Source organism: Cryptomeria japonica, chromosome 3 (assembly GCF_030272615.1).
Source record: "Cryptomeria japonica chromosome 3, Sugi_1.0, whole genome shotgun sequence".
NCBI lineage: Eukaryota > Viridiplantae > Streptophyta > Pinopsida > Cupressales > Cupressaceae > Cryptomeria > Cryptomeria japonica.
In genome coordinates, this window is record NC_081407.1 from 136,824,846 (window position 1) to 136,896,934 (window position 72,089).

The window sequence follows — 72,089 nt, forward strand, 5'->3', positions numbered from 1 at the left end:
CCATTCAACTTCCTCTGCTAAAGAATCAATATTGGCTTCATCTGAAGAACTATTACCAGATATCTCTAATAGTTGTTCATTTAGCTCTCTCCTCTTGACTTGAGAAGCTTTTAGTTTGACCCTAAGGGATTCAAGTTCATTTCTGCTAGCTTCTGGCTCTCTAGCCATCTCACGGTAGCTCATGTCCCGCATGGTGGTTTCAAGGCTCACTTCTCTAAGTGGTTAGGCTTAAAAGAAGTTTGGATATGATACAAATTGATGGAATTGAAAAGAACTGAGAGGGGGGGGTGAATTAGTGACACCAGATAAAACACTACTCCAAACTCTAATCAATGGATGAACTTAACAAATATTTTAAACACAATGCATGTAATCCAAAATGATATAACAACATTCACAAAAAGTAAAGCATCCACCATAATACAAGTGTTTATACGTGGAAAACCCAAATAGGAAAAAACCAGGGTGAGATGGAACTCACAAGTTGACTATCTGTAGTAATAGATAACTGACCAGTTAAGGTCTACAAAGTGCTCTGCTAGGAGAGAATCTTGTTAGAGATCCCAAAGCTTGATTAGATGCTTGTACCCTATTAAAGGTAGTACCCTATTAGGAGTAATCTCATTGGAGGATTTAAGAATCCAAACTAATGGATCACCTTGTTAGAGCTTACCCGGTTAAGGGATTTGATTCTATTGTAATGGTTAGAAAACAACAAGAAAGGTTTGATCTATTCTGAGTAGCACAATACTTGCTTGATAAAATCCTTCTAAGTACATTCAACACTGCTCTTCAACACACTCTTCAACAAAAACTTTCGCTCTTCATGCATACCATTAGTTACATAACATCTCTCTCTTTTAAATGATTCACTAAGATGTCTTTAAATAGACATTCAAATCTTATGTCGGTCCAAGGAAATCAAAACATTTATCGTCATCAAGCCATGTGAACAAAGTGACTTACAACATGAGAATAGTCTTTGTTTGGATCTTGTGATAGCTCCATCTACTGTGCTTGATATCTCTCCTCTGGCATGTTGCTCGCCTTCCCAAAATAGTGATTAGCAAGATTAGGAGGTGCCATGCTATATTAGTGATACTAGCACTGTAGATCTCTCTCTCTCTTCTTTCTTTCTCTTTTGTGACAATTCTTCTATGTGTATCCCTGTTCTTCTATTGTTCCCTTAATGTCTACTTGGGGATGATGCAAAGCATTGAGATATTTTCTTGGTCTCTTTCATGTTGACTCAAAAGACATCTTCTCTTCTCTTTCTTCTAAGGTAGTGTCCTTCTTTGTGGAATGAAGATTATTATATGCATATTGTTGGCATTTCAATAAGGATATTGAGAAGGTTGTTGATGATTATGGATATAACTGATTATGGATGTTTACTGTTTTAATATTATTATTTTGTCATTGATGTCAAGATATTGATTTTCTAATTCAGTATGATGTTTCCATATCTTAAGAAGTATGATTTGTTGAGTATAAAGATGTCGGTAAAAGACATAGAAAGAATGTGATGAATAAGGGGAGGAATAATTTATTCAATGGGCAACTATTACCAAGTTAGACAATGATGAGATCATGATGTTTATATTGTTTTGATATCCTACATATGTTGTTGATTGTAAGGTTGATACTATACTATGTTACCGAGCAAAGAACCTAGTCGGTAAACCCTAAGGTTATCGCTATCGGTTAATGAAGGAATAATGTCTATCGAGTGAAGTTTAGTATTTACCGAGTTGCAACCGAGTAATAACAGAATGCATTGAATGAATAAAAGCATTATTTAATGAAGGAAGCTGATGAGATGGAATTGATTAAATGATTGGTATGCCGTGAATGAAGTCTGTTAAAGAATCTATGGCAAAGGAAAATCTACAGGAAGATCTACAGCTCAGATTGAACCGCAATACCCTAGCACAAGTTCCAAGAAATGTATGCAAGTTCCAAGGCAGGGTAAAACATTTTCAGATCGAAGGATACATTTAACCTAGTCAAGTTTGAAGATCTGATGGCTATGATTGATCATGGGAAATGTGATCAAGGAGATTAAGCAGTTGGCAAATTGTTTATAAATAAGGAACTATTGATAAACAATGTATGTAGGCAAGTGTATGCATAGGGATGCTACTTAGTGATTACCGAGAACAGAAGCTTGAAGACCTGTTTGATTAACAGAGTATAGAGCCCTGTAGATGGACAAGATAAGTCCTATTGTGTTGAGCAAATAAGAATCTGCTTCAGCATTTTTAGATGTGAAGTTGCAGATAGATTTTTTTTATTACTGTTATTTTGTAAAGTAATAGAAAATCTCTTAACCGAGTGGACTTAAAAGTCTTATCTGCAAAACCCTCTAGCAAGGTGACATTCTGATTGAGTGTTTGAAATCCTTTAACAAGGTCACTTCTAACAAGGTGAAGATCATAACAGATCTAAGAGAAATCCCTTAACCAGGTCACATCTAGCAATGTGTTTGTAATCTTTAACATGATTTTCTTTTAACCAAGCATACTCTAGAAGAGTATATTTCTTAGTGGGTCCGAAATCCCATAGTGGTTTTTCCCTTTTTGGGTTTCCATGTTAAATCTAGTGTTATGAGTGTTATGATGTTTATATTCTTTTGAGTTTGCATGTTTAGCAATTTTGGTTATATTACTGAAGTATATGTTACCGAGGTTGAATCTGTTGTTTTTATGAAAGATTAAGTTTGTATGATTCACCCCCCCCTCTCATCTTGTTAGCTTGGCATCTGTACTTAACATTAAGTATTAGAACTATCAATTGGTATCAGAGCTTTGGACTCCGGAAGAAAAGGTTTAAAGGTACTTGAGGCAAAGATCCAAAGATGTATAAGAGGGATGCACTGAAGCTGAACAAGTCAAGTTTCTCTACACGGCAGAAAAGGATGAAGCTACACCTATCAGGATTTGGAGAATATGTTGTATATTATCTGGAGAATGATTTCATTACACCGAGAACCTATCCATTGACAATGGAAGAGATAAAGGCAAATTAAGAACATATTAGAGAAATGATTGAAATAACATCTGCACTGACCGACTCAAAGTTTAATGATCTAGAAGGCTGCAATGATGCAAAGGCAATGTGGGACAAGCTCATATCTGTGTATGGTGGTGATGAACATGTTCAAAGAGAAAAAGTGGACAGTTTAAGAGGACAAATTGAATTTATGAGGATGAATGAAGGTGAGAACATAACCCAGTACAACACAAGACTAAAGGAGATTGTCAATCAAATCAAAGGAGCAGGTGGAACTATTAAAGAAAAGGATATAACAAGTAAGTTGTTAAGAACCCTTCTACCAGCTTATGCAATCCAAGTCTCTACAATCAATGAATTGAGGTCTATACCCAATATGCCAGTTTCCTTGGATGCTACTATTGGTAAGCTACATGCATTTGAGTTAAGTAATTTTGATAATAGTAGGTCATTGGTAAATAAAGTTGAATCTGCATTTAGTTCTTTTCATATTGGTGAATCTGATGATTACAATGATAGAATGAGTAAGTACACTGAAGGGGATCACAGTGGAGCAAGTGAGAGATTTCGCAAGAACATGGAAAAAGTGCACAAATTGTATGAGGAAATCAGAAAGCAAGAAGAGTTTGAAGAACTATTAGCCAGAAGGTTACCGAGAGGCAAAGGTAAGTATAAAGGAAAATTGTTAAGTCTCGGAGACAACTAAGAGGGGGGGTTAATTAATTCCGGGTGGGAATCATATCATAGGGTTCCCGGTTGGGGATTGGATGGGCTTATGTACGACTATCTATCTGGTTGGGAAGTGGGGAACCGATCTGGGGGAAGTGAAAGAAAGGGAAGAGGCTTGCTTGCTTTAATATGTCCAACTATTCCGCCGAGCAGTCCAAAACATGAGATCCTTGCTCTTTGTCTTCTCGCCCTCCCGGGTGCACGCGATAAAAAGTAGTCTATACCGGATTAGTATCCCACCTCTCCAATTCCTGCCTCTCACGCCTCTCTCTCCGGCGATGCCATACCCGGAACTCTTCTGCCCGTTGGTCGAGTGGATTCCGGGTGGGGGGGCCCCTACTATTCTATGGTAGCGGGTGGGTGGGAAGCAATAGTGGTCGAGTCGGCCTCCCCAACACGAAATATGAGTCTTTCATCTACTACTGCCGCAAGTACCCGTCCCACGCACCAACTCCTTCTCATTCCCGCCTTGCCCCATCTCCAGCAGTCGCCGGGTAATCCGAACGAGTCAATGATCCGAAAAGTGGTCCATCCTACACCATAAACCTATATCTAGCTGCTGATGGAGGGGATTTTCGTGCGCCCGAGAACGAGATTCCCAACTAGAGTTCCCTAGTTAATCTACCTCTGCCAAACCTGCTAGAATCGAGAACTATGCGGGTTGGGTGGGAAACTCGAGTTGGGAAGCAGGGTGGGCCCCTACGAGAATATACCTCCCGGGAGGCGGCTGGCAGGAGGAGGCTATGGAGCCCCTACCATTCTATAGGTAGTCGGTAGATCCCTACTATTCGGCAAGGGGTGGGGACCGGGTGGGAGGAGATAGATGGGAGGGAGTTTTTTTTTCCTTTCATGTAGTGTAGTTTCTGATCTAACTAGAAACGCCAATGCCTACTGCCCTATACTCTATATAGAACTCATCGGATGGATATGGATGCCCAGGCCCATATACGAAAGAGAAGGGGAGAGGGCTATAGCTATAGTTGCCCCAGATACAGATAGGGCCCCAACCCATATGAGTGGGTAGTGGGTGGGCGGGGGGTATAGAATCTTTTCATCCCGATGGACTCTGGATAGTCGCCCCATAACTGTAACTGTCGATCGAGTGGGGTGAAAGGTCCTCGTCCTATCGCGGCGGGTGGCGGCTATTCTAGTTGGCAACGGGAGAGGCCCCCTCAGATATTGATATTGGGCCAACCATATATATATCATATATATATAGCCGCCCATGAAGACCAGTGAATAGAGTAGTAGCGGTGGTGGGGAAGACATAGGGCCAGACGACTGGGCTGTGAGCGGAGAGCGGAAGGCCGATCAATCCTGGAAACCCTGTAAGGGGAAAAACCACGGTGGGAAACCTTACCCACAATCAGATGATACTACTGTAGATAGTAAGTGTACATAAATGGGGTCTGCACATGCAGAAAGGCCAACAACCTAGAGCTCACTGCTCAAACACAAAAAGGGAGTCACACTGACTACAGTTGGATGGTTAAATCCAATAAGAATGTACTGCACAAAATAGCATCTTCATATGCTGGATACAGTACCGGTGTAATGCTGATATGCTTCTACAAAAACCTAGCTTCACCTTCAAATGATGTCTTCGTGTATAGCTCTGCTTAATCTCAAATATACCTTCTCTTAATTATTTTTCGTACTCCACATTCGATCTTACAAATAAGATCTTACATTTATACCATAACCTAAGACCAATTTTAGTATGTCGGCTCTACAAGATATTACAATAAAAACATTTTACAAGCAATATAATATCCAATGCAATAACTGATTAAACATGTCGGCTTAATGCATTTACAACAATAATAAATCATCTCCATAGCATGCCATGTTGATCTAGAAAAGATAAACTTGTCGGTGTAACCCTAGGTAACCCTGGACCTATTTGCCGATAAAAGAAAATATGCAAATATGAATATACCAATGATTAATTCTTCAAAACAAAGTGTCCACATGATGTCTTCAACATTACCAAGTGTCTTCCATATCATTCCAAGTGTCGGTGATCATTATGTCCTGCTGGTGAACCATATACCAGTAACTGTGCAATAGTTACTTTCTTGCCGGTGAATGCTACTGGATCTCCAAAGTGCTAGTGTTTTAGTAGGTGTTGACATCAATGACAAAACCATACCAAAATAACAACAATCTCCCCCTTTGGCATTGATGGCAACACAAGATGGAAAAACCATCAAAGTGCCAAAATAGAAATGCCAAAAACCAAAAATCAACAATCTCTCCAAAAAGATCATAACCAAAATACAAAGAGTAATAGTCTCTCTCAAACAACAATCTCTCCCCCTGGGACCAACATGTGTTATCCAAAAGTTCTCTTAACAATTAATGTGTTTTTCCATAGATATCTCTCCCCCTTTGACATCAAATGAAAAAGTAATAAAACCAAGTTCATATAGAAAATACCAATCAATTCAATATACCAACTACTCCCCCTGAGAAGTAGCTTCCTCATCAAAGACCGGAGTAAAAGATTTGTCTTTTAATTTTCCCGGTTGATGACAATCATCAACTATCTAAGTCTCTACCGGTGGTGGTATGACTCCAAGCTGATCTCTGAGATATTCAAAAGTCTCCTTAGGCAAAGGTTTTGTGAAAATATCTGCAAGTTGTTCTTTAGTATTCACATAAACCAGTTTTATCTCTTTTTCTTCAACTTTTTCCCTTAGAAAATTCAATTTGATAGAAACATGTTTTGTTTTAGAATGTAATACCAGATTCTTAGATATATCAATTGTTGCATTGTTATCACAATATATAGTAATAGGTTCCTTGCATTTTACCTTTATGTCTTTCATCATTTGCTTAAGCTATAGTACCTATGTATAGTTAGTTGCTGCTGCAACATATTCTTATTCTGCTGTTGATAAAGATGTACAACTCTATTTCTTACTCAACCAAGAAACTAATCTCTTTCCAAGAAAGAATGCTCCGCCGGTGGTGCTTTTTCTATCATCCACATCTCTTGCCCAATTTGCATCTATGTATGCACATAGATCAAAATTTTTATCTCTAGGATACCATAATCCAAGATTTGCAGTGCCTTGTAAGTACCGAAAAATCCTTTTTACTATTGATTCATGATTTTCTCTAGGATTACTTTGAAATCTAGAAACAATACATACTGCATTCATAATATCAGGTCTAGTTTGTGTCAAATACAGTAAACCTCCTATCATAGATTTGTATCTAGTTGGATTAACAGGTGTAGATTCATCCCTTTGAGATAATTTGTCATTTGTAGTCATAGGTGTGCTTACCAGTTTAGAGTTCTCCATCCCAAATTTCTTTAGTAACTCTTTCAAGTACTTGGATTGACTAAAAAATATACCTTTGTCAATCTGTGAAATCTGCAATCCTAAAAAGTATTTTATTTCTCCAATCATAGACATTTCAAATTCTTGCTGCATTTTAATAGAAAATTCTTTACATAATCCATCTTCTCCTCCAAAGATTATATCATCAATGAATACTTCTATAATCAAGATATCATCATTAGTTATTTTGTAATATAAATTGTTGTCTACATTTCCTTTGTAAAACCAATCTTTAAAAGATACTTATCCAATCTAGCATACCAAGCTCTTGGGGCTTGTTTCAATCCATACAGAGCTTTTCTTAACCTGCAAAACATATCATTGTCATCTGTCAAAGAAAATCCATTAGGTTGTTCAATATAAACTTCCTCTTCAAGATCTCCATTCAAGAATGCACATTTAATATCCATTTGATAAACTTTGTAGTTCTTGTGAGCTGCAAAAGCCAAGAATAATCTGATTGCCTCAATTATAGCTACCGGTGCAAAGGTTTCATTATAATCAACTCCTCCTTTTTTAGAATATCCCTTACACACTAGTCTTTCTTTATTTATGACAACCTTACCATCTTCATTAAGTTTGTTTCTAAATACCCATTTGGTTCCAATTACATTTTTATCTTTAGGCTAGGGAACTAATGTCCAAGTATTATTTTTCTCAATTTTTTCTAGTTCTTCTTCCATAGCTTTAATCCAAAATTTATCTTCACATGCCTCATTAACAGATGATGGTTCAATTTGAGAAATAAGACATACCTCTTAATTTGCCAATCTTCTTCTTGTCATAACTCTTTTAAATTTGTTTCCAATTATCTGATCTTCAGAATGATTCAATTTTACATACCGGGGTGTCTTAGTTTGTTGTTGTTCTTCAATTACTATGGAATCCTCTGATGGTACCGGGGTAATTGGATCTTCATTCTGTACCGATGGATTTAGTGTAGGTTCATTTGTCACAATTTCTGTTGCTGGTTCAGAGTCTATATAACTTGAAGTTCCTCTGAATTGTTCATCAATCTTTACATTTGTACTCTCAACAATTTTCTACAATCTCTTGTTAAAACATCTATATGCCTTGCTCTTAGATGAATAACCAAGAAATATTCCTTCATCACTTCTAGGATCAAATTTGCCAATATACTCATCTCTTCTAATATAACATTTACTTCCAAAGATTCTGAAATACTTAAGAGTAGGAGTATTACCAAACCATAGTTCATGAGGGGTCTTACTGATTTCACCTTTGATGTGAACTTTGTTGAATGTATAGACGGCTGTGCTAACTGCTTCTCTCCAATATACATGTGGTAAATTTTCTTTAGATAGCATACTTCTTGCTGCATCCAAGATAGTTCTGTTTTTCCTTTCAACAACTCCATTCTGCTGTGGTGTCCAAGGTGCTGATAACTATCTTCTGATTCCATTCACTTCACAAAATGTATTAAAATCCTTAGATGTGAATTCTCCTCCTTGATCTAATCTTAAACATTTGATTTTCTTATCGGTTTCATTTTTGACCATTGCTTTGAATAGTTTGAACTTTCCCAATGCTTCTGATTTTTCTCTGAGAAAAGTAACCCAACACATTCTAGAATAATCATCAATAATTAGCATGAAATATCTATCACCTTGTAAGCTTTTAGTTCTAGCTGGACCACATAAATCAGTGTGAATCAAATCAAGAGCATTATTGGATTTTTCCGGAATACTTTTGAAACTAGCTCTTACTTGTTTTCCAAATTGACATTCTTTACATATTGTATTCTGATGTTTCACAATTTTAGGTAGATCTCTAGCTGCCTTAGAAGTACTAATTTTCACCATGCAATCAAAGTTTACATGATAGAGTCTCTTATGCCATAACCAACTTTCATCTATATGTGTAATCAAGCATGCCTTTTCACTGTTATTCAAATGAAAGATATTACCTCTAGTCTGATTACCGATTGCAATTTCTAAACTAGTTCTGTTCATGATTTTGCATTTTCCATTCTTAAATTGTAAATGAAATCCTTTCTCAACCAATTGACCAACAATTAGAAGATTATGCTTTAATCCTTCAACATAGTAGACATTATCAGTGTTATACTTACCATCAAGAGATATTGTACCCTTACCTTTGATTGAACAGGCTTTGTCATCTCCAAATCTTACTAAACCTCCATTGTATTCGTGAAAGTTCAAGAATTTACCTTTGTCTTCTATCATATGATGTGAGCATTCTGAGTCAATGATCCATTCATCCTTTACTTCAACCTTAGCTACTTGGGCTTGTTCTACCGGTTGAGCAGTAGGTGCCGGTTGATCTTCTATTATAGCAACAAAAACCCATCCATTGTCTACTGGATCCTCATCAAAATCATCAGTCACACCTTCATCAGCAATGTAAAAAGATTTGTCTTTGTTCTTCTTAAATCTGTATCTCTAATATTTAGGATTATGCTTGTATGTTCTTCTAGCTTCTTCTCTTAGTCTAGCATGTCTATTAGGGTATCTCGAAGCCATATGACCAATCTTATTGCAGTTAAAATATTTAAAGGGTGCTTTACCTTCATACTTACTTCCAATTGGACCTTTTGGCATTTTCCTTGCAAATAGTGCTTCAAGTTCTTCAAGTTCTTCATTCTCCTTCCTAGTTTCTTCAAGTTCTCTTGCATAAAAGGCTTTCCAATCTGATTAGTCAAATGATGGAGCAAATGATGTTGATGCTTTAAAGGCCAAATCTGTCTTTATAGTAGCAACAAGACCAAATTCCTCAATTTCGAAAGCTAAAAGTTTTCCAATCAATGTATCCCTAGTTACTGATGTATTAAGCATTGTTCTCAACTCATTTATAGCAGTAACCTTCATTTTATATGCCGGTGGCAATCCTCTTAAGATTTTTGAAACAATTTCATCCTCACTCAAGGTTCCTCCACAACATTTAATACCCAAAACAATTTCATTTACTCTTTCCATAAAAGCAAAACTCCTTTCATCTTCTTCCATTTTCAAATCTTCATACCTAACTCAGAAGCTTTCAAGTTTTGCAATCTTGACTATGGAGTCTCCTTCATTTAGTGTTTCCAAATGATCCCAAATAGCTTTAGCAGTAGACCTATCTGATAATCCCATGATTTGTTGATCTAATAATGCACTCAAAAGTGCTTCTCTTGCTTTGCAATCATTCTCCTCATCTTTAGCTAAGGTAGTTGGAGCAGTCTGACCAGCTATAGTAGCAGTATAACCATTCTTTGTAACTTCCCAGATGTCTTTATCAATGCAATTTAGGTGTTTCTCCATTCTGATCTTCCATATTCCATAGTTGGTTCCATCAAGTTTAGGAGTGTCCTTCCTGAAATAATTAGTAGTCATTGGATCTCCTCAAGTTGTTAAACTTCTGCAAAAGAGGACTAAGCTCTGATACCAATTGTTAGGTCCTAGAGACAATTGAGAGGGGGGAGGGGGTGAATCAGTTGTCTAATAAATTCAAACCAAAAATAACTTAACCAACTTGATGCTTAATGGCGGTAAACAAGTTAAGTATGCTGGTAGATAGTGTTAACAGTTAATTGCTATACCGGTAAAGATTAATGCATGAAACATGAACACAAAGTCATCCATAACACATAACACCAATATTTGTACATGGAAACCCTGTAAGGGGAAAAACCATGGTGGGAAACCTTACCCACAATCAAATGATACTACTATAGATAGTAAGTGTACATAAATGGGGTCTACACATGTAGAAAGGCCAACAGCCTAGAGCTCACTACTCAAACACAAAAAGGGAGTCACACTGACTATAGTTGGATGCTTAAATCCAATAAGAATGTATTGCACAAAATAGCATCTTCATATGCTGGATTCAGTACCAGTGTAATGTTGATATGCTTCTACAAAAACCTAGCTTCACCTTCAAATGATGTCTTCGTGTATAGCTCTACTTAATCTCGCATATACCTTCTCTTAATTCTTTTTCACACTCCACATTCGATCTTACAAATAAGATCTTACATTTATACCATAACCTAAGACCAATTTTAGTAGGTCGGCTTTACAAGATATTACAATAAAAACATTTTACAAGAAATATAATATCCGATGCAATAACCAATTAAACATGTTAGCTTAATGCATTTACAACAATAATAAATCATCTCCATAGCGTACCATGCTGATCTGGAAAAGATAAACCTACCGGTGTAACCCTAGGTAACCCTAGACCTATTTGCCGGTAAAAGCAAATATGCAAATATGAATGCTGCTAGATCTCCAAAGTGCTAGTGTTTTAGTAGGTGTTGACATCAATGACAAAACCATACCAAAATACCAACAAAAACTACCTTTGAAATGTTTCAATTGTGATAACATAGGACATATGGCTTCTAACTGTCCTGACAAAGGTTCTACTGAAAAGAGAGATTACCGAGATGACATACAGAAAGATAATCATTACAGAGGACACCGAGACTTCAAAAGAAGAGATAGAAAGTCATGCCTAATAGCTGATGAGGAATCCAATGATGATAAATCAGATGAAACTGATATAGAGGAAGTAGTTTATGTGGCTATCAAAGATGGATCAGATGAAGAAAGGTATGAAGAAAAAGCCCTAATATCTCACATAAATAATAATGATTCTTGGATCATAGATAGTGGATGCTCACATCACATGATAGGTGATAAAGACAAATTTGTTACATTAGAAGATTATGATGGAGGTTATGTAAGATTTGGTAATGAAGCACCATGTCTGGTAAAAGGTAAAGGATCCATAACACTTCTTGACAATGCAAAATGTAATGATGTTTATTGGGTTGAAGGTTTGAAATACAATTTGTTGAGTGTAGCACAACTAAACAACATAGGTTACCAAATAGAATTTCAGAAAGGAATTGTCAAAGTTCATGACAAGCATGGAAAGTTAGCTGCTACCGGGACACAAACAATAGGTAACACATTTCACTTTGACTCAACTCAGAACAAGTGTTTGTATGCAAAGATAGATGAGACCTGGTTATGGCATAAAAGGTTTTGTCATGTAAATTTTGATAATCTGATCAAGATAAGCAAGAAGCACCGAGTAAGAGGTCTACCAAGTTTGGAAAAACTTGAGAATGCTATGTGTCGAGGATGCCAAATGGGTAAGATGACAAGATCAAGATTTACAAGTAAGTCCTACACTTCTAAGGGAATTTTAGATCTTGTGCACACTGATCTTTGTGGTCCTATGAAAGTTCCAAGTTATTATGGTGATAAATATTTCATATTATTTGTGGATGATTATTCAAGGATGATGTTAGTTATGTTTTTAAAAGAAAAATCAGAAGCTTTTCAAATGTTTAAATGGTATAAGGCAAGAGTTGAAAATGAAACAGAAAGACAACTGAAATGTCTGAGATCAGATAGAGGAGGAGAGTTCACATCTGATGAGTTCAACTTATTCTACAATGATCATGGTATAAAAAGACAACTCTCTGCACCGAGAACTCCACAACAAAATGGAATTGCTAAGAGAAGAAATAGATCTATTGTGGATTGTGCCAGAACCCTGATGATTGAAAAGAAACTGCCACAAACATTTTGGAGAGAAGAAATAAGCACAATAGTTTACACCCTGAACCGAGTACAACTGAAGAAAGGAACTTTGAAGACACCATATGAAATCTGGTATGACAAGAAACCTAATGTAAGTTATTTTAAAATCTTTGGAAGTAGATGCTATGTTCATAAAGATGATAGAAATGGAAAGTTTGATCAGAAAAGTGAAGAAGGAACATTTCTTGGTTATTCTTCTAGAAGCAAAGCATTTAAATGTCTGATCAAATCATCTAACAAAATTGTAGAAAGTGCAAATGTGAAAATTGATGAATTTGCAGAAAGAAATGATGAAGGAAATTGCAAGGAACTAGAAGATTATGATGAATTTGTCTATGTTCAACTGACAAGTCTTACCGAGAGAAATGTTGAAGGAAATGAAGAGAATATCCAGTTACCAAGTGATGAAGAAGATCATACCGAGCCTATATTAGCCAAGTATATCATAAGACATCATGCATCAAGTCAGATTATAGGAGATAAGAATGATCCAGTGATGACAAGGAACAAACTAAGACAGAACACATGTCTGATATCTGAATTTGAACCGAGGATAGTGAAATAGGCATTTAACAGTGAAGATTGGATAAATGCCATGATAGAAGAGATTGATCAAATCAAGAAGAATGACACATGAACACTGGTCCTAAGACCAAAGGACAAAAATGTAATCAGTACAAAGTGGATTTTCAGAAACAAGCTGAATGAAAGAGGTGAGGTCATTAGAAATAAAGCAAGACTAGTTTGCAAAGGTTATACCCAAGAAGAAGGAATTGATTATGGTGAGATTTTTGCACCTATGGCAAGACTTGAAGGAGTAATAACATTGTTGGCATATGCTGCTTACAAGAATTTCAAGGTATATCAAATGGATGTCAAATCTGTATTTCTGAATGGTATATTAGAGGAAGAAGTTTTTATTGAACAACCGGAAGGATTTGTTGAAGACAAGAATAATGATTAGGTATGTAAATTGAACAAAGCTTTATATGGTTTGAAACAAGCACCTAGAGCATGGTATGATGGATTGCACTCTTATATGATCAAGATTGGTTTTATAAGAACAAATGAAAACAACAATATGTGCATGAAGAGTCATGAAAATGGAATACTGATCTCAGCCATATTTGTTGATGATATTATATTTTGTGGAAATGAATCTCTATGCAAGAACTTTGGAAATGAAATGAGCAAAGAATTTGAGATGTCATTAATTGGTGAGATAAAGTATTTTATAGGTTTACAAATATTGCAAATGAAAGATGAGATTTTCATTACTCAATCCAAGTACATAAAGGAAATCTTGAAGAAATTTGGAATGGAGGATTCAAAACTAGTTGTTCACAGCAAGCCAAATATAGCACATGCAGTAGGTACAGTTGCAATATTCTCTACAGATCTCAAGGAAACATACATGACAACAATCAAGAGAATTTTCAGATACTTAAAAGGCACTAAATATTAAGGCTTAGTCTATTAGAAAGGAAATGTTTTTGATTTAAAAGTTTATACTGATGCTAATTAGGCAGGTAACATTGATGACAGGAAAAGCACAAGTGGAGGAGCTTTCTTTTTAGGAGAAAGACTAGTGAGTTGGCTTAGCAAGAAACAAGGATGTGTTTCACAGTCAACAACAGAAGCTGAATACATTGTTGAAGCATTGAATTGTACCAATATAGCATGGATCAAATAATTGTTGGAAGGTATAAATGAGAAAGTTACCAAGCCAGTAACTATATTTTGTGACAATACTAGTGCCATTAACATTTCAAAGAATCATGTTATGCACTCTAAGACAAAGCACATCTCTATCAAATATCATTATCTTAGAGAAGAAGCTCAAGAGAAGAAAGTGGTGTTGGAGTATGTTAACACAAAGGAACAAATAGAAAATATCTTCACCAAGCCACTACCAAGGGACACTTTTGAGTATCTCAGAAGTAAGTTAGGGGTCCTACCCTTATCTTCCATTCATTGACCGAGTTTGGTGAAAGCATAAATTCAACGACTCTACAGAATATCTTTTAGGAGTTGATGTTGAGTTACACACTTTAGGAGTTTTTTTTTTCTAAAGGTGTGCAGGAAACAATAATAGGAAACATGAATTGGAAACAAAATGCTCTGACCGAGACTAAGTTGACACATAGCAGCAGGAAATCACTTCATACAGGAAGAAATTATGTTTTCGTTCTTTACTTTTTGGCATTGTTGTCAAAGGGGGAGAAGACTGAAGAAAAGGGGAGAAGACTAATGTATGGGGGAGAAGACTGATGACAGGGGGAGAGAATTTCAGCATTTCAGCAATCTGAATCTGAATCAATTACTCAAATCAATTGGTTTTGCCATCAATGCCAAAGGGGGAGATTGTTGGCATTATAATAGACAAAGGGAGATTGTTGGCATTTCAATAAGGATATTGAGAAGGTTGTTGATGATTATGGATAGAACTGATTATTGATGTTTACTATTTTAATATTATTATTTTGTCATTGATGTCAAGAAATTGATTTTCTAATTCAGTATGATGCTGCCATATCTTAAGAAGTATGATTTGGTGAGTATAAAGATGTCGGTAAAAGACACAGAAAGAATGTGATGAATAAGTTATTCAATGGGCAACTATTACCGAGTTAGACAATGATGAGATCATGATGTTTAGATTGTTTTGATATCCTACATATGTTGTTGATTGTAAGGTTGATACTATACTATGTTACCAAGCAAAGAACCTAGTCGGTAAACCCTAAGGTTATCGCTATCGGTTAATGAAGGCAGAATGTCTACCGAGTGAAGTTTAGTATTTACCGAGTTGCAACCGAGTAATAACAAAATGCATTGAATGAATAAAAGCATTATTTAATGAAGGAAGCTGATGAGCAGGAATTGATTAAATGATTGGTATGTCGTGAATGAAGTTTGTTAAAGAATCTATGGCAAAGGAAAATCGACAAGAAGATCTACAGCTCAGATTGAACCGCAATACCCTAGCACAAGTTCCAAGAAATGTATGCAAGTTCCAAGGTGGGGTAAAACATTTTCAGATCGAAGGATACATTGAACCTAGTCAAGTTTGGAGATCTGATGGCTATGATTGATCATGGGAAATGTGATCAAGGAGATTAAGCGGTTGGCAAATTGTTTATAAATAAGGAACTATTGATAAACAATGTATGTAGGCAAGTGTATGCACAGGGATGCTACTTAGTGATTACCGAGAACAGAAGATTGAAGACCTATTTGATTAACAGAGTATAGAGCCCTATAGATGGACAAGATAAGTCCTATTGTATTGAGCAAATAAGAATCTGCTTTAGCATTTTTAGATGTGAAGTTGCAGATAGATTTTTTTTATTACTGTTATTTTGTAAAGTAACAGAAAATCTCTTAACCGAGTGGACTTAAGAGTCTTATTTGAAAAACCCTCTAGCAAGGTGACATTCTGATTGAGTGTTTGAAATCCTTTAACAAGGTCACTTCTAACAAGGTGAAGATCCAAACAGATCTGAGGGAAATCCCTTAACTGGGTCACATCTAGCAATGTGTTTGTAATCTTTAACAGGATTTGCTTTTAACCAAGCATACTCTAGAAGAGTATATTTCTTAGTGGGTCCAAAATCCCACAGTGGTTTTTCCCTATTTGGGTTTCCACATTAAATCTAGTGTTATGAGTGTTATGATGTTTATATGCTTTTGAGTTTGCATGTTTAGCAGTTTTAGTTATATTACTGAAGTATATGTTACCGAGGTTGAATATGTTATTTTTATGAAAGATAAAGTTTGTATGATTCACCCCCCCTCTCATCTTGTTAGCTTGGCATCTGTACTTAACATTAAGTATTAGAACTATCACATATACATACATGATATAGATGAGTTATCATATAGCATACTGATCCCAAGGAAAGCAACACTACCTTGTGTTTTGTGTTCATTATCCTTGGGTTTATTCCTTTATTGGGAGCTAAATCCTTGTGATAACGCACTCCCTTCCTTCTCTTTCTCTTGGGTGTATCATACCTTAAAGAAATCACTCCTGACAAGGCACATGTGATCGCTTTAACTTGGGGGCATACACTTCGCTCATATTTTCCTTCTTGTGATACTTAGAATTACTTAGCAAACTTTGTTTTCCTTTGTAATATTTTTTATCCTTGCTTTCGTGACTCATAGTGAAGGGAAATTTTCTAATTACAGTCATGGTTCTCCCCTTCTCGATCTTCCCTTTTACTTTATCGATCAAAGTTGTAATATCCTAAGTCCATTGCGAGCTTGGTGCATCTTGCCTCCTTGATGTGGTAACAGTCTTTCAATCTTGTTTCCTTGTACTTTATCTATAGTATTGGCATATGCTATACTCCCGCTAAAGTGGGGGCTAAATGTAGTGTCATTAAATCACAATTTAATGACTGCATTAGGGTCCTCATGCATGCGAACTCAAATCCTCTAGCCTAATTAGAGACCAGAGAATGCTTGGCTTGCGAAACCAGCTTCTTCCTTGGCCTCTGCATCACCTTGACTGCATTCTACCTTGGAGAAAGGGATAGGATAGAGGCGTGGCGCCACTGGCTCCCCTTGGAAAGGGGTGTGGATCCATTTTCCTCACAAGATAGGGGCTTGGCACCCCTGTCCCTGCCCTATTTTGGGGCAGGTTCCTTCCTAGAGCATGCATTATGGGTTGTGCCTCAGGTGGGAAACTCCCCCGATGTCAGTTTGTGATGAAATTAAAATCCACCAAACATTTATTTAAGGGGGCTTTCACTCTCTCATTAGCATAAGTTCAATAAGTTCAATTTGGATAAGATTGGAGTATGCACAAGTGATCAAGCATTGAAGAGAATTCAATCATTCAAGTATTCTTTTCCAGCATTGAGCATTCTCAAGTCTCCCTTTAAGGCTAGGTGTTGCATTCAAGTCAAGGATTCAACCATTGAAGAGGAGATTGATTTCAACATTCAATTCCACACAAGAGCTTCTATCAACATTGCTACTACAGCCTCCCTTGAGGTGATTTACAATTCAGTCTTTCATTTACGTCTACTTGCAAGTACTTCCTTTCATTACTTGGTTAATTCAAAAAATGGGGTTTGAACTAAAGGCAAACCCCCAATCCCAACCCATTTTCCTCTCTTTTTTGTGTATAGGTTGTAGGTGCACAACTATACTTTTAGATTCAGGCTCCATTTGCAGAGGTGGAAAAACCCTTTTCATTTCGCAGATTTTTTGAAGGACCATGTACATTCCCGCCACGGTCCGGGCAACTTTGTCTTGACATTTTACTACCAAATCCAAGTGCACAACTTCATCCCATATTCCAATGTCAAGTTATAATTAGTTCTTTGTCACTTTTGCACTACATAATTCAATTAAATTTCCTTTCCATTTCAAACAAGGAAGAGGGGATCAACTTAGCATTCTCAATTCATTCAGAATTCAATCTACCATCTTTGTGTGGAGAGATTGAATCTGGTGAATTATCCTTCTCCCTTCCTAATGTAATGGTAAAAAGTGCTTGAATGGTAATCAATAGCGAAACTCTCATCTCTCTTTGAGGGAAAGGGTAGTTTCCTTCTTGATCTATCATTCACCATTTTTCGCACCATTACAGTATAAATCTTGGTGTCATGTGGATGGTATTTATTCTCTGATTATTGTTTATGCTTAATTGGTTTAACTGCTATTCTGGTATTTGGTTTAAGCATTCCAGTATTAATATTTTGGTTTCCGATATATAAGTTTTAATTGCTAAATGTTCTGGTAATATATGACAACTGATTCACCCCCCTCTCAGTTGTCTTCAGGTTATTTGAACTATCTAACAATTGGTATCAGAGCTCTAGTCCTCTCTACAGAAAGATTAACCACTTGAGGAAGATCCTATGGTGTTTAATAGTTCAAGTTCATCTAGTTCATCTGGAGCTATCTTTCAGAGAGATATTCCTAGGCTTAATGGAACAAATTACATAGTATGGAAGATTCAGATGGGGACTCATCTGAGATGTCTTGGTAAGGAGATTTGGGAGATCACACAAAATGGTGTTACACCTCATAATCTGGCATCTAACAATCCTCCTCCATCAAAATTGGATAAGGAGCTTGAGAATGATTTTTGAGTAAGAGAAGCCCTCTTGTGTGCACTTTCTAGTCAGCAAATAATGGGATTAACTGACAAATCATCTAGAAAGGCTATATGGGATAAGTTGGAGACTCTTAATGAAGGTGACCCTACAATGAAGATTGCTAAAATTGATGCTTATCGAGTGAGATATGAAAACTTGAAGATGGAAGAAGATGAAAGGATTACTGCATTCATGGAAAGGGTAAATGAGATTGTTATGGGAATTCAATGTTGTGGTGGAACTCTGAGTGAAGATGAAATTTTTTCTAAAGTTCTGAGAGCCCTACCATCAACTTACAAAATGAAGGCTACTGCAATTAATGAATTGAGAGAAATGGCTAATACTTCTATCAATAGAGATACCTTGGTTGGGAAATTATCTTCTTTTGAGCTTGAAGAATTTGGACCTTCTGGAGCTGTAAACTCAGAACTTGCTTTTCATGCATCTGCATTAGCAACCAGTAAGCAAGACTAGAAAGCTTTATATGCAAAGGAATTGGATGATATGAAGAGAGAAGATGATGAGTTTGAGCAACTTGTAGCACTATTTGCTAGAAGAGTACCTAAAGGACCGGTAGGAAGTAAGTATGAAGCAACAACACCTTTTAAGTGTTTTGCATGTAATAAGATTGGTCATTTTCCATCTAGATGTCCTTAAAGGAATTCAAGATTTGAAGAAAGAGTTAGAAGATCTTTTAAGCCTAACCCTGGATATTAGAACAAGTATAATTATAGTAAAACATAGACAAATCATGATACATAGTAGATGAGGAAGGTGTTACTAATTCTGATGATGAACTAACATAAGACTCTACTAGTGGTTCCAGCAATGGGAAGGAATGGGTGTTCCTAGCTATCAAGGAAGATGTTCTGGCACTGGAAGAGAATGTACCTAAAGAGAAGGAACTTGCTGCTAAAACTAAAGACAAGGATGAATGGGTAATTGACAGTGGTTGTTCACATCATATGACTAGAGATAAAGGGAAGTTTCTATCTTTGCAAGAATTTGATGGCGGTCTGGTTAGATTTGGAGATGAAAAAGCATGTATGATCAAAGGAAAAGGAACTATAGCATTGGATGGTAAGAACAATACTGATAATGTTTATTATATTGAAGGTTTAAGGCATAATATTTTGAGTGTAGGACAATTGGTAGATAAGGGATTTCAATTACAGTTCAAGGATGGAAAATGCAAAACCATTAAGAGATCTGGTTTGGAGATTGCAACCGATACAGAGACAAAAGGTAATATATTTCATTTGAATTCTAGTGAGAAGAAATTTTTGATTTCACAAATTAATGAGATTCAGCTATGGCATAAGAGGTCGTGTCATGTGAATTTTTATTGCATTATGAAGATCAGTTCAACTAAGGCAGTTAGAGATATACCTAAGATTATGAAGCCCTATTATCCGGTATGTAAAGAATGTCAAATGGGTAAATAGGTTAGAACCTCTTTTAGGAGTATACATGATAAATCTAATGATGTTCTTGATCTTATCATACTGATTTGTGTGGCCCTGATAGAGTTAAAAGTTTTCAAGGTGATAGATATTTTATGCTAAGTATTGATGATTACTCTAGAATGATGTGGGTTACTTTTCTAAGGGAGAAATCTAAAGAATTTAAAAAGTTTAAAATCTTTAAATCTAAAGTTGAGATAGAGACAGGATTGAAGATTAAATGTTTGAGGTCAGATCATGGTGGAGAATCCACATCCAGTGAGTTTAATAAATTTTGTGAGAAGCATGGTATAAGGAGACAATTTTATGCTCCCTGGACACCTCAGGAGAATGGAGTTGTGGAAAGGAAGAACAAAACTATCTTGGATGCTGCTAGAAAAATGATGATGGAAGCTAGTCTACCTCATATCTACTGGAGAGAAACAATGAGCACAATGGTTTATACATTTAACAAAGTACATATCAAAGGAGAAAATGGTAAGACACCTTATGAATTATGGTTTGGCAATACACCTACAGTTAAGTATTTTAGAATATTTGGTAGTATAAGTTATATCAAGAGAGATGATATCATAGGCAAATTTGATCCTAGATGTGATATAGGCATATTTATTGGTTATTCTAATGAAAGAAAGGCATATAGATATTATAATAAGAGATTGTAGAGAATTCTAGAGAGTTCTAATGTCAAGGTGGATGAGCTGAATAGAAGTCAAATCAGAGTTTATGAGCAAGAACCGACAGTGGAAATGATTGTATCTGAACTAGTAGCATCTTTACCGGAATAGAGTGTCGAACCAGTTACTCCGGCAGTATCAAAAAATTCAACAGTAACTGAAGAACCGGGAAGATGAATAGAGAGTCAGAAGTCTCCTAGGTATGTGAGATTGAATCATCTAGAAAATCAGATTATTGGGGATAAGAACAATGGAGTGATGAAAAGAAGAAGACTGGCAACTAATGAGGTATAATTAATTTCTCAAGTTGAACTGGTATCAGTAATTGAATCATATAAAGATAAATGTTGGTAGAAAGTTATGGAAGAAGAATTAGATCACATTGAGAAGAATAACACATGGACTTTAGTTCCTCGACCTAAAAATAAGAATGTTACTGGAACTAAATGGTTTTTTAGGAATAAATTGAATGAGGATGGTCAAGTTGTAAGGAATAAGGCTAGATTGATTTGTAAAGGCTATTTTCGAAAGGAAAGAATTGATTATGGTGAGACTTATGCACTTGTAGCTAGGATTGAAGCTGTAAGATTATTTCTTGCCTATGCTGCCCATAAAACTACAAGGTTTATCAGATGGATGTTAAGTGTGCATTTTTTAATGGGGATCTTGATGAGGAAGTTTATATTGAGAAACCTGAGGGTTTTTCACTTTCAGATGATACAAACATGGTTTGCAGGTAAAGGAAATATTTATATGGATTGAAACAGGCACCTAGAGCTTGGTATGCAAGGTTGGATAAATATCTTTTGGAGCTTGGTTTTACTTAGGGTAATGCTGATAGTAATTTAAATTATAAGGTCACTGATGATGATATACTGATTATTGAAGTATTTGTTGATGACATCATTTTTGGAGGTGAAGATAAGTTATGCATGGAATTTTCTAAGAATATGGAGAATGAATTTGAAATGTCTATGTTTGGGGAAATGAATTTTTTCTTAGGTTTGTAGATTACTCAAACTGATAAAGGTATTTTCATTTGTCAAACTAAGTATGCTAGGGAATTATTGAATAAATTTGGTATGGAAGATTCTAAACCGGTAAGTACTCCTATGGTTACAAGTGAGAAATTGACAAGGAAGGATGTTTCTGCACCGATAAATTCTACAAGATACAAATCTATGATTGGAGGTCTACTTAATTTGACTCAGACTAGGCCTGACATAATGAATGTTGTTTGTATTGCATCTAGATTTCATAGTGATCCTAGAAAAAATCATGAGAGTGTAGTGAAAATATTTTTTAGATACTTTCAAGTCACATCAGAATATCGTTTATGGTGCCCTAAGGATGATGACTTTATTTAATGTGCATATATATATGTTAATGACCAGAAAAGTACTTTCGGTGGAGCTTTCTTTCTTAGAAAGAAATTGGTTTCATGGATCAACAAGAAACAATCATGTACTTCTTTATCTACTACTGAAGCTGAGTATGTTGTTGTTGCTACTAACTATACACAGGTTCTATGGATGAAGCAAATGTTGAAGGATATTAAAGTGCATTGTATTGGACTGGTAGTTATTCATTGTGATATCTCTATTGCTATTGACATATCAAAGAAGCTAGTATTTAACTCTAAGACAAAGCACATATCTATCAAGTATAACTTTTTGAAGGAGAAGGTGGAAGACAATGAAGTTAGACTGGTTTATGTGAATACTATACAGCATATTGTAGCTATTTTCACTAAACCTTTTCCTAAAGAACCATTTGAGTACCTGAGAGATAGGTTAGGGGTTTCTACCCTATTGGGACTCATTAAAATTGAGTCAAGTTTTGAGGCCCAATTCAAATTTTTACTTTGCATTTCCAAATAAGTCAGTTTGAATGGCCTAGTTTGTGAGAGGTCAAAATGGAGCCGGTTGATTTTCAGAGGGTAAGGCTTGAAAGACATGTCCTACACCTTTCATTTGGCCTATTCAATGATGTGAAACTTTCAAAATTCAGTTTGGATAAGTTTATGAGGTACCCATTTTGAGGGGTGAGCTGAAAGTGCATTTTAGGCACAAATGCAGATTTTATCAAGTAGCCTACTTTGAGTGATTACATCTTTTGCCCTATTGATTGTCATGAATAATTTTAAAATGGATTCAATTCTATGCATAAATGTGAGTCAGCTTGCAAATTTTCAAGTCTTGACGAATCCATTTGCTCAGTTTTCAAAGCCAAATCCATTTGCAGTTTGTGTGGTTTGACTAGTCCCTGTTTCGCACAAATGTAAAAGTTTCTTCAGTGAGCGTCATGCCAGAATGTTTCTTCCAGGTTAATGCTGGTATAAATGATGAGCTATTTTTCAAATTTCAAGCCTCTGCCAATCCGTTTGATCGGTTTTCAAAAGGGTTCATTTAGCCATCATTTTCAGTCTTCTGCACTTTCAGTGTTATATCAGTTAATGTAGCCATTTTCATGAGCGCACCATTTGCATACTGTCAGTCTTGTGATCGAACTGAGATTTCTAAGTTTTAATATGTACTTTAAGGTACCTATGTTTCAAATTTGAGGGCCCACGGAGGTTGTTTGGTATTTTTGAGAAAGGCATCATGTGTTGCCAGAACACTGACTTCATCAGGTCCGCAGTGTCGACAAAGCTAGTTGGGCATTTTCAGAAATTAATATCTTTTCACTCGGGACTCATCTTGAGAAACCATTTAGTAGAGTTCATCCTTGTATATCAGAGTACACGTATATCAGATGGCGAGGTCCTGAAAGATGTTTTGACTGGTTTGAAAATTACATCTTCGCGATTAAATGCGAAAATGTGGCATAATTGCTTGAAGGTTGCAAAATTCAGTCTGATTATTCAAAAATGACGTCAATCATTTCCAGAGGTGTGTTTGAGGTCCGTGAGGCATTTCAGAGGTTAGTTGATGAATTTTTTTTTAGTCGGACCCACTTTGGGGCCCGACCTGGCTCATGCCCATGCATTTATTTTTAATGGTGAATTGTTCTTTTTTCCTGGCAATATATGCGTATCCATATCGGCTCGATTGCAATTCACTTATGGGACACTAAAAATTTATAAAGATATGATGATGAATGGTTTGTAAAGTGAATAGTTGTGTTTTTCTTTTCTTGAGAAGAAGAGGCAATAAAGCTTCAGCATTAAAATTTTCAGCAAATGTGATTGTCAAGCTTCAAATCAAATTCCTCAACCAAATCAAATTCTCCAGTAGTAGTGTGGCAAATGAAAAGGTTATAAACTCTTAGCAAATACAAATTGGTCGGCATTGTGCCAAAGTTCTCCCTACCTGTGGCATGTAAATGGTTGTGGGAAAAATGAAATACTTCCAAATCAAATGCAATTTGGTAGGTAAAGCCAATATTTTCCCATGTCGTGCAACAATGAAGACTCAAAAATTAATGCTTGTTTCCTCCTCCTTCTCTATTGTGTGTGTGGTGTTTGAGAGACATTAATTAAACTTTCAACAAATGCATATTGGCGACGAATGTTCTGCTTGGTGGAGTGGAAAATAGAGAGGGGCAACATTGAAGTTTATGAAATTGCAAATAGAATGGTCCAGGGCCAAGCCCCCCTCCCACATGGAACAAACAAGGCACACAACAGAAAACTCCCACAACAAATTTAAAACCTCTTCTCACGTAATGGCTGGTGGAAGGGTTTTAAATTCTTTCAAACAAATGCTTTGGTAGTGATCCTCCCCTCTCCAGCGTGGTATGTAAGGCAGTATAAAACCTCAAAACCAATGCAAATGGTAGCAGTAAAGTTATGAGTGGAGAGTAAGAGAGCAGGAGAGTTAAGGAAGTTTTAAAAAAAAAACACCAAATGCATTGCCAACAGCTTCCCAATGTTGAAGATGTTTCAGAAACTCTCAAGCTAACGCAAATAGCAGTCCTCTAAGGTGAAAGGCATATAATAGGCATTAAAGTTGATTGAGACAATAGAAAATCTTTCAATCAAATCAGAAAATGACCAAAGGCGCCACTAAAAACTCAGAAATTCTATTCAAAATGCATTCCTAGGCAAAACCATATATCCCACATTGGCTACAGAATGAACTTTTTTAATGTTTATAACCAAAAGCACACACTAGTAATATGTCAAAGCTTCAAGGCTTTTGATGTAAGGTGCTAAGGGCGCCCAAGGTGGACCCCATGCGCATGGGCACGGATCCTGAGGCGACCAAAGAGGCTGACTGGATGGTGACAGGTGGACCCCATGCAAACACGGTTCTCGAGGCAGGTGAATTTTGTAGAGGAAGAGCAGATTAACCAACAAGCATGTTGAGGAGATCGGATGGTGCGCGTGGATTTGCAAAAGGAAGACGCTCACCGATTAAGGGTTGCGAAATGGCGAAAGGCCCAGGCCAAAAATGCAACGAAAATGAGGAGTTAAAGATCAAGCAAGTTCGCAGAGATCCGATGGCCCGCGCAATTTCAGAGTTCAAAGATGCACGAAGGTTAAGCATTGCAAAATGGAAAAATCTAGGTGGAAAGATAGCTCGCAGGTCATTCGAGGTGGTAGTGATGTGGCACATAGTTGGTGCATAGGTGGTAGTCCAATGGCGATGATGTGGCACTGAGGTGGCGGTGATGTGGCCGACAAGCAAGCAGACACATGGCGGAGTGATGAGGTGTCATCCGAGGTGGTGCCAAGTGGATCCAATTGACCAATCAGGGGTTGCCACATGGCAAGGCGTCAGGGCAAAAAAGGAGCCAAAAATTAAAATTAAATTGTATAGTGCAGACTATAGAGAAATTCGAAAAATTTAAATGATGGATCCATATTCAAGATTAATTTTCTCAGAGGTCCATTTTTGTCCAAAATACCAAGTATCATATATCACCAAAAAGCTCTCAGGATGAGGAATGCAGCTATGGAGTTGTAGCATCCTAAAATTGTGACACTTGCAATTTTGACTGCATTTGGGTCTTCACGATGGCGGCGCAACGTTAAACCTGAATGGAGACCCTGAAACCTGTTTACGACACCAAAAATTGCATTTTTCAGCACCCTGGCCTGATCCTCCTTGCACCCTGCTGTCCCTGGAGGTGGGACCATGGCACCTAGCACCCTGGTCCTTCAGGACTAGGGTGCTCAGTGCCCTGGTCCCCCAGGACCATGGCGCCCAGCGCCCTGGTCCCTGGCCCTATTTTGGGCCCGATCTCTTATGGGGCTTCAGGTCTTTAAGTTTGCAAATTGGAAAATATTGTTTCTTGGTCGGCCCAAGGTCGGGAAAATCAGTCTATCAGCCCTAATTAACAAGTATATAAACTACATTTCCACTCCCATTTGAGGGGGCAGAAAAAGAGGAAAAACATATGTGTGCAAAAGGCGGAAGCGATATTCAAACATTCAAACATTCAAGCATTCAAGCATTCCTTCAAACAATTGAGCATTCTAAGTCTCCATTCAAGGCTAGGTGTTGCATTCAAGACAAGGATTCAACCATTGAAGAGGAGATCACATACAACATACAACATACAACATACAACATACATTACACCTTCGCATGTAAGAATACAAACATTCTTACAACAAGGTATCAGTACTTGTTTACATTACAAACATTTACATTTACAACATTCTCATTTCTTGGTTAATTCCAAAACTGGGGTTTGACCTAAAGGCAAACCCCTAATCCCTAACCCCCCAATTGTCCTCTCTTTTCTATGTGTAGGTTGCAGGTACGCGGTTGTAATTGAAGATCTGGAATCCTTGTGCAGAGACGAACAGATCCACCTTCATTTCACGAATTTTTCGGAGGACCGTGTGCACGCTGGGCGCCATCGTTCCATCAACTTTCGCTCAAATTTGCAGAACAGCACCGTCTCGACATTTTACTACTAATTCCAGGTCCGCAGCTTCATCCCATATCCCTATCTCTACTTACAAGCGAATCTTTCTTGCTTCTACATACATTCCTAGTTCAATCATTCTATCTACATTCTTTACAAAAGAGGGTATCCTTGATGTCACAACCCTTGAAACTCAATTAGAATCCAATCTTGTATTGTGTGGGATTGGATCTTGTGGGTTTCAACCCCTCTTTTGAATGTAAAGTCTCTCCTAAGTGAAAACCATCAACCCTAGTGACTCTCCCTTCTCTCTCCTTGGAGTTGGGGAGGGGAGAACAACTAGGGTTCGATTTTTCCGCTTTACATTTTGGTGAACCCGACGTGAAGATCCTAATTCTGATTATTCATGGTTAGATCTGAAAAATTTGCTTCCTTAATTACATTTCCATGTTTGATCTTTTGCAAATTTTAGAGGTTGATTGCATAAAAACCCTAAAATTTTCTTTTTAGTAATTGAGCTTGTGAAATGTTTAATTGTTAATGCTTGTTTCAGATCTACCCTTCTATTGCAAATTGTCAATTCATATTTGTGCTTTAATTCTGAAAATTAAGTGGTTAAATGTCAAAACCCTAATTTTTAAGACCTCCTTGATTCAACCTTTGACTGATAATTTCACTAATCAAAACACTTCCAAATCGGCTGTAACTTTGGATTCCGCAATAAAATCACAATATCTTTCATCCCTGAAAATTTGGAAAAAAGTTGCGAGGACCGTGTGCACCCCGAGTGCCATCGTCCCTGACATTTTTTCCGAAATTTCGGGAGCTAGATCTTACTGTATTTTTCTACTAAAATCCAGAATTTTGGCTGATTTTATCAATTTTAACACCTTCAAAATTAAAGTCAAAGTTGGTCTAGCGATTGCTGGGATTGAGGCTTCTAATCATTCAAAAATTGTTGAAATTGAAATTCATATCAAACTTGTGTTCCTTACTATACTAAATCTGAAAAGTGTGTTAGCATTCATTCGAAATTTCAGTGTTTTATTCAAATTTTTACAATTTGTGACTTTTGAAATTAAGTGTTTAATTGCAACAACCTTGATTTCCATTTTCAAAAATCAAATTTTGCATGAAATCGAGTCAACTTTTAAATTTTGAAACTTGCATTGCTTTCAGCATTCCCTCTAAAATCATAAAATTCAAAATTTCAGTTTCCCCCTCTTTTTCAATATTCAAATTTTACATTTTTCAACAATCTTGGTAGGGTTCAATTTTGAGATTGCAACTTTAATTTGGCCTATCTACAGATCTTAAAATCACTCAATTTTTTCAGATTAGCTTTAAAATCATCATAACTTTCATCCCTGAAAAATTTCAAAAAAAGTTGCGAGGACCGTGTGCACTCCGTTCGCCACGGTCCCGGACATTTTTTCCGAAATTTCGAGAGATTGTCCTGATTGCATTTAACAGCTTAAATCTAGGAGATTGGCTGATTTTATTGAAATTTGCTACCACTAAAATTCAAAATCTTCTCTCTCTCTTTAGTGCATGAGTTTTACAACAATAAGTCCTACTTACACTATTCCTGTTAGACGAAGCCTTAGAATTAAGTCTTTCCAAGGTGTAATTACCGAGGAGATGGAACCTAATTTGAATGGCCTTTTTAACAAGGACATGGGTAATTCCTCTAATCCTCTTAATGATGAAGAAGCTCTCCATGAGGTTTCTGTAGAACAACTTTCAAAATTGGATAACCAATTTGATGATTTTCGACAATGGATGTCTCAAGAATACCCTGATAGTCAAGCTCTTCCTTTAATTGAGGGTCTAAAATGTATGGTTCAAAGTGATAAGAATGGAATTGATATTTTGCGTGGTATTGTACACATTGTGGATTCGAATGTGATGCCTATGAAAAGTTGTGCCGAAACTTTAGGTTATACACAACCTCCTACTCAAGTTAATCATTCTATTCCTTTGACAACTTCTATTGCTAGTATACCTACTTTTACATCAAACATAATGACTACTTCAACACAAGACATTCCTCCTATGATCACTAGTCATGGGGGCAATCCTTCTTCTTCAATCAACCCGCTTCCTTCATTCAATCCAACTTCTTCATTCATTCCTTCAATGAGTGTTCCTCTTATATCTCCACAAATGAACATGATGCAAGGGGGCAATTCATTTAACTCTTCCATTCCTCCTTGTAGTGTTCCTCCTTTCCAATCATCTCCTATGACTAACTACCATAGTGTCCCACCATTAACTCTTCGACTGAAGCGACCATCACAATCTAACACGTCTAATATGAACTCTTCGACTGAAGCGACCATTAACAATCTTGCACAAACTGTCTCTTCTTTACAGCAACAAATTGCCTCTATGAATCAATCTAAGTTTAGTGTGCCCATATTTGATGTTGCGAGCCCACTTTCTCTTGACATTGTTCGAGCTATCCCCCCTAAACATGTTGAAATTCTGCATTTGGAGCTTTATAATGGTAAGGGTGATCCTCTAACACATGTTAAGACCTTTCAAACCATATGTACTGATTTTGCTTATGACCAAAGGTTGCTTGCAAAACTGTTTACTAGAACATTAAGAGATAAAGCCCTACAATGGTATTGCTCATTGCCTTCTTATTCTATTTCTTCTTTCGAACAACTTGCAAATGCTTTTATTCAACAATTTGAAAACAATATAAGTCCTAAAGTCACTTTGATTGATTTAATACATTGTAAACAAGGTGTTAAAGAAAAAGTGACTGATTTCATTGGTAGATATAAGCATTTGTATTCTCAAATCTCTTTTCCAGTGCCTGACAATGATATTCAAAGAATCTTTATTTCTAATTTACAAAAAGATATTAGAGAAAAACTCCTGTTTTCTGAGTTTACTTCTTTCCAACAGTTGTGCGCCACTCTTCACAATTATCAACTGACTGTGAGTCAAATGGAACAAGCAAATCCTATGACTCCGAGTGATAAGGGTGATAGTAGTCAACAACCATTTGGGAAGTTTAAACCGAACAGAGAGTCCATTAAATTCAATGAACACATCATCAACAACAATGTGAATGCGACATCAGGTGTGCCTCCTATTTCTAAGTTTTTCAAGAAAGAAAGAAAGTTTACTCCTTTGAATGAATCATTGCATAGTATTATGAATAAGTTATTGGAACAAAATGTGCTTACTCTTCCTCCTATAAGGCAAATAGACCCTGCAAAGATTAATTCACCCTATTTTGATAACAAATCTTTTTGTCAATTTCATCGTCATCCTGGGCATGATACTGAAAAATGTTTTGCTTTAAAGGGTAAAATTCAAGATTTGATTGATAATAATACTATCTCTGTTTCTGGTGTGAATGATAAAGGCAACACATCTGTAGCTCCTCCTAACCAAAATCTTCAGATTTTTACTGATCCATTACCTTCTCATACCTCTAATGCGATTAATACTACTGATTCCTCTGTCTCACCTGATGATCTTGTGTCCATGACTCCGAATGTGATTAACTTTGTAGAGCAGCAGAAAATCCCTAAAGATCCTTCCATCACCTTTGATTCTAGTGAAACTATCATGGCACCTGATGGTTCTTTATATATAGTTGCAAAAGTCAAGAATACACCTTGCCGTGGAGTGCTTATTGATCCATCTTGTATGGTTAATATCATTACTGAGGAATTCCTTTTTACTTTGCAATTGAATCAAGTGATCTATGATGAAACAAATGTGGTTGTGAAACTATTTGATGCATTTTCTTCTCCTGCAATTGGTTCTATTACATTACCTATTGAGGTCCATAACAAATCCCTTGATGTGGACTTTGCTATTATTCCATCATCCGAACAATTTCGTGTGAAGCTAGGCTATCCTTGGCTATCTTCCATGAAAGCTATTGCTTCTCCTATTCATAAGTGTCTGAAATTTCCCCATAATGGTGAAGTTGTTACTATCAATCATAGTCTCTTTAAACCAGCTGAAAGAACTTCTAGCGTTCCTATTGATTACTTTTGGCCTAAACAATTCCAATCTCTTCCTCCACGAAGTGATCATCTTTTCAAATCTTATCAAAAGTGGAAAAAAGATATGATCCTATCTCTAAGTGAACCTTGATCCTATCTCTAAGTGAACCTAGAACACCCAAACTTGACATTCCTATCATTCTTGAGAAGGAAGTTCTTCCTTTGAAAGATAAAACTAATGTCTTTCCTCAAGAAGATTCCCAACCCATCCCTATGGATGTGACTATGCCTATATCTAATAAACTTCCTAAGAGTAGATCTATACCTCCTCGTCATGATGGACCTGGTCTCCTTCCTAAAATAAATATTCCTTCCTTATATGGAGCAGTTCCTCCTCCTTCCTCTTATGGAGAGAAGAGACCTTCCTCTTCTCCTATTATTCAACCTAAGAGACCACAACCTAAACACCCAAGTGATAAGGATGAGAACATTCCTCCTCCTCAATCTCCTCAACTTCCTACTAAGACTAGACGAAATCGTTCTGCACGTGAACGCCGATGAAAGCGTCATCTTAGAGCTCAGGCAGCTGCTTCTCAAACTTTGCAATCCCCAAAAACACCTTCAGCTAGTATTATTCCATTTTCTCCTCAGCCGATGATTGAGCCGAAATCTCCTAAACATAAGATGCATGATGGTCTTGATCCTGTGCGAGTTAAAGATCCTATTTTTATAAATCTTGATGATGACATAGATGAAAATGTTATTCATGATGAAAATGTTACTCTTGTTCATTCTGATAGTGAATATGAATATGTTGATGTTGATAACCATCTATCTAACGAATTTTCTAAAGCACTTATCCTAGCTCCTAGACAAGAACACCGTGGCTTGGGATATGAACATAGCCCTTGTTTGGATCTTGTGATAGCTCCATCTGCTATGTTGGATGTTCCTCCTCTAGCGTGTTTCCTACCTTCCCAAAATATTGATCAGCAAGATCGGGGGGTAGATGACATGCTAGACTAGTTCATTAGCATAGCAGATTCTCTCCTCCTCTCTTTTGTTACTTCTTCTATGTGTTATTCTCATTCTTCTATTTGTTGTCCTTAGTGTTGTCTACTTGAGGATGATGCAAAGCATTGAGATCTCTTTTGGTCTCTCTCATGTTGACTCAAAAGACACATGTGTTCCCTTCTTCTAGGTGACCTTCCTTGATTGGGGAATGAAGAACAATTATGCATACATACATATGATATACATGAATTATCATACAACATACTGACCCCGAGGAAAGCGAAGTCACCTTGTGCTTTGTGTTTTGTGTCTATTATCCTTGGGCTTATCTCACACTTGGGGGCTAAATCCTTGTGATAATGTGCTCCTTTCTCATCTCTTATATGTATCACTACCTTAAAGAAATCACCCCCGGTGAGGCATGTGCGATCACTTTAACGTAGGGGGCATACATCCCCTTCATATCTTTTCAAGATACTTGAAAATTTCTTGACAAATTTAGCTTTGCCTTGAAAATTTTTGATATCTTTCTTGCATGACTCATAGTGAGGGAACCTTACTACTGATAGTCATGGTTCTCCCTTGTGATCTTCCCTTTTACTTTGTCAATCAAAGTCATAAGATCCTTAGTCCACTGGGGGCTTGGTGTATCTTGCCTCCTTGACGTGGTGAAAGTTTTTCAATGTTGTTTCCTTGTACTTTATCAAAAGTATGAGCGTACGCTTATACTCTCGCTAAAGTGGGGGCTAAATGTAGCATCCTAAAATTGCAACACTTGCAATTTCGACTGCATTTGGGTCTTCACGATGGCGGCGCAACGTTAAACCTGAATGGAGACCCTGAAACCTGTTTACGACACCAAAAACTGCATTTTTCAGCACCCTGGCCTGATCCTCCTTGCACCCTGCTATCCTTGGAGGTGGGACCATGGCACCCAGTGCCCTGGTCCTTTAGGACTAGGGCGCCCAGTGCCCTGGTCCCCCAGGACCATGGCACCCAGCACGCTGGTCCCTGGCCCTATTTTGGGCCCGGTCTCTTATGGGGCTTCGGGTCTTTAAGTTTGCAAATTGGAAAATATTGTTTCCTGGTCGGCCCAAGGTCAGGAAAATCAGTCTATCAGCCCTAATTAACAAGTATATAAACTACATTTCCTCTCCCATTTGAGAGGGTGGAAAAAGAGGAAAAACATATGTGTGCAAAAGGCGGAAGCGATATTCAAACATTCAAACATTCAAGCATTCAAGCATTCCTTCAAACAATTGAGCATTCTAAGTCTCCATTCAAGGCTAGGTGTTGCATTCAAGACAAGGATTCAACCATTGAAGAGGAGATCACATACAACATACAACATACAACATACATTACACCTTCGCATGTAAGAATACAAACATTCTTACAACAAGGTATCAGTACTTGTTTACATTACAAACATTTACATTTACAACATTCTCATTTCTTGGTTAATTCCAAAACTGGGGTTTGACCTAAAGGCAAACCCCTAATCCCTAACCCCCCAATTGTCCTCTCTTTTCTGTGTGTAGGTTGTAGGTACGCGGCTGTAATTGAAGATCTGGAATCCTTGTGCAGAGACGAACAGATCCACCTTCGTTTCACGAATTTTTCGGAGGACCATGTGCACGCCGGGCGCCATCGTCCCATCAACTTTCACTCAAATTTGCAGAACAACACTATCTCGACATTTTACTACTAATTCCAGGTCCGCAGCTTCATCCCGTATCCCTATCTCTATTTACAAGCGAATCTTTCTTGCTTCTACATTCTTTACAAAAGAGGGTATCCTTGATGTCACAACCCTTGAAACTCATTTAGAATCCAATCTTGTATTGTGTGGGATTGGATCTTGTGGGTTTCAACCCCTCTTTTGAATGTAAAGTCTCTCCTAAGTGAAAACCATCAACCCTAGTGACTCTCCCTTCTCTCTCCTTGGAGTTGGGGAGGGGAGAACAACTAGGGTTCGATTTTTCCGCTTTACAGGAGTTAGTTTTAACAAATATGAGATATTTTGAGAGCCGTTTCCATAGGAAGGAAGGAGATATTTCTTGCAGTTATGAAAAAGGGACACATGGCATGTTCTGATGGATTCTGATCTTTTTCCCTCTCCTTTTCCCAATTCTTCTCAATTGTAGGGGTTCCAATTTTTGAGAAATTTTCTAAGGGAGATTTCCATGAGGGGTTCGAGTTTGGTGAATTTTAATTTTATGAGTTGTAATTATTGATGTTCTCTTTCTTTCTGTCATGGAATAGATACGTTTAACTGCAAATTCTTAGTTGCAGGCCATATATATGCAAGGCATATATACATTTCCATTGGATTGTCTTCAGGCATTTTTTCAATTTTAATAAATTCAGTTTGCAAGGGATTTTCAATTTATCTTCTCCAAGGGAGAGTGTATTTCCTGTTCTTAGGCATCCTTTACATAAAGGATTTAAATTCAATGAGAAAAAATTGGGAATTCTAAATTAATGTTTGGATTTGTATGATCTTTTGATTTGAAGTTCAGAATGTATTAATGCCAGACATTAATACAGGGATATATTTTTAGTGAATTTGATCTGCATCTTGGATTTTGTTTGTGGCCATTTGTGTTGACTCTATGCCCAAATAAAGGCACTGATCTATTACAATTAGAAGTTATTTGCATAAGAAATTTAAAATCAAATCAGAATATCTTTTGTTTTCTATTCTATGGTAGTGTCTTTCCATCTCATGATTCAAACATTGTTGAGTTGTCAAAGTAGATTTAGCCTATCTACAGTACCCTCCTTGTTTTTGAACCGTTTATGAGATCTATCTGCTTTATTGATGTTGTCATAGGTTTGCTATGGATTTATTACTGATGCTATCCATGGAGGGTTGATAGGAATAAAGAATGGAAAGGTTGATAGGCCTTTCAGATGGTATTCATTCCTCATGCATCTATTTTTATTCAAAGGTGTTGATTACTTTGCAAGTGGAATGGACCTTACAAAAGAGAAATACGGAGAAAAAATGTCAGTGCAACTATGGAGTACAGTGCTGTCATGGGACAAAGATGATGCTAGTTTCTTAAAATTTGATAAATGTTTTGCATCAAAGATTAGAACTCTCCTCTGTTCAGAATACCCAAGAATCCCCAAGGTTCTTTTGGAATTTATTAGACCAAAAGAATTTGCAGAAAGTATAAATATTGTTCATAATTAGGGTGATATTTACTTATACCCTATCTCCACAGTATTCAGATTATTTGGTTTCAGAGGCACTCCATTCTTATTGCCCTATTAGGTCCCTCTCAAAGTGGGATTTGCAGAAGTCCTTAGACAAATTGGTAGTGTGCAAGAGGCAGAGCTGACAGGCAAGGGTAAAGGGACTATTTTCCCTACGGTTACTATAGCCCATCAATTTGTAATAACCAAGGGAGGTTGGAATTGTTTTGAGGATTTTATCAAACCTTATCATTTGTCAACTACAATATCCAAGTGTGCCGATCCAGAAGATTTCTTCAATGACATGTTTAGAAAGAGAGCAGTGTGTAGAGGTAGACCCCATCAATTTCAGTTTCCTGAAGACCTCATTAGAAATGAGTTTGATCTAGATGAGCAGGAGCTGAGGAAGGAAAAATGGGTGGCTTATAAAAAAGCCTTAGATTTTGTACATCAGTTTGATACCAGCTATGACCCATTGTCTAGCTTTTTCCATTTTGAGGAGAAAATAAAATTTCTAATTCTTTGCTTTGAGGATGTAATGCAGACTCTGAAAGAAAAGAGGGGGGTTGTGGTTAAAAACAACCCTGAAAAGGCAAGAATGGTTCTAAGCAGGTCTGCCCTCACTAGAGAAATCCCTCCTGGGGACTATACATTGCACAAGAAGTCTAATTATAGTGTGTTGATGCCTACAACAGGGGGGCCCTCTACCTCTAAAGGATATAGGAAGATACAAGATGTCATTTAATCCAAGAGAGCCCAAACAAGTAGAGAGTAGAAAAAGAGATACAATCTGATACACCCTTGTACTCTCCATCCCAATCCCCTATTCATATAGGAGATGAACAGGCAGCAGCTGAGTAGCTGATATAGTTAGGTAGCCTTGGAGAAATAGCCTACACATATGATGAAGTGGAAGAAGGAATGCCAGAAGAGCCCCTTGCTACTAAGATGAACATGACTACCAATGAGTTTAAGGGCCAGGAGCGAGATCTTGAGATCAAACAGGCCAGTGAAGACTTCTTGGCTGACAATAACTTTGTTACATCAGGAGCATTCATGCAATTTGTATGGAAGCAAAATATTGACAAATACAATGCAAGATGTGAGAAGAGAAAAGGTGAGAAACCTAACAAAGATCCAACTCTGGTGGAGGAGGAAATAAAGAAAGAAATGATGGATGAGTTTAAGACCATCACTCCTGAGCAAGGAAGAGATATGGTGGCACAAGTTGGAGTACTCATTTTCCCTAACTAGGTCATAGCAGATGCCTTGGTATTCGAGGCAGTGAGGAAAGAAACTAAACCCATGGAGGGAATCACTTTTAGCAAAGACAATGTTGCATTGGTCATGTGGTCCCTCAAAAGAGATGAAAATAGGAGAAATAAGGACACCCCAGGGTCAAGTTACCTTGGTGGAATGATAGTAAAAATAGTGCAAAACACAAGGGTGGTGGAAGCTGCTAGCACTGTGATAGAGACTGCAAAATTTAGTGTTGCAGTAGCAGAAAGGGAAGCTAAGGAAAAAGAAGGCCTCCAAGTCAAGTTGGAGACAATTTTGAAGGCTTACAACAGTGCTAAGGAAGAGGTAAGAGGTAAAGATAGCATCATTGCTAAGCTGCAAAGCCAGTTGACAGGACAGTATCATCAAGGTGAGTCTTCAACACTGATGATCTCCTCTTCTCTTACAAGACCTCCACCTACCAGCCCCATCATTGAGTTCCCACCATCTCCAACACCTTCTAGCTCCCAAATGGTTGAGATTACTCCCCAAGAATTGGAGAATTTAAAATAGGCTCAGGCCTTGTATGCAAAGAAGTATGAAGAAAGAGTAAGGGCTACTATTTTAAGTTTTGCAGATACCATGAGTGCCTCACTGTTATATAACAACATAAGAAAGATTTTGGATATGTGAAATGAGCTTAATGGAGATAAGGCCATTTTGACGCCTATTTTTGACAAGTGGAAGCCTAGAGAGTAGGACTTCGAGCTTATTTGTGTATCTTATGATGAAGCAGGGGCTGATCCTATCATCAAATCCACTTGTGACACCACCAAGGACTTAGTAAAATTGGCAGAAGGGGTGGATAATGCTGACAGGAAAATCAACTTGTACAAAAAGGAGTACACTGATCAGGTTTTTGAATTAATTACAAGAGTTTTTGTTAGCTTCACTTCAACATCCTTATAATAATATGATTAACTCTGTGCAAAAGAGATATTAAAGGGAAGGAAACTCTTAGGACAACATATGACAAGGTTTGATTTAACCTTCTACACTTCGGACCTGCTCAGAGTCCAGGCGGGTATACCTTTGTGAACTAAATTGACACTTTAAAAGATAAATCCACAACAAACGAGTCCAGAAAACCAGTGTATTTAATCACCTTGAAACTAACTAAAACAAAGGAATGAAAATTATACTCATATTCAGTATTTGACCTACAAAACATGTAATAGACAACCTCGATCTATACCAGTGCTTTATCCAAGGTCATAGAGTCATCTAAGTTCAAACAATACTCCCATAGTCAAATATCTATACATATCCCATTAGTCAGCTTATGTAGATCCCTATATATGCTTGACACATATAAGAATTTATGCTTACCAAAGTAAACTATGCTCATCAAGATTCAAAATATCTCACAAGGAATTTACTGGTAGAAGTGATCCCCACATATTTAATTTCCCTCCTAAAGAGAAAAGCTAGCAAACACATCTACTGAAAGTTGCCTTACAACCCCTATTCAAACGAAATAACCCTAGATTATTTAGAGTGAAACAGTAAACACATGCAAACACATTTGAAGACAACACAAAGTTTTACTCAAAACCGATGGTCTGTATATTGATATTCTTCTTCGAAAAAGTATTACAAGAAACCTTCGAATATTCTCCATTAAAATTTGGAAAAGCTCAGATAAATTTATGTAGCGTTTTCTTACAATTCTTTACGATCATCTTTCTATTAGTCCTGGTATCCATTTATAACAATATGGATGCACATAGCTTCGAACTTTCCTAGGAGAATTTGTTACAATCATTTCTTCTCAAGAAGAAGTTACAAAGATCTTTTACAAAAATAGTTACAAGTCCCTTTCGACCTCCGCAGATTCTTCTACTTGCTGTCTGGTTGCAACCTCTTCTAACTATTTAGGAGTGCCCTCTAACTGCTCTACATCCTGGATGGCATATTTTCTTGTCCACTCATTGTACACATCATCAGTTGGCCATGCGAAGTTGATCACTTTTGCCTTTGCCTTAGTTAACCTCTTCCAGGAATTTCTCATCTTGTTGACCTTTGAATTGAGAAAACCATAATGAGATTTGATTTTCTCTATCTCCTGAATGGTTACAACAAAAAAGGAAGCGTCATCTAAATCAACAATTCCTTTTATTCTGGCTGACAGTTTGGCCTTTAATTCCTTAAGCCACACTTGTTTGTCCTTAAGTTGATTTGGGCTAACAAAAACTCCTGGAATTAATTCAAAAACCTAATCAGTGTACTCCTTTTTTTACAAGTTGATTTTCCTGTCAGCATTATCCACCCCTTCTGCCAATTTTAATAAGTCCTTGGTAGTGTCACAAGTGGATTTGATGATGGGATCAACCCTTGTTTCATCATAAGATACACAAATAAGCTCCAAGTCCTCCTCTATAGACTTCCACTTGTCAAAAATAGGCATCAAAATGGACTTATCTCCATTAAGCTCATTCCACATATCCAAAATCTTGCTTATGTTGTTATATAATAGTAAGGCACTCATGGTATTTGCAAAACTTGAAATAGTAGCCCTTACTCTTTCTTCATACTTCTTTGCATACAAGGCCTGAGCCTGTTTTAAATTCTCCAATTCTTGGGGAGTTATCTCAACCATTTGGGAACTAGAAGGTGCTCGAGATGGTGGGAACTCAATGATGGGGCTGGTAAGTGGAGGTCTTGTAGGAGAAGAGGAGATCATCAGTGTTGAAGACTCACCTTGATAGTATTGTCCTATCAATTGGCTTTGCAGCTTAGCAATGATGCTATCTTTACCTCTTACCTCTTCCTTAGCACTGTTGTAAGCCTTCAAAATTGTCTGCAACTTGAGTTGGAGGTCTTCTTTTTCCTTATCTTCCCTTTCTGCTACTACAACACTAAATTTTGTAGTCTCTAGCACAATGCTAGCAGCTTCCACCACCCTTGTGTTTTGCACTCTTTTTACTATCATTCCACCAAGGTAACTTGACCCTAGGGTGTCCTTATTTCTCCTATTTTCATCTCTTTTGAAGGACCACATGACCAATGCAGCATTGTCTTTGCTAAAAGTGATTCCCTCCATGGGTTTAGTTTCTTTCCTCACTGCCTCCAATACCAAGGCATCTGCTATATCCCAGTCAGGGAGAATGAGTACTCCAGCTTGTGCTACCATATCTCTTCCTTCCTCAGGAGTGATGGTCTTAAACTCATCCATAATTTCTTGCTTTATTTCCTCCTCCACTAGAGCTAGATCTTTGTGAGGCTGCTCACCTTTTCTCTTCTCACATCTTGCATTGTATTTGTCAATATTTTGCTTCCATACAAATTGCATTAATGCTCCTGATGTAACAAAGTTATTGTCAGCCAAGAAGTCCTCACTGGCCCGTTTGATCTCAGGATCCCACTCCTGGCCCTTAAACTCATTGGTAGTGATGTTCATCTCAGCAACAAGGGGCTCTTCTGGCATTCCTTCTTCAACTCCATCATATGTGTAGGCTATTTCCCCCAGGCTACCTAATTGTATCAGTTGCTCAGCTGCTACCTATTCATCTCCTATATGAATAGGGGATTGGGATGGAGAGTACAAGGGTGTATCAAATTGTATCTCTTTTCCTACTCTCTACTTCTTTGGGCTCTCTTGGATGTCAATGACATCTTGTATCTTCCTCTTTCCTTTATAGGTAGAGGGCTCCCCTGTTGTAGGCATCAACACACTATAATTAGACTTCTTGTGCAATGTATAGTCCCTGGGAGGGATTTCTCTAGTGAGGGTAGACCTGCTTAGAACCATTCTTTCCTTTTTAGGGTTGTTTTTAACCACAACCTCCCTCTTTTCTTTCAGAGTCTGCATTACATCCTCAAAGCAAAGAATTAGAAATTTTATTTTCTCCTCAAAAGGGAAAAAGCTAGACAATGGGTCATAGCTGGTATCAAACCGATATACAAAATCTAAGGCTTTTTTATAAGCCACCCATTTTTCCTTCCTCAGCTCCTGCTCACCTAGATCAAACTCATTTCTAATGAGGTCTTTAGGAAACTGAAATTGATGGCGTCTACCTCTGCACACTGCTCTCTTTCTAAACATGCCATTGAAGAAATCTTCTGGATCGACACACCTAGAAATTGCAGTTGACAAATGATAAGGTTTGATAAAATCCTCAAAACAATTCCAACCTCCCTTGGTTATTACAAATTGATGAGCTATAGTAACCGTAGGGAAAATAGTCCCTTTACCCCTGCATGTCAGCTCTACCTCTTTCACACTACCAATTTGTCTGAGGACTTCTGCAATTCCCACTTTGAGAGGGACCTAATAGGGAAATAAGAATGGAGTGCCTCTGAAACCAAATACTCTGAATACTGTGGAGATAGGGTATAAGTAAATATCACCCCAATTATGAACAATCTTTATACTTTCTGCAAATTCTTTTGGTCTAATAAATTCCAAAAGAACCTTGGGGATTCTTGGGTTTTCTGAATAGAGGAGAGTTCTAATCTTTGATGCAAAACATTTATCAACTTATAAGAAACTAGCATCATCTTTGTCCCATGACAACACTGTACTCCATAGTTGCACTGACATTTTTTCTCCATCTTTCTCTTTTATGAGGTCCATTCCACTTGCAAAGTAATCACCACCTTTGAATAAAAATAGATGCATGAGGAGTGAATACCATCCAAAAGGCCTATCAACCTTTCCATTCTTTATTCCTATGAACCCTCCATGGATAGCATCAGTAATAAAAGAAGCATAATCAAAGGTTGCTTCAAGAGAAGGATTCAAAATCTGAGCAATCATTAGCATGTAGTGATTGGGAATATTTGCTTCAGCATCCTCTCCTAAAATCTGGCAAAGTGACCAATACAATCCCTTAGCCCTAAGGGTGAACAGATTCAATGAGAAGGGCTCTTCAGTGCTGGGTCCTACAACTGTCAACCCACCTATCTTCACAAAAAATTCCTTAAGAGGCCCATTTCTAAGGTGGTTCCTCTGTGCACTATATACTTGAGCTAATGATTTGAAGTTAATGGGTTCTAGAAAATTGGTAAACTGATTAAACCCAAAAGCACTTCTGAATTCCTCATTATTGATTTCAATGAGGGCTTTCCCATTTATATCCCTAATTCTCCTTGTGACTGGATCATAATTATGTGCAATTTGAGTCAATAGATCCATATCCATGAATACTCCTGGAACTACCAATTTCCCTACATCTAACTCCCAGATGCTATTCTGTGGGGCTGGAGAATTTCTCATACCAAATCCAACTTTGAATAACCCCAACCCAAACAACCCAACCTATGGATCTCTCAACCAATTACCCTTGTCATATAAACCTTCTCCTATTTTCAAATCAGGAGCTCTTGGCACTAATTCGTTTACTTTTGATGTCTGATTAGTTGACAATGTCAACTGTTCAAGAAAATCATCACAAATGGCCCTTTCTTGATAATTAACTTTCCTTGAAAATTCTCTCTTAGGTGCCATCTTAAAATATGTAAGTAATTTAAACTATTACCCCAACTGGTTCTGTTACAAAATCAAGACCTCAAATAACACACACTGCTAAGGAATTACCACAAAAAAGTACAAGAAAACCTGCTTTTAGCTTGAAGAGATCTGCTCTGCAACTCAATGAATTTGCTCTGTATTTGAAGAAAATAGCTCTACAACCGCTCCTTTGCAACAATTCTTTGGAATGATACCTTTACTCAATCGATAGGAGATCATATATGGTACTCAGGATTTTAACTGTGACATTGATACCGCATGCTTCAGCCGTCCCTTCAGAATTGAATTCATGAGAGAATTCAAATTTTTCGCTCCAACGGGTCACAACATACCTGCACATCTTTTCTCTTCGCTCTTTCATTGTTTCACAAAGCATAACCTTCGGGCAACTTTGTTAAATGAAATCACACCAATCGTTCGATCAAAAGAAACTTGATCGGCGTTTACACTGACTTAATAGCTTTGCCTTTGCGCCGGGCCCCACCTCCTTTTCGCCATTTCACGGGCTTTATCCTCCAAGCACTTTTCCTTAGCGAAGCCACACCAGGAGTTAGATGGAACTTTAACTGCTCAGCGTTTAACTCTTACCGGGACCGTCAACTTCTTCCTTAACCGTGCCTTTATCTTGACTGCTAACGGTCTTTCACTATTTCGCATAGCTTAAACAGCTTTCAACTTCGGGCCACGAAACAACGCAAAGTGTTGGATCAAATCGGAGATGACCATCCATTAAGGGGGACATTTATGCTTACTTTACTTACGCCACTCTATCATTGGTTACTGAATACCATGTGGCAGTCAACCATTAGCCTTGGAAATCTCTTTGAGTTTAGTTCAACGTCAGCCACATGTCTTTCCCTTATAACCGTCGATTACACCTTGGCAGGCCCTCAACTTCTTCTAAAACCATGTGTCCATGGACACATCACCATCTAGCATCACACCTAGATGAACCCTTTTTCCTTTTGCTATTTTATGAAGCGTATCCTTCGGTTGGTTCGCAACCACGAAACAACGTGAGCCCTTGGATCAAAATGGAGTTAATCCCCTTTTAACTTCATGCTTTATCTGTCTTCGAGGCCCAAAAACCTTTTCGCTGTTTTGTAAAACATAAAACAAAAGCACTTTACCATTGCAAATTCACGCAGGCCGTTAGATTATATTTGACTTGCTCGATGCTTAACAACTTAACTGAATTTGATAGACGTGGGCCCTTTGAATCAGCTCCACCCACTTGGCGTCTAGTCACTTTTAAACTGACATGTCAACCTTTCATTTGCTGAGAGAAAACACTGGATCCCACCTCATCCTTGACATCTGTATCTGCCAGATCATTTCTTATCCTCGACATGACTCACCTCTGGGACCCACCTTTTAATCCTTAAATCCAACTTGTTGACTATGTTGATCCTCTGCCATGTGCCATCATCTTACTCGCCATCTCGACTAGCTGGACTGCCTGCTTGGAGTGCCACGTCATTTCGCTACTTCGTGAAAGATAACTGTCGAGCATCTATCTTCTGTGAAGTTGCGCTAACCGTCAGATCAAATGAAACTTGTGCATCTGTCATGCCCTTATAAAAAACTCCCTTTTCGCAGACTGAAAAACCTTTTCGTTGTTTCACAGGGCATAACCTTCGAGCATCTATCAACCACGAAACAATGCGAACTATCGGATCAGATTGGACTTGATCACCTTTAAGTCACTTGGAAAGTCTTTGCTGCAGGGTCCCACCAAACACTTTTGCCATTTCGCAAAAGGTATTTCACTTGCAAGTTTCGGCTGTGAAATAACGCCAGCCGTTAGATCTTGAACAAGATGAAACCATTTTAAACCGGACCAAATGCACCATTTAGAACGCATTTCCCTTTCATCATTTCGTGAGTCTTAAACCACGCGCAACTTTGCTTAACAAAATAGTGAAAACCATAGATCCATCTGAGAGCTGCAAGCAACTTACTAGGCCCGACAACATTAGGAAGAAAAGACATAAGTCCTAAATTTTTACAATTAATTCAATTAACCGCCTAAGAAAATGACATGGGGGGGACACTACATATGACCCCAAGACCCATTACTTAAGTGGATAAATTAATGAAGGAATAGAAACCAGAGGGTTTTTTTGATAAAACATTGAACGATTTAAAATTGAAACCCTAAACCCTTAAGACCAACACAAACCTGAAGCAATTGATAGTGTGTCTCACTCAAAATTTTAAAAAACTTAGCCAATTATGGGAAAAGAAAAACCCATTTTTTAAATAGTGATAACAGCGGCTCTGACTGGGGATGGTTGATCGCAAGGACAACATAAGAAAAACTCAGAAACTCTGGAGAAACAGACCAAAACACAGACCCAAACAAAACAACAAGAAGGAAACAAAATATATACAAACAAAGGACCTACTATGCATGGACATCAAGAGAAATAATGTTTCAAGAATTGTCCATGCACTGGAAATTCCTGTACTTCATCATTTATATTCTTCACAAAATATGAATCCTTACCATTTAAGTCATAGACCACAAAAGGGCCAATCCATAATGATTCAAATTTTTTATGTTTTCCCTTGTCCTGTCCTTTTATATTCCACTGAAGAACAATGTCATCAATTTGAAACTTCCTTAATGATGTCCTTTTATCAAAAAGGTATTTGGACTGCAATTGAATCTTCTAATTTCTCTTATGAGCCAAAATTCTGAGCTCTTCCACCTCCACAATTTGGGTCATTATGTTTTCCATAGGTTCAGATAGCTCAACGTCCTCATCTTGCAAGAATTTATAAACTGGAAGAAGATTATTCACTAGCAATCTGACTTGAGTACCATAAACCAGTTCAAAAGGTGACATTCCAATGGCCTTCTTCACTATTATTCTATCTGCCCACAAAGCTAATTTCATTTTTTGATCCCAAGACCTCTTATTTTCTTCCAGGATTTTCTTGATGATGTTCAAAAGTCTTTTATTGTTGGATTCTACTTGTCCATTCCCCTGAGGGTGATAGGGTGAAGAGTAAGACATAAGTATTCCATGACTGGTACAAAATCCTACAAACACTTCAGATCTAAACCTTATGGCACTATCCATCACCAATTTTGCAGGTATTCCAAATCTAGTTATTACATTATCCATTAGGAAATCAATGACAACCTTACTTGTAGCTCTTCTTGTAGGAATAGCTTCTATCCATTTGGTGAAATAGTAAGTGGCTACTATGATCCATCTATGACCTCTTCCTGATCTCTCAACAATTTCCCCAATAAAATCAATGCCCCACTGGACAAAAGGGGCTTCCACTGTGATTGGATTTAAGGGCAAAGCTCCTTCATACTTCAGCTTGGATGAAAACTTTTGACATGGGTCACATTTCTGGACATGTGCATGGGCATCTTTGAATAAGGTAGGCCAATAGTATCCAGCCTAGATTATCTTACCAGTAGTTGTCTTAGTAGAGTAATGACCCCCACATACTCCATCATAAATTTCAGTCAATACCCGTTTAGCCTGGAATTCATCCAAACACATTAGCAATTCTCCATCTCTTTTTTTCCAGAACAGATCACCTTGAATGAGCACATATTTTTGTGACTTGAGCTTCAAAGTTCTTTTCTGATTATGTGTCATTCCTTTTGAGAATTCAGCATCTCTTAAAAATCAGACTATCTTTGAGTACCAAAGTTGTCTCTCAATGCTAGTGACTGAAATACTTTTGACTTCAATATTATGTATTTCAATGTTTGGAAGATTAGACTCAGTCATGAGCTTAGCCAGACCTAAACCTCTCACCAATTTGGTGATCTTTATTTTCAAGTCAAATTCTTGGATTCTATTAATCCATCTGCATCTTTTCCTTGTAACTTCATATTGGGATAGGATATCCTTAACTACAGCATGTGGGACATAAGCAATGATATTTGCATTTATCAGATATGGCCTAAAAGGCTTGACAGGTTTAACCAAAGCATAAGCTTGTTTTTCCATGGTTTCATATTTTAATTCTGCTACTTGCAAAGACTTGCTGTAGAAAGCTATGGGATGTTCATATCCCTCATTATCCTTTTGCAACAATACTACAGCTATTGTATGATATGAAGCAAAAGAAAACAGAGAAAAGGGCTTACTGTAGTCAGGAGACTTTAACACTGGTGCTTCCTGAATGGCCCTTTTAATTTCAGCAAAAGTCTTCGAGGCTTTTTGATCCCAACAAAATTTGGTATCCTTCTTGAGCAACTTGACAATGGGCTTCACTATCTCTACAAAGTTTGCAATGAATCTCCTAACAAAATTCACTTTGCCTAGAAAGGATTGGATACCTTTAATATTCTTTGGTTCAGGCACTTTGTTTATTGTTTCAATTCTTTCAGGGTCTATCCTTACCCCTTCCTTGGAAACAATGTATCCCAATAATTTTCCTTCGATGACTCCAAAATGACATTTCTTGGGATTTAATGACACACCATACTCCAAGGCTTTATTGAACACCTTTTCCAAATGTCCACAATGATCATCAGCCCTTTTGGAGAAGCAAGTTAGATCATCTTGATAGACCACCATGATGATATTAATGAATTCTTTGAAGGCTACATCCATGGCTCTCGGGAATGTAGCTCCAGCATTTTTCAATCCGAATGGCATTCTTACATAAACATATGTCCCCCATGGAGTAGTGAAAGCAGTTTTGAACTGTTCAGATTCCTTCACTAACACTTGATTGTATCTTGAAAAACCATCCATAATGGATAAAAGATCACAACCTGTTACTCTCCGCAGCATAGCTTCCATATTGGGAGAAGAGTAATTGTCCTTTAAAGAAGCAACATTTAAATTTCTAAAATCCACACACAATCTAATGTCCCCATTTTTCTTTCTTACTGGGACCAAATTGGAGACCCATGAAGAATGTCTTATAGGTTTGATAATTCCACCTTCTCTTAACTTAGTCAACTCTTGCTGCATCTTAGTTTCTAATAGGGGATTAATAGGTCTTTGTTTTTGTCTAAAAGGCTTAGCATCAGGAAGTAAAGGAACTTCATGCTGAAAAAGATCTTGTCTATACAACTTTAGGTCTTCATAAGACCAAGCAAAAACATGTTTATATTTTTTCAAAAAATTAATAAGGTTAGTCCTGACATAAGGGGGTAATTTCTTCCCAATGTATACTAGCTTAGGGGATGATTCAGTCCCCAGGTTTACCTCCTCTAATTCTTCCAACTTGGTGGTAGACTGCTGATGTAAGTGACTATCATTATAACTGAACATGCTTTCTAGCTCTACCAGCCCTTTAGGTATTTCATTGTTTTCCAACTGGACCAAATCATTTCCAAACACTGTTTTCCTATTATCAACCACCTTCACCAGTGCATTGCAATCAATCTTCTGTCCATCATAATCATCAAAACATTGGATGAACCTAAGAATATCTTCATCATCAACAAAAACTTGCCAATTATACACATTATCAGGGATGGTAGGCCTAGACTTTATTTCCATAGTGGAAATACCGGTCAGGATTGCATCATCATTTTTTAATGCAACATTAGCTAGGAAATCTGCCATAATATTCTTTGATTGCTCTATCCAATTAATAGAAAATACACTAAAATGCTCAATAACATCCCAAACTGCATGTTTATATCTCTTTAATCTATCATTCTTGGATGCATATTTGTATCTTACTTGAAAAATAACCAATTCTGAATCCCCTAACACTGTCAACAGCTAGATTCCATGCTTCTTTGCAACCTCAAGCCCTAACAATAAGGCTTCATACTCTGCAGTATTATTCGTGCACTGGAAAGCCAATAAGAAAGATTACTTAAAAGTTATACTTGATGGGGATACAAAAAGAACCCCTGCTCCAGATCCTTCTTTGGAGAAAGCTCCATCAAAATACATCTACCATAAACCATACTGTTGTGCTTCTAATTCGACCACAATGGGGTCAGTATTCTTCAACTGGGGTAAAATTGGTTGAAGTCTAAAATTATCAAGATCTACATCAATCATACAATTGAGCATATTAGGGTCTACATTTTCAATTACCCTAGGAGCACGTGGCTCTCTATACAACTTAACCTAATTTCCATTAATTGGAATGGTGGCATAAGATAAATCTAGTTGAACATTTCCCCCTACTGCTGCTGCCCACTGCCTGGATAGTAACATACCATAATGGGGCTTGGTATTAGTAACAATAACACCCGTTTTGTAAGTTGCCTCAGGGAATGCTGCTATTTTCACTTCAACATATTTCATTGTACCTATCATAGGTACTTCCCTATTATCCATAGCATAGCATTTTCCATACATAGTGGTTATTGACAGTCCTAACTCTTTCATAACACCATAGGGCATTACATTAGCAGCAACTCCTGAATCTATCATGCAGTTTTCTATTAACCAGTTGTTTACTAACAAAGTGACATAGAAAGGATCTACCTGTGAAGGCTCTTGAGTGATAGTGGTCCCAACATAAACCTCTAGGGTTTGGAGTTCTTGATCCTTTCCAATTCTAGCTAAACTAGTGGGTAGGATTGTGTCACTGTTAGGTATACTAGAAAATAAAGACAAAGCTGCATCCCTATGTTCTTTAATCTTTAGTAATTATACTAATGGGATAGTGACCTTCATTTGAGTAAGAGCTTGAGCCATGTCAAATGTAGAACTATTGCTTATTTCAGTATTAGCTCTAACTCTTTCTATCTTGAGCTGATTTGCCTTTTTTACTGTGGCAGCTCCTTGTATATCACTAGTATCTGCACTCTTGGGTACATCTTTGACCTGTTCCTTCTTTTCTTGACCAATCTTAGGGAAAGTAGTAGCACTACTTGTTGCCCCCTTTTGAGTGACCTCTTTTATGAACATGGAACCAGCTTCACCCTGATCAATGTCCTTCTTGATGCTTCTCAAGTTATAGTTGTGTTTTGCATTGGCAATGGCAGCTTTAGTGAGACTTTTAACTTCTTCCTCACTAGGCCTTCTAAGATGAACTTCTTCATCCTCAATTGTTACCACATTCAATGTAGGATGCCAATCCAAGGTTAGTTGTCCTTGAACAAAACTTTCATTATCTAGCACATCACTGTATTCACTTTGTATAGACTCCTCATCACTTTCTATAATGTTTTGAAACATATTGATGTCAGGCTCAACTTCTTGTCTCATAGATTCTTCAAGGGCTTGAGCTACTACACATTGATGAGGGGAATGTGGTCCAACACAAGCAATACACCAGGGAGTATTTTGAATATTGTGGACAGTTTTCCCTTTCAAGGGATCTGGAGTGTCCTGATTTTGAGCAATTTTGGGCTTCTCATTCTGGGGTTTGCCATCTTTCCAATTGGTATTATATGGCATGTCATGCAATCTAGGGGGCCTATCCTGCTAGTTATAATAAGGTTTATCATTTTTGTTTACCTTGGCAGTCAGATCCTTCATAGCAATGACCAACTTCTCTATCTTGTCTTCCTCCTTAGTTGCTTTGGTAGGTTGCTGTTTTGTTTCTTGCCATAACCTACCATCTATTCTTCTTCCTAACTTCCTGGATGCTTTTCTATTCCTTTCTACATTAACGGCAATTCTAAAAGCATCTCTCAAGTTATGTGGATTTTTGTCCCTTAAGATATAAGCCATCTTTGAGTCAAATGCATTGTAATAGGTATTCAGACACATGCTATCATCTAACCTCATCACCTGATACAATCTATGCATAGCCTTTTGGAATCTAGCATTAAAATCAGTGACCATTTTATTATCAGACTTTCTGATGTTATTAAATTCATTGAGCATAAAGCTCACATTTGTTTTATCACCATATTGCTCTTGAAAACAATTTTTAAAATCTTCCCATGACCCAATGCTATTAACTGGAAGACCTCTATACCAATCTCTTGCATCATCAACTAGGGACTAAACAAACAGTTTCATGATGACATCTTCATCCACTATCTCATAATCATTTATTAGGTCCCCAAAAGATTTTAGATGTTTCTCAGCATTAATTGCATTGTTTCCAGCAAATTTATGGAGTCTATCCCTTAACTGAGTAGGAACATGATTGGGATATCCTGGGATCCCTATTGGGACTCATTAAAATTGAGTAAAAGTTTAAAGGTCCAATTCAAAATTTTGTTCTGCATGTCAGAAAAGTCTCCAAATAAGTCAGTTTGAATGGCCTAATTGGAGAGAGGGAAAGTGGAGTCGGTTGATTTTCAGAGGGTAAGGATCAGGATTCATGTCCTACACCTTTCATTTGGCCTATTTAGTGATGTGCAACTTTCAGAATTCAGTTTGGAGAAGTTTACCAGGTACCCATTTCGAGGGGTGAGCTGAAAGTGCATTTTAGGCACAAATGCAGATTTTATGGAGTAGCCTACTTTAAGCGATTACATCTTTTTCCATATTGATCGTCATGGATAATTTCAAACTGGATTCAATTATATGCATAAATGTGAGTCAGTATGCAAAATTTCAAGTCTTGATGAATCCATTTGCTCAGTTTTCAAAGCCGAATCCGTTTGCAGTTTGTGTGTTTTGGCAAGTCCTTGTTTCGACAGCTAGTCGGAGCCCTGTTTTGCATAAGTGTAAAAGTTGCCTCAGTAAGTGTCATGTCAGAATGTTTGTTCTAGGCTAATTTTGGTATAAATGATGAGCTACGCTTCAAATTTCAAGCCTCTACCAATCCATTTGATCGGTTTTCAAAAGAGCTCATTTTGCCATCAAATGCAGTTATCTATACTTTCAGTGCTATATCAGTTAATGTAGCCATTTTTGTGAGCGTGCCATTTGCATCATGTTAGTTTGGTAATTGAACTAAGGATTTGAAGATTTAATATGTACTTCAAGGTACCTATGTTTCAAATTTGAGGGCCTACGGAGGTCGTTTGATATTTTTGAGAAAGGCATCATGTGTTGCCAGGACATTGACTTCATCAGGTCCGCAGTGTCGACAAAGCCAGTTAGGCATTTTTGGAAATTAATATCTCTTCACTCGGGATTCATCTTGAGAAACCATTTGGTAGAAGTCATCCTTGTACAAGCTCCAAAAAGGTATTTTGACAGGTTTGAAAATTACGTCTTCGCAATTAAATGCGAAAATTGTGGCGTAATTGCCTGAAAGTTGTAAATTTCAGTCTAATGATCCAAAAACGATGCTGATCATTTCCAAAGGTATGGGTAAGGTCCCTGAAGCATTCCAAAGGTCAGTTGCATGAAAACAAAAAAATTTTAAGTCGAACCCACTTTGGGGCCCGAGCCGCTTCATGCATCTTTTCAGGCAAAGTTAAATTGTTATTTTTGCAATCATATGTTTATATGATTTAAATATGAAGGAATGGTATTTATATTGTTGAAAAGAAGAGATTTGCAGAGTTTGAGAAGTTTTAAAACTTCAAACAAGTGTATGTTGACAATTCAGAACTAGCCTCTTCCCCCAATGTGGCAGTTGAACAGGAAGCTTAAAAGCTTTTTAGCAAAATGAAATGGCAATCTTATGTGCAGTGTTTGGAGAAGGGAATTAAAACTCCAACAATACCAATGATAGGTGAAGAGCCTCCTTCCTTCTCCCACATGTTGGCAGCCCTCAAAAGATTTCAACAATGGCTGGGGAGTGCAAGTTAAAACCTTCAACATTAAATCTTCAGCCAAATTCAATTGCCAAGTGTAAAACTAGTAGCTCTCTGTCGTAGCATGGTCTGGGGCCTTCTTTTTCCCACGCTAATGTACAGAAAATAGAAAAAACCATAAAGCAATTTAAATGGCAAGTGTGCAGCAATGAGCCCTCCCTCCTATGTAGCATATAAAAAACTCCAGACTTCAGCAAGCATGAAGGAGAAATTAAATCTTCAAAGCAATTTGTAAGGGCGTTAAATCAAAACCATTAAGCAAATGCTCTGGCTGTGCAAGGTCACGTGGAAGGATTGTTGATTGCAGTAGGCAATGTGGATGGTGAGGGGAGTTGAAGCAGATTTTCATGTATCCTTTTCTCCCACGTGATGTGAGCAATGCCAAATCAAATAAGCTTTCTAGTAAATGCAGACCAGCATTTCCTCCTCCCCCACGTTGCCTTTCCTTGTTGGATGTTGGTGTTGGTTGAAGCTTCTACGTAGATGGAGTTTAGAGAGTGAGATATGTGGAAGCTGGAGCAACACCCTTTCCCCACACAAAGCCTTTGGCACAAATTAAAACATGTAACAAATGCATTTGGCAGGTGTAAAGCCAATGTCCGCGACCTTGCCAGCGCTTTCCCTCCCTCACGTGCTGTTTGAAGATCAACATTTTCAATCAGATCTGGAAATCGCCATTAAAACTCAAGAAAAGAGCTCAAAAAATGCAGCTACAGGAAGATGCATATATCCCACATTGGCTGGGAAGTGGTATTTTTAAATATTTAAATGCAAAACCTTACAGTAGTAATATGTCTAAGCCATAAAGGCTTTTGACGGATGGTGCTTGATGGGCGCCCAAGGTGGGCCCACGTGCAGGTGTGGATCCTGAGGCAGTGGAGGAGGTAACTGGGTGACAACCAAGTGGACCCCACATAGGCATGCTTCCCGAGGCAGACAGGTGGAATTTTGCAAAGGAAGGCCGACTTAACGAGTGAGCAAGTTCGAGATGGATCAACGGTGCGCGTGGTTTCGCAGATTGAAGATGCACAAACGTTAGACCCTGCGAAAATGCGAAAGCCAGGTGGTGCACAGGTGGCGGGTACAAGCAGCGGTCCAGCAGGTGGGTCCCAGTGAGGTGGCGCAGAGGTGGCAATGACGTGGTGCTGAGGTGGTGTACATGTGTTGGCTAAGTGGCAGTGACAAAGCAAATGATGTGGCAGTGATGAGGTGTCATCCCAGGTGGCATCCGGTCAACCCCATCAACCAATCGGAGGCCACCACGTTTCAAGACGTCAGAGCACATCAGAGGCAAAAATTAAAATTAAAATTGTAAATGATATAGTTTTAACTATATTAAATAAATGAAAAATTTAAATGATATGCACAAATGGGGAATTAATTCGCCCAGGGCTCATTTTTTGGCCAAAGTATGAAGTGTTATATATTTTCAGAAAGCTTTCAGAATGAGGAATTTGATTATGAAGTTAATTTTGGAAAAGGTCAGATATTTTGGAAGTAGTTTGGTTGAGATTGAAATTCAGTTAGAGAGGAGACACTTGGCAATTCAGTTGCAGATTTGATTTGGTTCCCTCTCCCTTTAATTCCCAATTCTTCTCAGTTGTAATGGTTCCAGAAATTTAGAGGAAGTGCTCCAGTTTTCATGGCTTCCATTTTCTAAAATTCTTGACCCAAACTTGTAAAGTTCTATGGATCTATTCAGGGTATAGAGGCTCCATTGCAGGATGACAGATTGTTTTCTAGTTGCAGGTCTTACTTGTGTCAGGCATGAGTAAATTCCCCATGATATTGTCTTTGTGTATGCATTTAATTGTTATGAATTGAATCCTCAAGGAGGCTTATAATTTGTCATCTCAAGGAGATTGTATGATTGTTTGTAGGCATTCTTCAATGAAGAGTTTAAATTCTATAATCAGTCATAAACAATGGAATGTGTCCCAGATTTGATAATTTTATGAATGGATTGAGTAATGCATTAGTACAAGGTATTAATACAAGGATATGTTATAAGGAAAACCAATTTGTAGCTATGATTAACATTCTGTAGTTCTGTGTGTGTGACTCTATTGCCCAATGAACAAGGCACTGGTCTTTGACAGTTTGGGGATGTTTTTCAGATCAAACATTTAAAAAGATAAATCTATTTCCCTCTATGTTTAGGGGTGTGTGTTCTATTCTTTCCAAGCTCTATTTCATCCTATTGTTTGTACAAATCTAGCCAATCTATAATGTTTCCTAACCTATTGAGCTTGTGAAATGATCTATCTGCTTAGTGTTGATGCAGTTATGTGTCTGTAATTGTTGTATTTAGTGCATCAAAAGGGTGTCCCCCCCTAGGTCTAGCAGAACCTGAAGTGCAGGAGGATCATTAGGATCCTATGCTATGTTGTCCAAGCCCTGACGTGTTTCATTGATTGAGATCGGCTATCTCATAGATAGATTTGCAGGTGTCTTGGGTTATCACTTTTGGTGAACAACAATCCCATCAAAGAACAATTGTCTATATTGCTCTAAATTGATAGGTCTCCTTTGAAAAGGGGTAATAAAATTATTGTTTCCCAAATTCATTCTAACTTTTGGAATTGGAGACTGAGATATTTGGGTATGCTGACTGTTCATAGGGATTTGACTCACTGATGCTATATTAGCAGGCTCCATAGGTTGAATTTTAATTGGGGGAAGAGAAATTTGCTAAGGATCGGGCTTATTAAGGTCTTCTGATGGAAACATGATAGGGGGAGCTTTTAGATAACTAATTTTTCTTTTGACTTCCTGATTGGCTACTTCCAACTCAGCCTTCTCTAACTCCATTTGTAAATCTTCCTTTTCTTTCCTCATTCTTTCCATTTCTCTCTCATGTGCTAACAACCTATGAGAAATCTCCTCTACACTTTTAGATCCGATTCCATCATCTACCCATTTATGTTTTCTTTTATCCACATTAGTCCTAGGAAGCTGAGAATCACTAAGAACTTCCCTATTTGGTTGGACTACTGACCTATATGCTTGCTTGGCTTTGGGGATCAGAATTTCTTTGATCACAGGGCCCTCTTCATCACTCTTTTCTTTTTCTTTAGCTAGCACTTCAAGGTCAGCTATTTGTCTAAGAATCCTATCTCTCTCCATTAATTTAGCTTTGACTTCCTTTTCCTTATTTGCTTCCTTTTGGGCTCTTAGGGAGATTAAATGGTGAACTCTCCTATACAATTCTTCAATCTCTTAGGACACTTTATCTTCATCAGGGAAATTTTCCTCAGAATCAGATATATTGACTTGATCTATGTCAATCAAACTAATGTTTCCATCAATTTTTCTAGGCACAGAGTGTCTAATTGCATTTGAACCGGTTCTATCTCTTGTACAGACACTAACATGGGATAAATCTTGATTTAAAGCATGTGCATTATCAATATTTCCAAACAATCCTGAATGGAAACCTAATATATCATGTTCAGAATCTTTGGAAGAAGAATTATACTTTGCATAAACAGGTCGATCAGGCATCTTACTGGTATTATTATTCTTTTGTACCCAAGCAGCATTCGATGGCTCGTGTAACATTTATCTCTTCTGGCCTCTTCGTGACTGCTCTGGCAAACCTTCCTACAAAGTTTCATGAGGATTCTTCTTCATGAATGATCTAGTGTTTTTTACTCCTTGCATTATGCTTGTTCTCCTTTTAGAATGATTTATAATTCACAAGGACTAGTTCTAAGATAACAGAGTCACCACCCACAAGAATATGGGAATTATGAAAACAAGCTTAGAATGAAAGACTGCAATTCCACAACACAGTGATTTTCTTTATAAATTTAAGCACAAAATTTGCTTCTAGATTCTTAATGTGACCTATCCCATCTGGGTCACCAAAATATGAATTAAAATCTTTCTTAACTAGAAACTTTAACAATTCCTTTACTCCCCAGCAGAGTCGCCACTTTTGTTGTCTTCAAAATCTGATTCACTTCAACATCCTTATAATAATATGATTAACTTTGTGCAAAAGAGATATTAAAGGGAAGGAAACTCTGAGGACAACATATGACAAGGTTTGATTTAACCTTCTACACTTCGGACCTGCTCACAGTCCAAGTGGGTATACCTTTGTGAACTAAATTCACACTTTAAAAGATAAATCCACAACAAACCTATCCAGAAAACCAGTGGATCTAATCACCTTGAAACTAACTGAAACAAAAGAATGAAAATTATACTCATATTCAGTATTTGACCTACAAAACATGTAATAGACAACCTCGATCTATACCAGTGCCTTAGGTCACAGAGTAATCTAAGTCCAAACAATACTCTCACAGTCAAATATCTATACATATCGCATTAGTTTGGCTTCTGTAGATCCCTATATACGCCTGACACATAAGAATTTATGCATACCAAAGTAAACTACGCTCATCAAGATTCAAAATATCTCACAGGGAATTTACTGGTAGAAGTGATCCAAGCATATTTAATTTCCCTCCTAAAGAGAAAAGCTAGCAAACACATCTATTGAAAGTTGCCTTACAACCCCTATTCAAACAAAATAACCCAGGATTATTCAAAATGAAACAGTAAACAATTGCAAACACATTTGAAGACGACACAAAGTTTTAACTCAAAACCGATGGTCTGTATATTGATATTATCTTCAAGAAAGTATTACAAAAGCTTTTGAATATTCTGCATTAGACTTAGAAAAGCTCAGATAAATTTTTGTAGTGTTTTCTTACAATTCTTTGCAATCATCTTTCTATTAGTCCTGGTATCCATTTATAACAATACGGATGCACATAGCTTCGGACTTTCCTAGGAGAATTTGTTACAATCATTTCTTCTCAAGAAGAAGTTACAAAGATATTTTACAAAAACAGTTACAAGTCCTTTTTGACCTCCGCAACTTCTTCTACTTGCTGTCCAATTGCGACCTCTTCTAACTATTCAGGAGCACCCTCTAACTGTTCTACATCCTGGATAGCATATTTTCTTATCCAATAATTGTACACATCATCCGTTGGCCACGCGAAGTTAATCACTTTTTCCTTTGCCTTGGTTAACCTCTTCTAGGAATTTCTCATCTTGTTGACCTCTGAATTGAGAAAACCATAATGAGATTTGATTTTCTCTATCTCCTGAATTGTTACAACAAAAAAGGAAACATCATCTAAATCAACAATTCCTTTTATTTTGGTTGACAATTTGGCCTCTAATTCCTTAAGCCACACCTGTTTGTCCTTCAATTGATTTGGGCTAACAAAAACTCCTAGAATTAATTCAAAAACCTGATTAGTGTACTCCTTTTTGTACAAGTTGATTTTCCTATCAACATTATCCACCCCTTCTACCAATTTTACTAAGTCCTTGGTGGTGTCACAAGTGGATTTGATGATAGGATCAGCCCCTGCTTCATCATAAGATACACAAATAAGCTCCAAGTCCTACTCTCTAGGCTTCCACTTGTCAAAAATAGGTGTCAAAATGGCCTTATCTCCATTAAGCTCATTCCACATATCCAAAATCTTTCTTATGTTGTTGTATAATAGTGAGGCACTCATGGTATCTACAAAAATTGAAATAGTAGCCCTTACTCTTTCTTCATACTTCTTTGCATACAAGGTCTGAGCCTGTTTTAAATTCTCCAATTCTTGGGTAGTAATCTCAACCATTTGGGAGCTAGAAAGTGCTAGAGATGGTGGGAACTCAATGATGGGGTTGGTAGGTGGAGGTCTTGCAAGAGAAGAGGAGATCATTAGTGTTGAAGACTCACCTTGATGGTACTATCCTGTCATCTAGCTTTGCAGCTTAGCAATGATGCTATCTTTACCTCTTACCTCTTCCTTAGCACTGTTGTAAGCCTTCAAAATTGTCTCCAACTTGACTTGGAGGTCTTCTTTTTCCTTAGCTTCCCTTTCTGCTACTGCAACACTAAATTTTGCAGTCTCTAGCACAGTAATAGCAGCTTCCACCACCCCTATGTTTTGTACTCCTTTTACTATCATTCCACCAAGGTAACTTGACCCTAGGGTGTCCTTATTTCTCCTATTTTCATCTCTTTTGAGGGACCACATGACCAATGCAGTATTGTATTTGCTAAAAGTGATTCCCTCCATGGGTTTAGTTTCTTTCCTCACTGCCTCCAATACCAAGGCATCTGCTATGTCCCAGTCAGGGAGAATGAGTACTCCAGCTTGTGCCACCATATCTCTTCCTTGATCAAGAGTGATGGTCTTAAACTCATCCATCATTTCTTTCTTTATTTCCTCCTCCACCAGAGTTGGATCTTTGTGAGGTTGCTCACCTTTTCTCTTCTCACATCTTGCATTGTATTTGTCGATATTTTGCTTCCATACAAATTGCATGAATGACCCTGATGTAACAAAGTTATTGTCAGCCAAGAAGTCCTCACTGGCCCATTTGGTCTCAGGATCCCACTGCTGGCCCTTAAACTCATTGGTAGTGATGTTCATCTCAGCAACAAGGGGCTCTTCTGGCATTCCTTCTTCCACTTCATCATATGTGTAGGCTATTTCTCCCAGGCTACCTAACTGTATCAACTACTCAGCTACTGCCTGTTCATCTCCTATATGAATAGGGGATTGGAATGGAGAGTACAAGGGTGTATTAGATTGTATCTCTTTTCCTAATTTCTTCTTATTTGGGTTCTCTTGGATGTCAATGACATCTTGTATCTTCCTGTTTCCTTTAGAGGTAGAGGGCTCCCTTGTTGTATGCATCAACACACTATAATTAGACTTCTTGTGCAATGTATAGTCCCCGGGAGGGATTGCTCTAGTAGGGGAAGACCTACTTAGAACCATTCTTGCCTTTTCAGGGTTGTTCTTAACCACAACCTCCCTCTTTTCTTTTAGAGTCTACATTACATCCTCAAAGAAAAGAATTAGAAATTTTATTTTCTCCTCGAAAGGGAAAATGCTAGACAATGGGTCATAGCTGGTATCAAACTGATGTACAAAATATAAGGCTTTTTTATAAGCCACCCATTTTTCCTTCCTCAGCTCTTGCTCATCTAGATCAAACTCATTTCTAATGAGGTCTTCAGGAAACTGAAATTGATGGGGCCTACCTCTGTACACTGCTCTCTTTCTAAACATGCCATTAAAGAAGTCTTTAGGATCGGCACACCTGGATATTGCAGTTGACAAATGATAAGGTTTGAGAAAATCCTCAAAACAATTCCAACCTCCCTTGGTTATTACAAATTGATGGTCTATAGTAACCGTAGGGAAAATAGTCCCTTTACCCTTGCTTGTCAGCTCTGCTTCTTGCACGCTACCAATTTGTCTAAGGATTTCTGGAGTTCCCACTTTGAGAGGGACTTGATAGGGAAATAAAAAGGGAGTGCCTCTAAAACCAAATACTCTGAATACTGTGGATATAGGGTATAAGTAAATATCACCACAATTATGAATAATTTTTATATTTTCTGCAAATTCTTTTGGTCTAACAAATTTCAAAAGAACCTTGGGGATTCTTGGGTTTTCTAAGCAGAGGAGAGTCCTAATCTTTGATGCAAAACATTTATCAAATTTTAAGAAACTGGCATCATGTCTGTCCCATGACAGCACTGTACTCCATAGTTGCACTGACATTTTTTCTCCATCTTTCTCTTTTAGGAGGTCCATTCCATTTGCAAAGTAATCACCACCTTTGAATAAAAATAGATGCATGAGGGGTGAATACCATCCAAAAGGCCTATCAAAATTTCCATTCTTTATTCCTATCAACCCTCCATGGATAGCATCAGTAATAAAAGAAGCATAATTAAAGGTTACTGCAAGAGAAGGATTCAAAATCTGAGTAATTATTAGCATGTAGTGATTGGGCATATTTGCCTCGGCATCCTCTCCTAAAATCTGGCAAAGTGACCAATACAATCCCTTAGCCCTAAGGGTGAACAGATTCAATGAGAAGGGCTCTTCAGTGTTGGGTCCTACAACTGTCAACCCACCTATCTTCACAAAAAATTCCTTAAGAGGCCCATTTCTAAGGTGGTTCCTATGTGCACTGTATACTTGAGCTAATGATTTGAAGTTAATGGGTTCTAGAAAATTGGTAAACTCATTAAGCCCAAAAGCACTTCTGAATTCTTCATTATTGATTTCATTGAGGGCTTTCCCATTTATATCCCTAATGCTCCTTATGACTGGATCATAATTATGTGCAATTTGAGTCAATAGATGCATATCCATGAATACTCCTGGAACTACCAATTTCCCTACATCTAACTCCCAGATGCTATTCTGTAGGGCTGAAGAATTTCTTATATCAAATCCATTTTTGAATAACCCCAACCCAGACAACCCAACATGTGGATCTCTCAACCAGTTACCCTTATCATATAACCCTTCTCCTATTTTCAAATGAGGAGCTCTTGGCACTAATTCGTTTACTTTTGATGCCTGATTAGTTGACAATGTCAACTATTCGAGAAAATCATCACAAATGGCCCTTTCCTGATAATTAACTTTCCTTGAAAATTCTCTCTTAGGTGCCATCTTAAAATATGCAAGCAATTTAAACTATTACCCCAACTAGTTCTGTTACAAAATCAAGACCTCAAATAACATGCACTGCTAAGGAATTACCACACGAAAGTACAAGAAAACCTATTTTTAGCTTGAAGAGATCCATTCTGCAATTGAATGAACTAGCTCTGTATCTGAAGAAAATAGCTCTGTATCTACTCCTCTGCAATAATTCTTTGGAATGATACCTTTACTAAATCGATAGGAGATCATATATGGTACTTAGGCTCTTAACTGCAACATTGATATCACATGCTTCGGCCATCCCTTTAGAATTGAATTCATGAGAGAATTTGAATTTTTGCTCCGACGAGTCACAACATACCTGCACATCTTTTCTCTTTCGCTCTTTCACTGTTTCACAGAGCATAACCTTTTAGCAATTTCGTTAAACAAAATCACAGCAACCGTCCGATCAAAAGAAACTTGATCGGCCTTTACACTGACTTAACAGCTTTTCCTTTGCACCGGGCCCCACCTCCTTTTCGCCATTTCGTGGGCTTTATCCTCTGAGCACTTTTCCTTTGCAAAGTCGTGCCAGGCGTTAGATGGAACTTTAACTACTCGGCGTTTAACACTTACCGAGACTGTCAACTTCTTCATTCACCGCACCTTTATCTTGACTGCTAACAGTCTTTCGCTATTTTGCATAGCTTAAACAACTTTCAACTTTGGGCCATGAAACAACACGAAGTGTTGGATCAAATCGGAGATGACCATCCTTTAAGGGGGACCTTTATGCTCTCTTTACATATGTCACTCTGTCATTGGTTACTGAATACAATGTGGCAGTCAACCATTAGCCTTGGAAAACTCTTTGAGTTTATTTCAACGTCAGCCACGTGTTTTTCCCTTATAACCGCCGGTTACACCTTGGCGGGCCCTCAACTTCTTCTAAAACCATGTGTCCATGGATGTCATGCCCAAATTTTTGGGCACAAACGGAATAATTTTTTTTTTTAAATACTTAACTTAGTACGACTAACCTAATTAAATTAATGCAACTAGTTTGGTCTTAACTATATTTTGTGCGAATCAAATGATTAATTTAATTTGGTGATAAAATTAAATAAGTTATAAGTGAGCTAATATTTCTCTAGAAGAGTTATCGTCAGTCCTTTATTAATAAAGGAATTAGACTCCCTTGGCAATTAATCGCAGACTTAATATATAATCTCTAAAAAAAAATTTTGTCCAATAATCTCTTATAGTTCTTTAATTGTCTAGGGTCTAATAAATTGTCCTAGTTATTAAATTTAACAACCCTATTAAATAAAATCCCCATAAATTAAAATACCATATAATTTAAAATTTAAATGGGCCACTAGACCCTACTAGTATTGTTGTGTTTTTTTTTTTTTAAGGGTCTATTCTACCCAAGAATTTTGAAATTTTCTTTTTGAATGCTCCAACATTCATTAAATAATTAAAAGAACATTAATTAATTTTTTTACCACCAACTTATTTGATTTCCACAATTATGGAAGTTAAATTACTTATAAATATATATATATATATATATATAAATATATATATATACATATACATATATATATATATATATATATATATATATATATATATTTTACCTACGAAGATAAATATATGTTTATAAGTATATTCTAAAGAGGAAGGGGGAAAGTTTTATTTTATTTTAACTTTTAACCCCTTTAATTTTTTTTAAAATATAAGCCAAGTATGTATGCCCTAACCCAAAATTAGGGTTAGGGCATGTGTGTTTTAACATACATGTTTTTTTTTCTTTTTTTTTTTGAGTGTGGGTTGTGTGTGTGTGATGACTTTTTATTTTATTTATTTTGTGTGTGTGTGTGCAAGTGAAGGAGTAGGCGGCGGCCATGGGAGGCGGCGCGCGCAGGGCCGAACCGGACTGTTTAATGGCCAAGCGGAGGGGCGTTTAAATTAATTTTTTTGCTGTTAGCGGCATGGGAGGAGGCTGTGCGGGGGTACTGCGGGCTACGGACAACGCCGCCCACAGTCTGCGGCTCCCGCAGGCTACGAACAACGCCGCCCACAGTCTGCGGCTCCCACAGTTTGTGGACGTCGCCGCCCACAGTCTGCGGGTTCTGCAGCCTGTGGATGGCGCCGCCCACAGCTGCGGGCTCCCGCAGACTGTGGGCGCCGCCACCAAAGGCTGCGCCCCCCTACATGCAGTTCGATATTCCTTTTTAAAACCCCTTCTTTTTTTGGGTTAAAATAAAATGCGTAATTTCTTTTTTTTTTTTTTTTATTATATTTTTCTATTTATATATGTATATATATATATATATATATATATATATATATATATATATATATATATATATATATATATATATATATATATATATTTGAATGACTTGTTTAACAAGCTTATTAGTTTTCTCCTTTTTTTTTTTGTGTTATTAAATCTGTAATTATATCACTGTTTTTTTTCTTTTTTTTATAAACAGATTTTCAAAATAATGAATAAAATATATATATATATATATATATTTGTGTATTACCATTTATAACTCATTTGGGCCAGCTTGGGAGATTATTATTCTTGTGCATCTTTTAAATGCATGCAAAGAATTTTCTAATACTTATTTGCAGATTGAATAATGAGGAAAATATATTCTTTTATTTTCTAAATACGGTTGAAGTAACATATGTTGAATATTCTGTTTTTTTTTTGTTTTTTTGTTTAAGATCTAACAATCTGCAACTAATATCTACAATGCATAGTAACTTAAAATATATCCATTCTTCTTGTAATCAAATCAAATTTAAGAACTAAATGCTAATCTTTCCTTTTGATTCAATAAGCTACTATCTTACGATTTGTTTTCTGCATTAAATGGAAAAATAATGACAGTTTTCTTTTATTTGCAGCAGCATTAATATAGCTAAATGAACATGAAGAAACATAAATAAATTTTTATTTGCCAAATAAACATAAATGCAACAACATCTTTTTTTTTGAAGATTTAAATACAAACTAATTAATTTCCTCTTCCTTTTGCAAAACTAACCAAGTAGGAAAAATATATATTTCTTTAGCAAATGTAAATACAAAGTATATATGAATACAAATGGTTTTGAAAATAAAACAACAATGTTTTCTTTTCTATGGTAATAGGAATACATTTCTTTTCTTTTGGAAAATAAATACAACAATGGCTCTTTTTTTTTTCTTTACAAACTTCAATATAAAATACATTTGTCATTTAAACTTTTCTGCAACATAAAACAGCAACAACATTATTTATTCCTTCTTTTCCCATCCAAAGCAACCTGCAATAAAATACAACTTTGACCATGGAGAGCTCACCTCCCAGCCTAGGCTTACTAGAAGCCACCCCCGAGCTTGGAGAACCAAGCACTAGATGGGTTACAAACAAGCAAACATCACAACAAAATAAGGCAAACACTCAACATACATCTTCCCTTCCCAAGCTACACTTTCACCACATTTTGTGATGATCATTCCATGGGTGGAAGTGGACCAAGTACCATTGGGGAGATTGCAAGCCAAAAATTACAATTCAAGCCACCTCATGGCAATACAAAATACAACAAAGATACATCTCCATACCTTATGCCCCCCCAAAGGCTCAAAGGCCATATTTTCTCCCCTTATGACCCCCAAATGCATACACAAGGCTATGCAACAAGGGTCACAAAGTACACCCTTGAGATCACTCTCTATAAGGAGAGCCTCTCACCCAAGGTTGTCATACTCCTTCCACACCAAGACCATCCTACTCCCCCAAGAGTAGGAGGTCTTGGACACTCCCAAAACAAGAACACATAAACAAAAACATAGAAATGAAAGCTTACAATTTTTTTTTCTCCAACAACAATTTACATGAACACATCTCTTTCAACAAGCTTTTCTTTCCTTCAACAAAACAACATAAACAACATAAATAAGAGGAATTAAAACCAACCTTATTCTGCCAATAGGTATGCTAGATTTAGTTGGGGATGAGCTGCCCAAATCCACACAAACTTTTTCCACCAATCTTTCCCAAAAATTCTATTCTACAACTAATTTTCAAACAAGTGCATAATCTCCAACAATGGAGAGTGGGTGATTACTCACTAAGTCCCTAATCCTTGCCTAAGAAGGCCTCTCACACACTTCCCAACCCCTTGGGTGAGGTGAGAGTTCTCATTGGTTGCTCTTCCCAAACTCTTACACATTACTAAAACTGGAAAGGGAAAAGGTGAGAGAAGATGGGGAAGAGAGTTTGACATCAAAAGGGAAGGTTGTCTATCCTAGGAGGAACTTTTTAAGTTGAATTTTCGCTCACCTTGGAAAAACCACTTTTTGAGGTGACTAAACAGTCACATGGGAGTAGTCACATGTTTCAAAATACCCCTAACCCATAGGTATACCCTTTGGACCTTTGGAAAAGCCTTAAAACTGACCCTAGGAGTCCATTTAACCCCTTAGAAACCCAACTGAAGTTATTCTACGGGTCAAACCTGAGTTGACCACTCCCAAGACTCCCTACCCAAGGCAAATTTGGGACCACACTCATGAGTTTGAATGGCTTTGGTAGAAACAAAACTCCCTCCAAGAGACAAGTCAAAATCAATGACACTAATCATCACATGTGTCAAGTGACACAATAAAATACAATATAAAAATCACACATGGAATTAGTCTCTTGTAGGATTACACATATACATAAAAATCAATTTTAACACCCAAGCATCATACACATCACAAATAAAATACATTACAAAGGGGGTGTTGTCTCTCCAAATAGACAACCCCTGGCTTAACAAACGTACATTGGTCTAGGTTTGGTTCTCCATATAAATTTCATGGTCACATGGATAATTTTCCTGCGCATCTCAATTAACACATTAGTAATTCCAAATAATCATAATTATACATAATTAAATACATGGATTTCATTGCACATCAAACACTCATACATTGGCAACAATAATTCATTATCTCATTCAATTAAATTCGATTTCACATAAGCAATTAACATAATTCTCAAAATTGAACCATTCATAAAATAAGCATCATTTTTCTATCATCAAAATGAAGTCCTGCAATTCCAATAATGACATTCACCATTTCAAAATAATTCTATTCTAGCAACATATAAAGTTTCATAATCATCAAGCATAAAATAGAGCATCATCATATGTCAATGTGATCCAAATCATGGAATCATATAGTTTCTAAATCCATAAAGCATAAAATAAAGCATCCAAAATAGTCTCAATATGCAAATAACTGAAAACATCAAACTGAGTCGGGGTAGGGCCTCACAATGGACATGTCACCATCTAGCATCACACCTGGACGAGCCCCTTTTCCTTTCGCTATTTTGCGAAGCATATCCTTCAGTTGGTTCGCAACCACAAAACAACGCAAGCCCTTGGATCAAAACGGAGTTAATCCCCTTTTAACTTCATGCTTTATCTATATTCGGGGTCCAAAAACCTTTTCGCTGTTTCGCAAAGCAAAAAACACGAGCACTTTACCATTGCGAATTCACGCAGGCCATTAGATTATATTTGACTTGCTTGAGGCTTAACAACTTAACTGAATTCAGCAGACATGGGCCCTCTGAATCAGCTCCACCTACTTGGCGTCTAGTCACTTTTAAACTGACATGTCAACCTTTCATTTACTGAGAGAAAATAATGGATCCCACCTCATCCTTGACATCTGTATTTGCCAGGTCATTTCTTATCCCTTGGCATGACTCACCTCTGGGACGCACATTTTAATCCTTAAATCCAACTTGCTGACTATGTTGACCCTCTACCACGTGCCATCATCTTACTCGCCATCTCGACTAACTAGACTACCTGCTTGGAGTGCCACGTCATTTTGCTACTTTGTGAAAGCTAACTGTCGAGCATCTCCCTTCTGTGAAGCTGCGCTAACCATCAAATCAAATGAAACTTGCGCATCTGTCATGCCCTTATAAAAAACTCCCTTTTCGCAGACCAAAAAACCTTTTCGTTGTTTCGCAGGGCATAACCTTCGAGCATCTATCAGCCACGAAACAGCACGAACCATCAGATCAGATTAGACTTGATCACCTTTTAGTCGCTTGGAAAGTCTTCATTGTAGGGTCCCACCAAATGCTTTCGCCATTTCGTGAAAGGTATTTCACTTGCAAGTTTCGGCTACGAAATAACGCTAGCCGATAGATCTTGAACGAGATGAAACCATTTTAAACCGGACCAAATGCGCCACTTAGAACGCATTTCCCTTTCGTCATTTCATGAGTCTTAAACCACACGCAACTTCGCTTAATGAAACAGCAAAAACCATAGATCCATCTGAGAGCTGCAAGCAACTTACTAGGTGCGACAACATTAGGAAGAAAAGACATAAGGCCTGAATTTTTACAATTAATTCCAATAACCGCCTAGGTAAAAGACATGGGAGGACACCTCTTACGACCCCAAGACCTATTACTTAAGTGGATAAAGTAACGAAGGAATAGAAACCAGAGGGTTTTTTTGATAAAACATTGAACAATTTAAAATTGAAACCCTTAAGACCTGACACAGACTTGAAGCATTTGATAGTGTGTTTGACTCAAAATTTCAAAAAACTTAGATAATTATGGGAAAAGAAAAACCCATTTTTTAAATAGTGATAATAGCGGCTCTAAGTCGGGATGGTTGATCGCAAGGTCAACACAAGAAAAACTTAGAAACTCTGGAGAAACAAACCAAGACACAGACCCAAACAAAACAACAGGAAATAAACAAAATATATACAAACAAAGGACCTACTATGCATGGACATCAAGAGAAATAATGTTTCAGGAATTGTCCATGCACTGGAAATTCTTGTATTTCATCATTCATAGTCTTCACAAAATATGAATCCTCACCATTTAAGTCACAGACCACAAAAGGGCCAACCCATAATGATTCAAATTTTTTATGTTTTCCCTTGTCTTGTCCTTTTGCATTCCACTGAAGCACAATATCATCAATTTGAAACTTCCTTAATGATGTCCTCTTATCAAAAAGGTATTTGGACTGCAATTGGACCTTCTGATTTCTTTTATGAGCCAAAGTTCTGAGCACTTCCACCTCCACAATTTGAATCATTCTATTTTCCATTGGTTCAGATAGCTCCATGTCCTCATCTTGCAAGAAATTGTAAACTAGAAGAAGATTATTCACTGGCAATCTGACTTGAGTACCATAAACTAGTTCAAAAGGTGACATTCCAATGGCCTTCTTGACTGTTATTCTATCTGCCCACAAAGCTAATTTCAATTTTTGATCCCAAGATCTCTTATTTTCTTCCAGGATTTTCTTGATGATGTTCAAAAGGCTTTTATTGCTAGATTTTGCTTGTCCATTCCCCTGAGGGTGATAGGGTGAAGAGTAAGACATAAGTATTCCATGACTGGTACAAAATCCTACAAACTCTTCAGATCTGAAACTCATGGCATTATCCATCATCAATTTTGCAGGTATTCCAAATCTAGTTATTACATTATCCATTAGGAAATCAATGACAACCTTACTTATAGCTCTTCTTGTAGGAATAGCTTCTATCCATTTGGTGAAATAGTCAGTGGCTACTGTAATCCATCTATGACCTCTTCCTGATCTCTCAACAATTTCCCCAATAAAATCAATGCCCCACGGGACAAAATGGGCTTCCACTGTGATTGGATTTAAGGGCAAAGCTCCTTCATACTTTAGCTTAGATGAAAACTTTTGACATGGGTCACATTTCCATAAATGTGCATGGGCATCTTTGAATAAGGTAAGCCAATAGTATCTAGCCCGGATTATCTTACCAGCAGTTGTCTTAGTAGAGTAATGACCCCCACATACTCCATCATGCATTTCAGTCAATACCCGTTTAGCCTGGAATTCATCCAAACACATTAGCAATTCTCCATCTCTTTTTCTCTAGAATAGATCACCTTGAATGAGCACATATTTTTGTGACTTGAGCTTCAAAGTTCTTTTCTGATCATGTGTCATTCCTTCTGAGAATTCAGCATCTCTTAAAAAGCGGACTATCTCTGAGTACCAAAGTTGTCTCTCAATGCTAGTGTCTGAAGTACTTTTGACTTCAACATTATGTATTTCAATGTTCAGAAGATTAGACTCATTCATGAGCTTAGCCAGACCTAAATCTCTCACCAACTTGGTGATCTTTATTTCCAAGTCAAATTATTAGATCCTATTAATCCATCTGCATCTTTTCCCTATAAGCTCAGACTGGGACATAATATCCTTAACTGCAACATGTGGGACATAGGCAATAATATTTGCATTTACCAGATATGGCCTAGAAGCCTTGACAACTTTAACTAAAGCATAAGCTTGTTTCTCCATGGTTTCATATTTTAATTCTGCTACTTGCAAAGACTTGTTCTAGAAAGCTATGGGATGTTAATATCCCTCATTATTCTTTTGCAACAATACTGTAGCTACTGTATGATATGAAGCAAAAAAAAAAAGAGAAAATGGCTTACTGTAGTCAGGAGATTTTAACACTGGTGCTTCCTGAATGGCCCTTTTAATTTCAGCAAAAGCCTTTGAGGCTTCTTGATCCCAACAAAATTTGGTATCCTTCTTGAGCAACTTGACAATGGGCTTCACTATCTCTGCAAAGTTTGCAATGAATCTCCTAATAAAATTCACTTTGCCTAGAAAGGATTGGATACCTTTAATATTCTTTGGTTCAGGCACTTTGTTTATTGCTTCAATTCTTTCAGGGTCTATCCTTACCCCTTCCTTGGAATCAATGTGTCCCAATAATTTTCCTTTGATGACCCCAAAATGACATTTCTTGGGATTTAATGACACACCATAGTCCAAGGATTTATTAAACACCTTTTCCAAATGTCCACAATGATCATCAGCCCTTTTGGAGAAGCAAGTTAGATCATCTTGATAGACCACCATGATGATATTAATGAATTCTTTGAAGGCTACATCCATGGATCTCGGGAATGTAGCTCCAACATTTTTCAATCCGAATAGAATTCTTACATAAACATATGTCCCCCATGGAGTAGTGAAAGCAGTTTTGAACTGTTCAGATTCCTTCACTAACTCTTGATTGTATCCTGAAAAACCATCTATCATGGATAAAAGATCACAACCTATTACTCTCTGCAGCATAGCTTCCACATTGGGAGAATAGTAATTGTCCTTTAAAGAAGCAACATTTAAATTTCTAAAATCCACACACAATCTAATGTCCCCATTTTTCTTTCTTACTGGGACCAGATTGGAGACCCATGAAGAATGCCTTATAGGTTTGATAATTCCCCCTTCTCTTAACTTAGTCAACTCTTGTTGCATCTTAGTTTCTAATAGGGGATTAATAGGTCTTTGTTTCTGTCTGAAAGGCTTAGCATCTAGAAGTAAAGGAACTTCATGCTGAAAAAGATCTTGTCTATACGCCTTTAGGTCTTCCTAAGACCAAGCAAAAACATGTTTATATTTTTTCAATAAATTAATAAGGTTAGTCCTGACATAAGGGGGTAATTTCTTCCCAATGTATACTAGCTTAGGGGATGATTCAGTCCCCAGGTTTACCTCCTCTAATTCTTCCAACTTGGTGGTAGACTGCTGATGTAAGTGACTATCATTATAACTAAACATGCTCTCCAGCTCTACCAGCCCTTTGGGTATTTCATTGGTTTCCAACTGGACCAAATCATTTCCAAACACTGTTTCCCTATTGTCAACCACCTCCACCAATGCATTGTAGCCAATCTTCTGTCCATCATAATCATCAACACATTGGATGAACCTAAGAATGTCTTCATCATCAGCAAAAACTTGCCAATTATACACATTATCAGGGATGGAAAGCCTAGATTTTATTTCCACAGTGGAAATGTCGGTCAGAGTTGCATCATCATTTTTTAATGCAACATTAGCTAGGAAATCTGCCATAATATTCTTTGATCGCTCTATCCAATTAATAGAAAATGCACTAAAATGCTCAATAACATCCCAAACTGCATATTTATATCTCTTTAATCTATCATTCTTGGATGCATATTTGGATCTTACCTAAGACACAACCAATTCTGAATCCCCTAACATTGTCAACAGCTGGATTCTATGCTTCTTTGCAACCTCAAGCCCTAACAATAAGGCTTCATACTCTGCAGTATTATTTGTGCACTGGAAAGCCAATAAGAAAGAATACTTAAAAGGTATACCTGATGGGGATACAAAAAGAACCCCTGCTCTAGATCCTTCTTTGGAGCAAGCTCCATCAAAATACATCTGCCATAAACCATACTGTTGTGCTTCTAATTCGACCACAATGGGGTCAGTATTCTTCAACTGGGGTAAAATTGGTTGAAGTCTAAAATTATCAAGATCTACATCAATCATACAATTGAGCATATTAGGGTCTACATTTTCAATTATCCTAGGAGCGCGTGGCTCTCTATACAACTTAACTTGATTTCCATTAATTGGAATGGTCTCATAAGATAAATCCAGTTGAACATTTCCTCCTACTACTGCTGCCCACGGCCTAGACAGTAACATACCATAATGGGACTTGGTATCAGTAACAATAACATCCATTTTGTAAGTTGCCTCAGGGAATGCTCCTATTTTCACTTCAACATCTTTCATTGTACCTATCACAGGTACTTCCTTGATATCCATAGCATAGCATTTTCCATACATAGTGGTTACTGACAGTCCTAATTCTTTCATAACACCATAGGGCATTACATTAGTAGCAGCTCCTGAATCTATCATGTAGTTTTTTATTAACCGGTTGTTTACTAACAAAGTGACATAGAAAGGATCTACATGTGAAGGCTCTTGAGTGATAGTGGTCCCAACATAAACCTTTAGGGTTTTTAGTTTCTGATCCTTTCCAATTCTAGCTGAACCTTTGGGTAGGATTGTGTCACTGTTAGGTATACTAGAAAATAAAGACAAAGTTGCATCCCTATGTTCTTTAGTCTTCAGTAATTCTACTAATAGGACAATGACCTTCATTTGAGTAAGAGCTTGAGCCATGTCAAATGTAGAACTATTGCTTATTTCAGTATTAGCTCTAACTCTTTCTGTCTTGAGCTGATTTGCCTTTTTTACTGTGGTAGCTCCTTGTATATCACTTGTGTCTCCACTCTTGGGTACATCTTTGACCTGTTCCTTCTTTTCTTGACCAATCTTAGGGAAAGTAGTAGCACTACTTTCTGCCCCCTTTTGAGTGACCTCTTTTATGAACATGGAACCAGCTTCACCCTGATCAGTGTCCTTCTTGGTGCTTTTGAAGTTATAGTTGTGTTTTGCTTTGGCAATGGCAACTTTAGTGAGACTTTTATCTTCTTCCTCACTAGGCCTTCTAAGATGAACTTCTTCATCCTCAATTGTTACCACATTCAATGTAGGATTCCAATCCAAGGTTAGTTGTCCTTGAACAAACCTTTCATTATCTAGCACATCACTGTATTCACTTTGTATAGTCTCCTCATCACTTTCTATAATTGTTTCAAACATATTGATGTCAAGCTCAACTTCTTGTCTCATAGATTCTTCAAGGGCTTGAGCTACTACACATTGATGAGGGGAATGTGGTCCATCACAAGCAATACACCAGGGAGTATTTTCTATATTGTGGACAGTTTTCCTTTTCAAGGGATTTGGAGTGTCCTAATTTTGAACAATTTTGGGCTTTTCATTCTGGGGTTTGCCATCTTTCCAATTGGTATTATATGGCATGTCATGCAATCTAGGGGGCCTATCCTACCATTTATAATGAGGTTTATAATTTTTGTTTACCTTGGCGGTCAGATCCTTCATATCAATGACCAACTTCTCTGTCTTGTCTTCCTCCTTAGCTGCTTTGCTAGGTTGTTGTTTTGTTTCTTGCCATAACCTACCATCTATTCTTCTTCCTAACTTCCCGGATGCTTTTCCATTACTTTCTACATTAATGGCAATTTTCAAAGCATCTCTCAAGTTATGTGGATTTTTGTCCCTTAAGATATAAGCCATCTTTGAGTCAAATTCATTGTAATAGGTATTCAGACACATGTTATCATCTAGCCTCATCACCTGATACAATCTATGCATAGCCTTTTGGAATCTAGCATTAAAATCAATGACCATTTCATCGTCAGACTTTCTAATGTTATTAAATTCATTGAGCATAAAGCTCACATTTCTTTTATCACCATATTGCTCTTGAAAACAATTTTTAAAATCTTCCCATGACCCAATGCTATTA